Source organism: Pipistrellus hanaki (genome assembly GCF_964339955.1).
Source record: "Pipistrellus hanaki genome assembly, chromosome: 3".
Taxonomy (NCBI): Eukaryota; Metazoa; Chordata; class Mammalia; order Chiroptera; family Vespertilionidae; genus Pipistrellus; species Pipistrellus hanaki.
This window is the reverse complement of record NC_140505.1, coordinates 134116912-134169845: the sequence shown is the minus strand read 5'-3', so window position 1 is coordinate 134169845 and position 52934 is coordinate 134116912. Positions and strand designations below refer to the sequence as shown.

At 41.4% G+C, this 52934-nt stretch overlaps 1 protein-coding gene across 2 annotated transcripts; it reads right to left on the bottom strand.

Annotated features, from left to right (window-relative positions):
• Positions 1 to 1891: 1891 nt before the first annotated feature.
• Positions 1892 to 46080, bottom strand: GNS (glucosamine (N-acetyl)-6-sulfatase). Of its 2 annotated transcripts, none has more exons than XM_084877591.1 (14): positions 45708 to 46080; positions 39706 to 39765; positions 36294 to 36500; positions 33451 to 33516; positions 30400 to 30498; positions 27645 to 27812; positions 25988 to 26070; positions 22125 to 22243; positions 20345 to 20448; positions 10562 to 10663; positions 8688 to 8795; positions 7619 to 7729; positions 6141 to 6301; positions 1892 to 4391 (listed from the first exon to the last, which is right to left on the bottom strand). In XM_084877591.1, exons 1-14 carry the CDS (start codon positions 45912 to 45914, stop codon positions 4313 to 4315), a joined length of 1674 nt encoding a protein of 557 aa, XP_084733717.1. In that variant the 5' UTR covers positions 45915 to 46080; the 3' UTR covers positions 1892 to 4312. The 2 variants fall into 2 exon arrangements, with proteins under 2 accessions (XP_084733717.1, XP_084733718.1); XM_084877592.1 differs by having other exon boundaries at positions 1892 to 4385.
• Between the last annotated feature and the right edge of the window lie 6854 nt (positions 46081 to 52934).

The following is a 52934-nucleotide window of genomic DNA, read 5'->3' as shown; positions in this document are numbered from 1 at the left end:
GAAGTAATTATTGATAGGTACATACTTATTGCTATTTTATTGTTTTCTGACTGTCTTCTAGTACTTCTCTGTTCCTTTCTTCTCTTGTGCTCTTCCTCTGTGGTTTGACGACTTTTTGTAGCGAGGTATGTTTAGAGTCCTTTATCTTTTGTGGATATCTTGTAGGTTTTTGCTTTACGATTACCTTGAGGCTTACATATAACAACTTATAATTTAACAGTTTAAGTTGGTGACAACTTAAGTTTGAACATGTGCTAGACCTCTACATTTTCACTCCCTTTCAGGTACTTGGTACGCCCTAAGTAATTATTATAGTTATTACTTTTATCTTTTACCCTTAAGCTCGCTTTATAAATGATCAGCCCATTACTTTTTATTGTATACTTACCTTTACCAGTGAGATTCCTACTTTCATATGTCTTCTTGTTACTTAATGGCACCCATTCTTTTCAGCTTAAAGAAGTCCCTTGAGGCTGGTTTAGCGGTGATTAATTTTCTTGCCTGGAGTTTTTTTTCAGTTCTCTTTTTAATTTACATAATGTCCTCAAGGTCAGGAATGGGATACTTCCCTTCCATAACTAACTCATTAGTGGGCAGAGTAGGCACTCAGGTATATGATGGAGGGAACGTCCTCGTAGATCACAGAGACAGCAGAGTTTGACAGATAGATGGCTTTGAAGCTGGATCTTCTTTGGAACCATGACTGTCACTAGCTTTGTGAGCTTGGGTGAATCAAGCTGAGGGAAAAACCTATCCTGCAGAGCCATTTTTATCATAAGTACTAATTACAAGCATCCTTTGTGTCCATCTGCCCTTCTAGGGCCTCTGATCATACGTCAGCTACAAGTTGAGGATGATTACGGGTCTCCTGGTCATGCAAGCTTCCTCTCAAAGACCAGTGTTTAGAACTGTTACCTCCTCTCCGGTACTGGGAGCTAGCTTGTATCCCGCATTTAAATCTTGCCTTATATATAATCCCTGGGCCATCAGTAGCTGTCTCAGCACAGCACTTTCTGCCTGGGGTGTTTGTGTTCTCTGCTCTCAATGGATGCATATGACCAGCCCTTTAAACCCATTGCTAGTAGAGAAAGAAGAAACAAAGACTAATTCTGCAGGGAGTTTGGTTCTGTAGGCAGTCTCAATGGGAACAGGTGGGATAAATCAGAAAAAGGAGTTTGGAGAGTTTTTACTTGGCCTCACTTTTTGAGTCTATGCAGGTCAACTTTCTCCTTTTACTTGATGGCTTCATATTGTGACATACCCAAATTACCCATTTTGGGGGTAGTAATCTGGCCACTTTATGGGTGTGTTATAACCTTGTTTTTCTACTTGACCTTCATAGTTTACAGGGTACGAGGCAACTCACTAGGTCTGGGGTTGGCAAATCAGGTCCTACCTGTGTTTGTAGTTTTGTTGGAACATAGCCATTCATTGATTTTATTGACTGGTATAGTAGCACAAAAGTAGCCTTAGTTCAAGTTTAGTTGCAACAGAGCCCACATAATTTAACAGCCTATGAGCCCTTTCAGAAAAGTTTTCCATCTTCCACATGAAGTTGTTTGGGGCACTGGGTCTGAACATGACTGAACATCACGGTAAAGCACCTTGGAAGGCGAGCTGAGTTTATCTAATGGGAAGCCAGCCAAGGTAAGATGATTGTTCTCCAAAGCTGTAAATGCATCAAGATGGACCAGGAAGGATTTTCTACATGGTGCTCACTCGGGGCTTGGCCAGCAGGGACCACGTGCAGGAGAGCTTTCCAGGAACAGACTGTACCCCGGTGTGAAAACAGCCAGTCCTGTCCTAGGGGAGTGACTGGAACATGAAACAGCATCAGGAAAAGAGAGCATCTTGTCAGAATTACTACGTGGGGACTAAGACAAAGGACACATTTCCACTAGAACAGAAATCAAGTTTAATTCGTTGAAAAGTGCAGCAGTGAACAGGGTCCTTTGAAGGGCACTTTCTAAGTCAAATGACTGAAATGACAGAACCAGGGCAGAGTAACTCCCAGAACAGATGATGCAAACACAGGAATTCACAAAATTCAGGGGGGACATAGTGGTGGTAAAACTAAAGAACCCAAATATTCCCATCTAATTCCACTGGTGGATCAGGTGACATACTCTTTGCTTTCTCATAAGGATCCTGGGACAATTCTTTTTTTAAAGCACGAGTCCTTCATTTAGACACTTAAAAGTTTAAGAACATTTTTCACAGATTAATGTATAACTTCCATGGCTATCATTACTATTTTGTACAAAACCCCTAGTGTTGTCAATTATATTGACCAAAAAAATGTTATTTTGCAACAGCACCATTGATTCAAAGATGTTCAAAAGGTGTTTCTACTTGGTGATTGCATGTGAGGAAAAGCTTTGTAATAGGAACTTTTATAAGGCAAAATCTGTTCATTCCTATGTCCTCTGTTCATTACTAATGGGTAGTTCTCTACTCTGAAGGGCACGAATAGATATGGGCGTGGCCTTCTTAAAAGGGAAAGTAATAAAACTTAAATCAATACAATTAAGAGACAAGGCAAGCCTCCTGCAGTGGGTCCCTCAGACAGAGACATTTTGAAAAGTTCTGTGCATTTTGTAGCCTGGTAGCCTACACAAGCTGAAGCCTCAAAATGAAAGGTGACTTTAGCCCAGATCCAGAATGAAGCTTGACCAGGAGAGTCAAATCAGAGGGCACTCAACACTCAGCTTGGAAATGCAACTACAGAGAGGCCTCACTGCGTCCCCAGCACAAACGAGCTGCTGGTGGGGATGGGTATGTCGGCAGCTGACGTGTGTGTCACTCTATGCATCATAAAGAGAATTAATTGAATAATATGACATCACAGTACAAGACCTGGTAAGAGTTGGTTTCTTTTTATTCGGGAATAGTTATGGCCAACTTTCATTCATGTGGAAGTTGACTGAGAAATGTTAGGAATCAAAAGTGTAGAATAAAGCCGAAACCCATATTCAACATTGTAGTTTGCTTTTAGTTACAAATTTTTATAATTTCACAGCAACGGTGTCCATTTCATTTGCCTGTTTCACCTCTAAATATCACCAGTTAATGGACTACATGAGGTAAAGGAAAAAAACCAATGGCTATCTGGAATTCTGATAGAAAAGCTGCTTACGACCACGTCTTACAAAGTGCTTAAAGCTCAGCCTAAGACCCTAAATAAAGCTAATTCACTATTGCCTGAGTTGATCAGGTTACAAACCACAGCGTTTCCTCCTTCCTTACTGCCCCACCACTGACTACCTTCTTGTGAAGAAAATGGTGGAAATGGGCTTCAGTCAAACAGAAATATATAGTTTTAAAGTGAGGAAACCGCAACAAGATCTGGTTTTAATGAGAATAGTGAATGGGGCCTAAATTACACAAGACACCACAAACTCAGAAGAACAAAACGGTGCATCAGCTACAAAAAATTTCTTAACAAATGAACAGCTAGACAGAGTGTCAGCAAAATGCAGAGAGAGTCAAAACAACTTCAGCCTGGGACTGACACCCAGGCTCCTTGCTGGTCAGGCACTTACTGCGTGTCAACCGAGCGCCCCCCCTCTACAGAAGGCCCTCAAAACACACACCTTCCCTACCCCTGGTGTCACCTGAGACTCCATCTGGTGAGCAGCCCCTGGAAAATAGATGGCTCTCACCTTCAACAACTACCTGCAATTAGCCTTTACCAAAAGCCTCTGTTCCATCTCAGTGTGTGCCAGTCCAGGCCCAAAAAATGAACAGAGTTTGGCTGACGTTTTGAATTTGCGTCTTATCACATTGTGATGGACAGGTACTATAAATAACATATTTCTGCTACTCTGAAAGCAATGGTACTTGTTCATAGATGATTTAGTTCTGATACTTACTCTTCAAGCCATGTGATGTTAGTACTTTTTGAGAGTCAAGTGCTCAATCTGAAATGCGATGCAGGTCCTTTGATTTTCAGGTCATGCTGCGTACCAAACGCATTTTTCTGAACGGGTTTACCAATTCAGACCTGGACCACCAGGGAGCGAGCCCAGGACAGAAAGGGTATGGCGAGAACATGGACTGCAGGAGCAGTCATGTCAGCTGAATGGAAGGACTGGGGACGGCCACTCTGACAGACGGGCGGCGTTCACAGTTTAACACACTGCACAGGAAGGTCGGCTGATTGGGGTGCTTTTCACAACAGGACTTACAACAAGCCAGTCCCGAAACTCTTCCAGGCGTGGTCTTGAAGACTAGCTACAGATACCTACTATGCTCACTTCATCAGACAGGCGTGCAGAGGCCCAGCTGCAGAGGTCGCTACACGCAGAGGTCGCTACAGAAGGTGTTTTGAAAACCTTCGAGTCCTGCCGCCATTGTAATTGTTGAACATGAGACGAGGGTCAAACCTGTATCTGGGGAGAAGGGGTAAAAGGATGTCACATCACTTGCAGTTGCCAGAACCTCCCTCCAAATGCTACGTGGAAAGGAGGGCAGGAAGGGATAGCAAAGAACAATTAAGTCACCAGACAGGAATCTAGTGGCACAAGATGGGGGAGTTTTATTAAGGGCATTTCCATCGCAAGTCAGCCACACAAAACAGGAGAGGAGAAACTGGAAGGTTCATCTGAGAAGGCATTAGGAAGAAGGTGAGATTTGGGTTTTTTTTGGTTTGTTTTTTTGGGAGGAAGGGGAGATCTCTAAGGTATAAAGCGATCTGATGGATGAGTCTAGTCCTTGACGAAGGCCCCGCCAGCAGTTGCAAAGTCCTGAGCCTTTCTTTTACAATTAAGTGAAAGAGCACAGGTGTGTACTTCAGACATGAGTTTGAATCTGGTTCATTATGAACTGAGGCAAGTCATTAACCCCTCTGGCGGCCAATAAAATAGTAAGGCAATTTGTATACAATGTCTGGCACATAAAAGAACTCATTTTACCTCCCATGGGGAAGTCAGAGTGAATGCCGAATGGTAACTTGAGCTGAGACTTGGCAAACATAAAGAATATAGGTGAAGGCTAGAAATAACAGTCTTTTACTTTTATCTGCTGTCTTTTAGGATAAACTAATTCTCACTATTATTTTAGAGTAAGGGCTGGCCAATCCCCCCCCAACCCCCTCATAAAGAGGCAGATAATAAATATTTTAGCATTTGTGGGCCATACAATCTCTGTCCCAACTATTCAATGTTTACTGAAGTATAAAAGCAGCCACACACAATATATAAATAAATATGTGTGCCTGTATTCTAACAGGGTGGCTAGATTAGGCCTATGGGATTCTATAGGCCTAAATATTTGTTTGGAGAGACTAGCCTATGGCTAAAGAATTTTAAAGAAAATGGGTTCAAAAACTGTAATCCTGTTTCCCTCCTCATTCACATACATTCCTCTCTAATGTGGACTGAAGATCTCTTCGTGTGGCGATGATTTTCATTTGCTTAAGACAGCATTCTTCCCTCTCTCCTATAATTAGGCTACCAGAACTGAAATAATTCTTTCCCAATGAAAGTTTAATTCTGTAAATTTCGAGCAAAAGATGATAGGTTTTGCCATAGGCGCTCAGAGATACGGTGTGCTGAGCCCAGTGTTCGTGGTGAAAAGTTACTGCTCAAGAGGAATGAGAGGGAGGAATGGAGCCGACTGAGTAGGTGGTAAACATCTTTCCTACCTCTGTGTACTGCAGGGGGCTTACACATTTCAACATGAGAGTTTATGCCTTCTGTTTCATTATCTGTATTTAATACATTACATACACTGGAGAGTATTCATGTTCCTGTAATCGGGATTTCTGAGAAATGAAATGAAGGCATATGCTCTCGGAATTGCTAGGGAACAGGGTAGGACTTGGTCAGTTACTCTCAGACGCCCGGGGTCACCAGTGGTGCCGTGACAAGAATCCCCGCCAGGAGGGGAGGCAGAGGAGCCCCAGCGGCGAGGAGCGCGGCTACGCCTCTCAAGCACCGACTGGCACACAGAGGGCGTTTCAAACAGCGTGCTCTCCCGGCACACGGGCTGGTGCACGGAGGCACGGAGTTCCCACTCTTCAGCAAGAGCATGGGAACCACAGCCCACAGCGAAGGGACCCCTCGGGCCCCCGCCGCCTTCAACAACAGCAGACAGCTAGAGCCAACTTGGCAAAGTCACTGAGGAAAACGGAAACTTACCCGGGGTCAAAAACCCCTGGAGTGCGGCAGGCTGGTCCAGAACAGGACTGCAGCATCATCAGCCGGTAGTTCATCTTCCCAAGCAGCTCTGGGTCGATGCTTTTAGCAATGTTAGTGATTTGGTGGGGGTCTGCAGTCAGGTTATAGACTTCCACAAACACCTGCAGGCAGTGAGAGGAGGGAGGAAAGAAATACTCGTGTGAATTGTTCCCAAATGGGGAGGGCAGAGACACACAACACCCACGGCCCAGAAAAACATCATCTGGTCTCAAGATCCTCACAGAAAACAGAGACCCTCGAGAGCCCAAGGGTATCCATGCATCTGCTCGGGGTTAAACTGCCTCGGTCTATGGCCCACGCGCTGGAAAGGGGCCCTTTTCGGGCAGAGTCAGGAGGGGTGGTCGTTACTTTCTGTAACTAAGGCAGACAGCAGAAGGCATGACCTTCACACGCAGGGTCTCAGAAACTAGACTTAGGAATGAAGTTACTCAGAGGGAGCTGACATTTGAAGGTTTATTTTTGCCTTGAAATTGTGAAGATTCAAATGAGGATAGAAAAGTACTCTAACCTGTGTTACACAAATGTTAGAAAAGCAGTGCTGCTGAAAGATACAATACTATTATTTCTAATATCAGACATGTCTAATATCACTATTTCCCTCCAGTCTGTACCTTGCTCTCCAAATTGGGAGTCAAGTGATAGACTAGGAAGATGACAGGCAGAATTTGCCTATAATGGTTTCAAGTGGCTGTCCTTAGATTATAATAATAAAAGTGTAATATGCTAATTAGACTTTCTGGACAAAGCCTGGCTGTGAGGGAAGCCTGGGCGCCAGAAGGAACTGGTGCCGGGAAGGAAGGCCTACTCTTGCACAAATTCTGTGCATCAGGCCTCTAGTCACTTATAAAGTAGTTACGTGGGTAGATTATGGCGGGAGAGGAACAGGAATTGAGTTGGAGGGGAACTCTCTTGCCTGTTTAAAATGCTTAAAAGCTACATGGAAATGGCGAGTGAGTCAGCTTCTGAGAAACATGATGAATGTTGGCTCCACAGGGCCCAATGAGGGAGCCAGCTGGTGTAGGTTAGCGCCTTCTGATAAGTGGTGTGAAACCACAGGGACGTGTCACGTGGTCCTTCAGACCGTCCGTGCTGATCTGTTTGAGCAGCACAGGACTGTGCTGAGGTTGGGACAGAGTTTCTGACCACGCTGAGGTGTCTGACTCTCAGCCCACCCAGGTAGGGAAGCCGCATCTGGCAAAGTGACCTGCACATTTAAAGTGTTTGGGTGGTGGCGGGAGCAGAGAGCCTCATCAGAAAGGGCACCGCAGTGAAGCATGGCCTGGGAATTCCGATTCCTTCGCTGAAGGAAACCTAGATGGAAGTACAGAGAACACATCTTCCCTTGGAACTGCTCTTCTTCCACCAAGTCCAACCAACAAAGCGCCAGCAAGACACAGGGAGGCAGCAGGGCACCTTACCTCCTGGTCGTCAAACTCGCAGTACTGTAAGTTCCACCGTGCTGACATGGTCCGCACACAGGCATATGTGTTGTTATAAGCATCTTCACACACACAGTCTGGGAAACATTGCTGTCGGGATATTTTAAAAGTTAAATGAAGATAGTCATTCTACAGTAACTACCTGCCTACTGGGGCAACCAAGTTGGCTCAAACCAGACATATAAGTGGACAGGAATTGGGAAAATTTCCACGGAGAAATGAACTAAAAATACATGTGCAGCTTTGTTCCTTACTGATGTGATGGCCCCCTTGACTAAGGGTCGTGGTCATGGTGGTTCTGTCTGTAGACTGTTGCCATCTCTGCTGGCACATCTATTTAGCTGTAATGGGCCCCTGTAAAATGTGTGGTTGGTAAAGAAGAGACCAAAACTCAAATGAATCACTTCTAAGGTATATTAGGAACTGCCATGCTAGAAGTTGAGGGGAAAAGCTAAACTGAGCTTTGTGGAATCATCAGCAGGTTAGTTATTTATGACTGTTCTTATCACCAAGTGGGACTTGAATTCAAGTCTCCCATACCAACTTTTGGTTGGTTCTTAACACCTTGGTGTTAGAAGAGTCAACTCAAATGGAAGCCTATTTCCTATTCTCCAGTGTGAGGCCAACACCACCATGACCAGCCTGGCTGCTACCAGTGCATGGCACGGTTAGAGGTGGGAGCCCATATCTTCGTTGGGTGCCACGGGTTATATCCCTAACATAAAACAGTACCATTACTGGGAAGGGTAGGAAATCCGGAAGGGGTATTGATTGATAAGGTTAAGAATATTGGCAGGTACGTGTACTTGTTACAATAATTGGAAGAATTTGAAATGCACATTCTGACAACAGCTCAGCAGTATAATTTTCATGATTTTTTTTCAGGAATACTCATTTATCTTTGTGCATCTACTGATCTTGCAGGCAAGTAACTAAGTGATAGAGAAGCAGGACTCAAAACGGGTTTCAGCACCTGCTACCTCTACACCAGTGTCCTGCCAAGTTGTCAGTGAGGAAGCTGTCCAAGCCAACTCAAACCCTTACTCACAGAGACTCCAGGACTCAGGGAAGGACATGTTGGGTCGGTGACATTACGACCTTCGCCTTGATATTCCACCAGGACGTCCGATCGCCAGGTCACATTGCTGACACCTGTCTAGAAAGAAGAGCGAAAGTGGTTCCTGTGAGGCTTACAGACTGAGCAGGACCACAGAGTTATTGATTCTGCTGCTAACAGGGCCTCGGCAGTCAAAACTAACTGGACTGTTCATCCAGTAACTAAAGGGAGTGACTAAAACTGATGCATGTGAAGGCTACTGAGGATCTAGAGCAGCGGTTGCCTCGGACCACCGGTTGCCGACCACTGCTCTAAAGGTTTCCTTAAACCAGCGGTAGCCAAGCTTTTGGACCTCACGGACCACCAGTGGTCCAAGGACCATCGGTTGCCGACCGCTCTTCTAGAGCCCAAGTGATGGGCAAGTGCTTTGAGCACTCTATAGTTCCCATGACTACTGTGAGGCAGGTCAGGAACGGAAACCAGCAAAGTCGCTAAGCAAGAATCAGTCACAGCTCAAGGTGCTGAATAGAATAAACAGTCCTGTCCATAAACTCTGTGTGAGTATTATTCTAAGCTCATACTAAGAAATGCATAGCTTCATACACACAAGGACAAGAAGTCACAAATATGCAACAGGGCTGTGCTAAGGACAGTAATAGGTCCAATATACTTGCTGGTCAGAATAAAGATAGCATACATACATGAACTTGTGGGGAGAGGGGGGGAGAATCCTCCACTTTAGTTCTTACAACTGGACTAGTAAAACAAGAGGGCAAAACAAGACCAAAACTAGGCATGTTGTTTAGGAATATATACATAATAACCCTAAAAAATAAAAGCCTAAAAAATAATAACCCTAAAAAATAAAAATTATAACCATGAAAATCAGAAAGTGATCACTCTCATGGGGCAGGTGAGGGATAGAATGAAGGGGGTGGGGGGGACATATAGGTAGAGGTACCAGTATTAGAAATATCCGAATTCTTAAATGGAATGATGGGTTCATGGTATTTCTTGTGTTTCATAACTAACATGAGTTACATGTAATCTCTTCTATGAATCATATTCTATCTAATACACTGTAATAGATTCAGAAAAATCAATAAGTAAGATTTATGAGTCACTTAAATGCCTAAAACATTTTAAGACCAATCTTTCCAAACTTGTCTATATTTAAACATATTAAGACACATTTTCAATGAATAAGAGATGCTGTTGTGAAACCTCCTCGCTATAGCATGGAATGGGCATCTTTCCAAGTCAATGTATACAGATCTACACTATGCAGTGTTAGTTTAATATTCTATTGTTTAGTGGTGCAACAATTTAACCATGGATATTTAGGTTTTCTGTTTTCTTCTATTAACACTACACATACATTTTTTATAGTTAGCTCTGTAAGTCTGAGTAATTTCATTTTCTCAGACTTCTGCAAATAGTGGGTATCTGGCTACTTCTGCAGACAATAAAGGTCTCATTCAGTTAAGCATTTCTTTGATCAGCATTGAAACAATCTTTTTGCACTTTGACCATTTCTAATACCTCTGTGAGTTAACCAGTTACTTCTTTTGCCCATTTTTCTACTGGGATATTAATATTTGCCTTCTAAAAACTCTTCTATTAGGACTTACTGCCATTTTTCACACTTGTAAATATTTTCCCAATTGATCACCTGTCTTAATTTTGTTTATAATGGTTTTTTGGGGGGGAGGAGATGGAAAGTAGGAAGAATATAGAAAACTCTGTTTATCTGTGTTCCGATCATTCTTTTTAAAAGAAAACTTTTCCCCAAATTTAATAGTTTTTAAGTTTAAATTTATACATCCTGGAATTTATTTGAGTCTTGGCTCAGGCTTTATACTCACCAAAATGGGCAATAAAGACATCCCGTCCATCTGAGTCTTATTCAGGTTGTAGCCAGCAATGTCCAAAATAGTAGGACCCAAGTCAATGTTGGCAACGAGCAACTATGGGAATGAGAAAAAGAAACAAGTTTTCCTTTTCTATCTATACTGTCTTCCCCTACTTCTCTTTGACACAAACAGCATTTACTATTATCTTTTGTATAGCCCATACTTACTTAGGTCTTACTGACTTATATATTCAAATATATAGTTATAGTAATTTAAAAAACAAAGGCTTATAAGGCTTGTAATATATGCCCCTGGGAAGTTATTTATTTATTCCACACATAGTGTTGTTGAGAAAAACATTTTTAAAAACTCATTTGGGATTAGGCCCTAGAGTCTGTTATGAATCATGAGAAAAATGTGGGTCTATTTTATACAAAGTGTTTTCCAACTTAATTATTCTTATTAGTTCACTAAATTTAACTTCAAATTGACTCCTGACAATTTTGAAAGTGTCACAGGTTGAATGTTTACCACCAAGGAAGATATTAGCTCTTTTTACAGTTTTTCAAAGTGACAACACTGTTAAAAAAAGGTTTGCAATAGGCTTTGAAGACAGCAGAAAACTTATTCCAACAATACATCACAAAGTTTCCTTGAAGAGTACAAAACTTAGATATTTTAAATAAACATTCTTGGTATTAAAGATACTGTCCTGCATTTATACCTCTCATTTTCTTTGTTTATTAGACTATATTCCTTCTGTATACAATGCCTCTTCAGGACCTAACCCAGCACCAGTTCAAATAGAAACATAAGAGGACCATATATGTAATTTAAAAATATCTAGTGAGCACATTTAAGTAAAAAGGTGAAATTCAGTTTATATATTTCATTTAACCTGATATATAAAAACATTGCTATTTCAACATGTAAGCAATACAAAAAAATTAATGATTTTACTTTTTTTTTTTTTTTAAACCAAGTCTGTGAAATCTGGTATTTAAAATATTATAATATCTCAAGTAGTCTTATCTTTGGCTCAAAAGCCAATGTGGCTGGTGGCTATTGCACGGGGACAGTGCAGGCCTGGATACTAAGCACACACCTAGAAGTCGCTTTGCTCACATGTTAGAAAAGGTTCGGAGTGGTGGTGACAACCCAGCAGGGAAACCAGGGGAACTGATGCCCACCGAGCACCTGTGCTGTGCCAGTACTTAGCATTTACCCTCACTTAATCCTCACCACAATCCTGTGATGCAGTACATCTCCCCCCTCCCCCCATTTTACAGATGAGAAAATCAAAGAGAAGAAACTAAAACAAAGTCAACAGCTTGTAACTAGAAAAGCTATTATTTACTCAGAGGAAATTTCAGTGTTCAAAATTCTTGAGAAAACTTAGATCATCTTAGGGAAGGCCAAATGGGGATTAAAAAGAACCCTATTAACCCTGGTACTTTTAATTAAAAAACAAAACCGAAAGTACAAACACAAAAGGCAAGAAAACACCTGATTGCTGTTCATCCTGGCTCTGAAGCATCAGAAATGACCTAGCAGCTCAAGGGAAAGGCAATCCATGTGCTACTACGAAAAGCCCACAGCAATGTCTAGGGATTATATCAAACCTGGGTTAGTGAGACTGTACCTAGGACCAAGTCCCCCAGGCAGACTGGGAAGCCTGGAATATGGTCAATAAGAATGTACATGAACAATAGCAGCACAATTTACAAGAGCTAAGATTTGGAAACAGCTTACGTGCCCATCAGCAGATGAGTGGATTAAAAAGCTGTGGTACATCTACACAGTGGAACACTACACTGCTATAAAAAAGAAGGGTCTTTTACCATTTACAACAGCAGGGATGGAACTGGGCAGAATTAATGTGAGAACAAGAACAGATCCAGAGACAAATGGTAGGAGGGGGAGGTTAGAGAGCAACCAAAGGACTTGTATGCATGCATATTAGCATAACCAATGGATAGACACTGGATTGGTGGGGGCTTGCCCAGGATGGGAATGGTTGGGGGCAGAGGGGTGTCAACTGGGAGAAAAGGAGACATATGTAAACCTTTAGGTATTAAATAAATACATAACTGGGGGGGGGGGGGGAGAGAAAGCATAAAAAAAAAAAAAAAAGAATGGACATGAACAGAAAACAACATGTCCGGAAAGAAGAGACCAGCAGACACATGACCTCCAGAATCAGATCAAGGTAAAAGGACCCTGCTTTGTGACTAACAGGTCTTCAGTGATGTCCAGAATATGAATAAAGCGAAGCAAAGTCCACAAGTATTACTAACAAGTCCAAGGCAGTTTTATAAAAAAAGAAAAAAGGTAATACCAAAATAGCAAAACCCACAGAATATAAAATGTTGACTGTCAGTCTCACCAGGAATGAGGGGCCATCAGCTGTATGACGGGAGGCTCTCAGAGTGGTTTGCTCCATGGAGAGAAAGGTCTGTAAGTTCCAATACTAGTCAAATGGCACAAAAACCATATATACTGCCCCAGAACTCTTCCAGATAGCTACAATGAGCTCTTCCCTTGTAGGGTTTTGTTTGACTTAGAAAGTAAATAGGGTCTCAAAATTAGCATACTATGTTAGGAGATAGGAGACTTCTAGTGGATACTTAGTATGAGTGAAGAATTCACCTGAGAATTATCTATCTCTGTTTTTATATAACCTGGAATTAGAATAGATACTATGGGTCCATCACTGTAATGACTTCTACAAACATTAGTATTTTAAGTTCCTAAAATGGTACTGATTTTTGTTCCTCAACTTACGACAGGGTGATGTCCTGAAAAACACATCATAAATTGAAAATATCGTAAGTTGACAATGCATTTAATATGCCTAACCTACCAAACATCATAGCTTAGCCTAGATGGTTTCCACTGGATGCGTATTTTGTATCACCATCATAATATCAAAAAATTGTAAATCAGAACACTGAAATTAGGGAACTGCCAGTACTGCTTTTATCTCTATATATAAAACTCAAAACATTCACTATGGACTGAAACGGAAAAAGCTTGGACAAGATCAAAAGTAGATTATTTCATAAATCATAGCCTCGCAGTTGGGAATGTTCTTGGAATTTAAATATACAGACATTCTGATCAAATAAAAGCCCCTGGAAAGCTCTGGGGCATGACCTCAAGGACATCAGGCCTTGAAAGGGCATCTTTCTTTGTTCTGGAAGATCGACAGTGCTGCAGAATCGATGAGAAGAGTAATAGGGCTCTCAGGAGGAGACTCAGGGTTTCCAAACGGACATTTCAGCCCCAATGTTAAAGAATTCATGTACGGCCATCAAAGAGACAGACAAATCACAGAGCATCCAAATCCACTCAGTGCAAAGCACTGGAATGGCATAGGCAGAGAACTCCACATCTTGGGTTGCTGGATGTGCCCCTCAGCTTCTCCAACAAGGAAGAAGCCAGGCATCCCCTAGTTGCACTGAACATCCTCCCAACTTCACACAGGGAAACCAAAGCTTATTTGTCCAAAGTCTTAAAGCCCAAATGTGGTTTTCCTGACTCCCGGTTCAGTTCTATTTCCCTTGGATCATGCTGGCCATGTTAGTTTTCCTACAAACCTTTTCCTGTCTTAAAACCTTTTTAAAGAAATTCTACCACCCAATAAAAGCTAGATTAATTTCTAGCAAGAGAGGAAAACCTCAACAGCCAGTCTTGGAAAACCACACATACCACCTGCCCCTGCTCTCCTGAACAGCCATTACACAGCTAAACCCACTGGTCACACATGCCCTTTTTCACCATCAGGCTGCTGACAGCTCAGTTCATTATGCAGAACAACTGGCACCGAGACAACCGTGCTGCCAACACATGATGAATCACCCACTGTCTCTGACATTCTCTGCGCAGGATGAAAGCCGGGCGTTTCATGCTTCTCAAACTACAACTGTCAGCACAGAGGGTGAAAATGATTTTGAGAATAGGCATAGTTCATTTCCAGTCCTGGTCTGCCACTTACTAAATGACCTTGGTAATAGCCATCCAACTAACTCAGGTGTCCCCCAATGTTAAGAGTTGGGTATTCTAAGTTTAGATAATGCCTCTCTTCTAGGAAATCTGAGAGTAAAAAAGACAGACTCAGTAAGGTGTGGTAGGTGTGAGGCCAGGAACAAGGGAAGGTCACCTACCTTAACTGGGGACAGGGGTACTGACCTCCCAGAGGGAACCCCTAAAGGACAATTAATATAGCCTGGTCAAAGGGCATGAGATGGGCATTCCAGATGGAAGGAACAGCCAAAGGCAGGCAAGGAGGTGAGAGAAGAGGTTCACTTAGGGAGTGAAAGCAGTTCAGTCCCTGCACAAGCCCAGCTCATTCTCACGTCTGTGCCTTCACATTTACTGTTCTGCCAGGACACCCTCCCGCAGATCTCTGTATGACTAAATCCTCTCAGCACCCAGGTCTCTGCTCTGACAGCTGCTTTCACTGACAATTATAGCTCAGTATCTGGCTCTTCCTGACACAGGAAGTTAAGGAGGATCTTCCCGGACTGCTCACTGCTGTGTACCCAACGCTCCAGGCACAGTGTGCTGCACAATATACTTCATAAACACTTGTTTCTGAGCTACAGTGTAACTGTTAAGCGTGGTCTCTGGAATCAGACTAACCAAATTCAAATAACAGGGCTCTGATATATTTTAGTTACATGATCTTGGGCAAACCACTTAATTTCTGTACCTCAGTTTCCTCATTTGTAAAATGGGACTATTAGTACCTATATCTCATAAGACTGTGAAGGTTAAATGAGTTGATGCAGGTAATACATTTAGTATAGCACCTGTCACATACTAAGCATTCAGTAAATGCTACCTAGTTGTTATTGTTAAAATGGCTTCCTAGGAAGCAGGCCTCATTTACACTGCTTAGAGAGGGTGAAGTTTCTCAGTTTGACATTTAGGTGGCACTGCTGACTTGAAGAAAAAAGGACCAGCTCGTCCTATGGGCAGCTGGCTGACACATTGCACTCTGCTCTCACTCAGCCTCCTTCCCGCACGGTCAGAAAGGGCCCTGCAGCCCTGCTCCTGGGAAAGGCACACAGCTGCTAGCATTTTCCTCAGTCAGCACCCAGCACCAAGATCAATAAAATGCTCTTTAAGATTTAATGAGGTCTTCCAAATTTGCCTATCTCCTTTGTAAGAAGAGGCCTCTGTAGAGGGTATTGAATTTGTACTGGGAAGTGACTGGCTCTAGGAATATGGATCTTAAAAGAAAAAGAAAACTCAAAGGCAATTATGAAGGCCATTTTACCTTTCAGACAGAATTTGAACAGAATTCCATCAAGAGCATTGTGAGAGGAAATAAGTGAATGTCAGACATTTAAACAAAGTAAACATTAAACCGCCAAATTAAACTAAAGTATACCCAGAAAGTCTGGCCCGTTTCCCAACTTTAGCTTACATCATGTATTTGCTCATTTTCTTTTGTTTCACAGAAGACTAAAATAATGAGTCAGAAAAGAGAGAAGACGTCTACCAATTTTTATCTCCTGGCACTAGACCAGAGAGTTCTAAATCAAGGTGCCCATGACCTTGAGAAACAAAGTGCCTTAGTATTAAGTAGCAAGTGTGGAAAGACACGGAAACCAAATGGAAATAACAACAAAAGAGCCTGGTGCATTATGCAGGTCCAGGAGGGAACACCTAGAGAGCAGAAAAGCATTAGTGAGGAAGAATCCCATGGAGAGAAACAAAATTCGCAGAAAACATGCTTTCCATAGCCTTATACCCAAAATGGGGTCGGGCCAGCGTCACCTGGGAGCAGGTCAGAAAGGCAGCCTCAGAACCACATCTGAGCAAGGCCCCGGGGATCTGCCCACAATAAGGCCTGGGGAGATCTGTACAGGGCTGTGGGCCCCAATCCAGCTTCCTGAAGTTCAGGGGGGAAAAAAGCAGAGGACGGATCCATATTCCAGCCCAAGTGAGTTAACCAGAATCTTTCTACATGTTGAACCTTTCACAACTTCAGAGGTTAAGTTTGATGAGCTCCTGAGTAGAGAGTCGCTGCTCCAAAACAAAGTAAAGATCTAGTCTCAAGAGAGAAACAAAAAGAGGCAGGGTCAAGATGGAGAAGATAAATCCTGAACTTACCTCCAACTAACACATCCAAATTACAACTAAATTATAGAACAAGCATCATGGAGAACCAGCTGAAGAAGAGCTGAACAGAGTCCTATAATTATGGACATAGATAAGAAGCCATATTGGGGACAGGTAGGAGTGACAGAGAAACAGACCAGGCCGGTCCATGCCCATGGTATAGTGATTAATAAATGGGAGGATCATATTGGCTACAAAGTTCTCCCCAGAGCAGTGAGGGGTCCAAGCCCCTTACTGGGCTCCCCAGCCTAAGGCACCTGTGCCAGGAAGAAGAGTCCATAATATCTGGCTTTGAAAACCAAAGGGGATCATGTACGAGATAAAGGGCTATGAGAAAAAGATGCTCATCATAAAGGGCTCACACAAAACTCACTTGCTCCAAGCTCCAGTGCAGAGGCAGAAGCTCAAGAAGCACCCGAGTCACATGAGGAGGAATGAATTAGACTAACTTTAGGGAGAGGGCTGGCGGGGCAGAGGTTGGAACCACTCTCTCAGGGAACAGAAGCATTGGTGGGTGCCCTTGTTCGCCTTGCTCTAGCATATCCCTGAGATCCTGTCCCACCCAACCCACTCGCCCAGCAGATCCAGCTCCATCCCCTCCACGCAAGCAGCTGGTCTTGGCACTTACTGAGGACTCTCCCAAAGCCCCACAAGCCCCACACAAGCAATGGCCAGCCTCATCTCAAACTGTAGCTCCCACTAAGTGGCCCTGAGCCTGACTAAAGTGACAACCAGCCTTAGTTTGTGACACAGCTCCAAACAAGTGGCCCTAAACCTGGCACAAATGGCCTCCTGCAGTATAGCTCCAACCAAACAGTCCCAAGCCTGGAACAAGTGGCAGCCAGCTTTGGCTAGCATACCAGCCTCTCCCAAGTGCATGCAAGTGACTGCAAGTAGCACCTGGCCTCAGTCCACACTTGTGCCCCTCCAAAGAGGCACCAGACCCAAAGAACCATTGGCTGGCTTCAGAATGCTCTAGAGCCCCACCCAAGTGGCTCTACAAGTGACATATCGGACAGGCAGTCTTGGACTCTGCTAGAGTGACTCCCACTCCATGGTGGTAGCCTCTGCACAGCAGCTTGTCCATTGATACAGCCAATAAGCCTGAAGGTCAATCTCACCCAATGACCTCCCAGCAGCTATTGAGGCCCTTCCCTGCAGGCTTAGGTCCCTCAACTGCCCTCCCCTGCCAGCCTGATAGCCCATAACTGCCCTCCCCTGCTGGCCCACATGGGGGCAGCCATCTTTGACCATAGGGGGTGGCCATGTTGTATGTTGGAGTGGTTGTCAATTTGCATATTAACTATTTATTATATAGGATTAGTGTATGATAAAGGAGGCAAGAATATACAAGGAAGTAAAGCAGTCTCTTTTCAATAAATGTTAGGAAAACAGAATAGATAGTTGCAAAAAATGAAATTAGACCATTTTTTTTTTACACCATATACAAAAATAAACACAAGATGTATTAGTCTTGTATGTAAGACCTAGAATTATACAACTCTTAGAAGACAAAATGGGCAATGGACTTTTTTACATTAATTTTAGTATATGTCATCTAGGGCAAAGATAAACACAGAATATAAGTAAATGAACTACATCAAACTAAAAAGCTTTTGCACAGTAAGGGAAACCATCAACAAAATAAGGCAACCTACTGAATGGAAAAATATTTTTGCAAATGGTATATATGATAAAGGGTTAACATGCAAAATATATAAAGAACTCATACAACTCAACATAAAAAAACCAAACAATCCAATTTAAAAATGGGCAGAGGATCTGAACAGACATTTCTCTGAAGAGGACATACAGAGAGCAAACAGACACATGTAAAGATGCTCAACATCACTAATCATCAGGGAAATGCAAACCAAAAACACAATGAGAGATTACCTCACACCTCTCAGAATGGCTAATATCAGTAAATCAACAAACAAGTGTGGGTGAGGGAGGATGTGGAGAAAAGGGAACCTTCCTGCATTGTTGGTGAGATTGTAAACTGGTGTAGTCACTATGGAAAACATATGGAGAGTTTTCAAAAAATGAATCATAGAACTACCATATGACCCAGCAATCACATTTCTGGGTATTTATCCAAATAAAGTGAAAACAGTAATTTGAAAAGATATATGCACCGTTATGTTCACTTAGCATTATTTACAATCGCCAACATATGAAAATAGACGAGGTGTTTAATGAATAAAGAAGAGGTGGTGAGCCCTAACTGGTTTGGCTCAGTGGATAGAGCATCAGCCTACAGACTCAAAGGTCCCAGGTTCAATTCCGGTCAAGGGCATGTACCTTGGTTACAGACACATACCCAACTGGGAGTGTGCAGGAGGCAGCTGATCGATGTTTCTAACTCTCTATCCCTCTCCTTTCTTCTCTGTAAAAAACAAACAAACAAAACTCAATAAATAAAAAAAGAAAAGAGGTGGTGAAACAACATGGATGGAACCAGAGGGTATTATGTCAAGTGAAATAAGTCAGATAGAGAAAGACAAGTAATGTCTGACTTTACTTACATGTGGAATCTAAAATACAAAATATACAAACCAAAAAAAGAGAAAAGAAACAAACTCATAGATACTGAGAACAAACTGATGGTTGCCATATGGGAAGGTAGTGAGGGGAAGAGCAAAAAATTATGAAATACAAACTGCCAATTATAAAATTAGCCACAGGTAGGTACAGAATAGGCAATATAGTCAATAATCCTATCTAATAAGAGAGTAATATGCAAATTGACCATCACTCCAACACACAGGATGGCCATCCTCATGTGGTCAAAGATGGCTGACCCCATGTGGACCAAGATGGACACCATAAGATGGCCTGCAGGGGAGAATAGTTGTGGGAGACCAGGCCTTCAGGGAAGGACAGTTGGGGGGACCCAGGCCTGCAGGGGAGGGCAGTAGGGGGGGACCCAGGCCTGCAGGGGAGGGCAGTTGAGGGGGACCAAGCCTGCAGGGGAGGGCAGTTGGGGGTGACCAGGTTAGCAGGGGAGGACAGTTAGGCACAAACAGGCTGGCAGGGGAGCAGTTAGGCATCAATCAGGGTTGCAAGGGGAGTGGTTAGATGATGATCAGGCTGGCAAGCAGAAGCAGTTAGGGGCAATCAGGAAGGCAGGCGAGCAGTTGGGAGCAGCAGTCCTGGATTGTGATAGGGATGTTCCAGAATGGAGAGGGTGCAGGCTGGGCTGAGGGACACGAACCTCTCCTCCTCATATACACACACCCATACACAAATTTCATGCACCATGCCCCTAGTACTGTTATAACTATGGATGGTACCGGGTGGGTACTAATCTTATCTCATGGTGATTACTTCAAGGTATACAAATGTCTAATCACGATCTTGTATGCCTGAAGTTAATATATACTGTATGTTAACTATAATTTTTAAAATTCAATAAAAGACATCATGCTGATGTTATATTTAATGTACACGCGCGTGTATATATACAAACGTATATATTTGGAGGAGGGAAATACAATTAATAGGGAGTGATCAGGTATTTTTAAAAAGTCACTGTTTTTCAGGGATACTTACACAATCTTAAATCAATCAGCTTTCATCTCATAGGAGGAGAAATCTAATCAGTCTTATTTTCTCATGCAAGTGCTACCTATAAACAGCATCACCTTGTCAGACACCTACCTTGCTTGTCTGATTTGGTTTGATCCCAGGCCCTCGAACCAACAGGGGAACTTTGATATCAAACTCATACAGCTGCCTTTTGTCTATTGGCAAAGAAAACTGTCCTGAAAACAAAAGGCATAGGGTAAAGATGGATACCAGATGGAAGTGTCACGCATATACATTCATTTAGTCAACAAAAACAAAACAACTTTGTTCATCTAATTATGGTGCTTTAATAGGAGGCTTAAATTTGCCTGGGTCTCATTACTACAAGGCAGGAAACAATGAGTTCATCTTACTTAAATAAATGCCTAGGGGGACTCCCTGATCTAAATTAGGACAAATTCGGAAAAAGAGTGACTGGGAAGTACTGAAACACAAATGCTAATTTATTTATGATACTCAACTGAATGAGATTATTCTAAAACTGCTAAATAAAGGGCAAAAACATTTATCTGGCCTTTCCAGAATAAACTGCATTTCAAAAGAACTGAACAGTTGAGGGAAAATTCTTCTCTGAGGAATTCCAGCTAATAAATTCAAAAGGAAGAAGAGAGTTATAAAGTCAACATTTTGCAATTTCTGAGGGAAAAATGAATTTAAGCATCAGTGGAAGTTTTAACCACAAAAGGTTCACAGGACAGGCTGACACCACATGGGCCATTAATCAATGCTACCATCCCTAAAGTGGGGCAACCAGACCCTGAGGCACCATGAAGGGATGCAACAGGAAGTACACAACAGCATCAACAAGAAAGCATGCTTGCTGAAAATGTGAATTTCTATTAAGACCCTAGATCTGACTACCAATCTATAGGAAACGCTAAGTATAAATAAACAAGATAAAAGCCAGAATGTCAGATATTCTAATGGGCAAAAGACCAGTTTTTCCAACCAATCAGTGGCAATGACAGCTTTTAGGACACACAAAAGCTAAAGGTAGAATGCAGACTTTGTCTAGATCCTGATACAGAATAATCTAGTCAGATGCACAATCAAGGGTTGATGTGTGGAATCACAATTTCCGGAGTTTCTACAAAAACTTCTAGCTAAAAAAAACAACACACCAGGGTAAGGTAGAAAGAATTCCAAAGACTGGCCACATGCAACTGAAACTGAAGCTGGATAATGGGGGTTATTTTATTAGTCTCTACTTCAAGAATTAAAAATGTTCACAATAGATTAAATGCCCAATCTGCTCTATACAAGCAAGCCTCAGGTTAATTCCACTCAAGTTTATGAAATTTATAGGTGGGGAAAGAAGAAAACATTGGTTTTTAACCTGCAAAAGGTTCAAGTAGAAAGGATGAAAGTTCATCCTGCAGTTTTAAAGACAAAACACACACACAAAAAAAATGGAACCTTCACATATGCACGTGCGCGTGCACTCACGCACACAAAATTTCACAATTTCGAATAAAAGAGCCCCCCCACCCCAGACAATTTTCTCTTGTTCTTTTGTGTAAAATGTCTTACCCTTATTTTCTAAAGTCTGCTTGTTCTTAAAATCCTGTTCAACTTCTTACCTCCTTCATAAATCCTGCCTCCAACCCATCAAGCTCACTCTCCCGACTCCTGGAACATCACGTGATATAACATATGACACAGCAAATAATGAAACTGGTTTCTCCATGTGGCAATGAGTTGGCCCTCTGACCAGAGGGACCCGAGGGCAAGACCTTCCCTCTGGCCTCTAAACTGCTCTACAGACACCAGAGCTCCCGCCAGTGATCCTGGGTGGGTGAAACAGGAAAGGCACCTCCCAAAGGCCTCAGGAACACCCACCCACGCCCCTTACCTGTGTGGTAGCCGTTGTCAGAGGTATAGAAGATGTAAGTGTTGTCGAGCTCCCCGATGAACTCCAATCTCTTGACCAATTTCTCCACAAGGTCATCAACTGAGAGTAGAGTTTGCCACCTGGATGTGAACAGAGGATGTCAATGGAACCTCAAAGAAAATGGCTCAGGGACACCTGCAAAACCTCAAAACCATTGTCTCAGAAATGGAAGAAATTTCCAAATTTCCTTTCCTCAAATGCCTCATTGGAAAATAAATAAATAAATAAATAAATAAATAAATAGAACACTTTAAAATAGTTACCTCAATCCAAATTGAACTGTTTCCAAAGAAATGAATGAGGCTTTTTATAACTAGTTTTATTACTTATCATCACTGTTGATGAGAGCAGAGATGAGGGCAAGTTGTCAACTCAGCACTGATTAATACAGATTAATTCAGATGGACCCCAACAGTGTTTGTGATCTAAACTAAGGGCTGGCAAAAGCTAAATATGGAGAAACCAAGATAGTGGCATAGGTAAACACCTAACTGCAGCTTCACACAACAATTTCAATAAAATACAACTAAAATACAAAATGGACATTACCCAGAACTACAGGAAAGTTGACTGACTGGAATTCTATAATGATAAGGAAAGAGAAAACCAGAAGGAAAATCAGAGGAGCTGTAAAAGCATAAGGTACGGAGACACGTTGCGCGCAGAGAGGATGGAGCCGGAGAGGAGGGGGAGGCTGAGTGCCTGGCTGGCGTTCCCTAGCGGGAAGGAGATAAAAGCTCTGGACTGTGCTGAACCCCAGTTCCGACAGCACTGAACCCCAGTTCTGGGCGAGACCCTGGGGACCCAGAAACATAAGGAGGGAGTCTGGGCTGTAAGGCGGAACCTCAGGGGAGTGGCGAAAGGCAGTCCTGGAGGAGCGCACATTTCAAGCAGAGGACAGACTGTTGACTCTGCTGCTAGACTGCCCTAGTGGGAAGGAGACAAAAGCTCCGGATTGTGCTGAGCCCCAGCTCCGACTGCACTGAACCCCAGTTCTAGGCCAGACCCTGGAGACACAGGCTCATACAGAGGGAGCCTGGGCTGTAAGGCAGAAACTCAGGGGAGCAGCGAAAGGAAGTCCTGGAGGCGCGCACATTGCGCGCAGAGAACGGACAGTTGACCGTGCCGTTGGATTGCCCTAGAGGGAAGGAGACAAAAGCTCCAGACTGCTCTTAACCCCACTTCCAACTGAACTGAACCCCAGTTCCAGGCTCATTGGGGGAGAGCCTAGACTGTCTGGTAGCGGGCAAACTCAAGGGCACCTTTCTCTCAGAGGTGCTTGCAGTGAGTACTGAAGGACACTGAGGAACACTGAGACTCAGGAACCTCATAGGGCAAGGCTGACGGAAGTCAAGGCTGTAGGCTTCACTCTGAAACTCCGCCCCATACAAGCTGAACACAGAGACTTTTAAGGCTACCAACTCAAGGAAGCTGCCAAAATGCCGAGACAAGAAAACAGATCACAAACGAAAGAAATGGAGGACAAAAAGCAACTAGATATAGAGTTCAAAACCACGCTTATAAGGTTTTTCAAGAATTTCCTAGAAAAGGCCAATAAAATAAACAAGACCTATGAGGATATGGAAAGGGATCAACTAGAAATAATAAGGGATCAACTAGAAACAAAGAATACATTGTCTGAAATAAAAAATATTATACAGAGTCCTAAAAACAGAATGGAAGATTGCAAGAATCAAGTCAAAGATTTGGAACATAAAGAGCCAGAAGACACTCCTCCGCAGAAGCAAGAAGACAAGAGAATCCAGAAACTTGAAGATAATATAAGAAACCTCTGGGACAACTTCAAGCGAACCAACATCAGAATTATGGGGGTCCCAGAAGAAGTGAGAGAGCAAGATATTGAAAACATACTGAAAGAAATAGTGACAGAAAACTTCCCCCACCTGGTGAAAGAATTAGACTTACAAGTCCAGGAAGCGCACAGAACTCCAAACAAAAGGAATCCAAAGAGGACCACACCAAGACACATCATAATTAAAATTCCAAGAGCAAAAGACAAAGAGAGAATATTAAAAGCAGCAAGAGCAAAGCAGGTAGTTACCTATAAAGGAGCACCCATACAATTGTCAGCTGATTTCTCAACAGAAACAATGCAGGCCAGACGGGAATGGCAAGAAATATTCAAGGTGATGAATAGCAAGAACCTCCAGCCAAAAATACTCTACCCAGCAAAGCTATCACTCAGAATCAAAGGCCAGATAAAGAGCTTCATTAATAAAAAAAAAAGCTAAAGGAGTTCATCACTGCCAAATCAGAATTATATGAATTGCTGAAGGGGGTTCTTTAGGAAGAGGAAGAAAATAAAGGTAAAAACTATGAACAACAAATACTTAACCATCAACAAGTGAAACTAAAAGCCAAGGGAATTAAAAAACCCGATGAACAATATTAACTGGTGAATTTAATAAAATCAGAGGTATGGAAGGGGAGTGAACTGATGATTCTCGGGGAAAAGGGGAGTGGGGGGTGTGGGAAGAGACTGAACATAAACTGTGCACCTATGGATAAGGACAATAAGGTGTGGGGAAAGGGCAGAGGGTGGGGTGGAAACTTGGTGGAGGGGAGCAATGGAGGGGGAAAAAAAATGAGGAACATTTGTAATAATATGAACAATAAAGATTTATTAAAATAAAAAATATAAACAAAAAAATAAACTAGGGGCTGGCAAACTGCAGCCATGCGCCGAAGTTTGCCCATTGTCTGTTGTTTGCTTTTAAATTGTGGTAAAAAAAAAACATAATATAAAATTTACCATCTTAATATATAATTGTACAGGTCAGTAGTATTAAATATATTCACATAGTGGGAGAGATTTCCAGAACTTTTTCAGTTTACAAATCTGAAATGACCCATTAAGCAACTTACTGTCTGTTTTTATATACACATAAGGTTTTATTAGAACACAACCATGCTCATTCATTCATGTACTATCTTGACCTGCTTTTGTACTCCAACAACAGAGCTGAGCAGCTACAACAGAGATCATATGGCCTGCAAGCCTATAATATTTACCATCTGGCCCTTTACAGAAAGTGTTTGCCAACCCCTGGTAATAAGTAATAGATTACAACTTAAGTAATTTTTTGAAAACCTGACTTAGAAAATTTCTTGAAAATCACAAACAACAAAGGTAAATAATTAGCTCTAGTCTAAGCCTTTGGGTTTTATGCAAATATTGGGAGACTGGTCCTAACAAACTGACCTTTTCCTTAGATACAGGAAACTTAAAATAAATAAATAAATAAATAAATAAATAAATAAATAAGTAAATAAATGTAAATATATATATATAAATATAGATAGATAGATAGATAGTTTTAGAGAGGAAGGGAGAGGGAGAGATAGAAACATCAATGATGAGAGAGAATCACTGATCAGCTGCCTCCTGCATACCCCCTCCTGGGGATTGAGCCCCAAACCAGGGCATATGCCCTGATTGGGAATGGAACCCTGACCTCTTGGTTCATAGGTCAACGCTCAACCACTGAGCCACATTGGCTGGGTGGAAACTTAAAAAAAAAAAAAAAAGACAAATGGCTTCAGTTTGCAATGTTTTAACAAGTCATAAAAAGAGAGTGTTTAATTAGCCTAAGGGTCCAAAGGCCACCTCACACACCCAAATGTAAAGGAATCTTTGCTTCTGAGGCAACACATGCCCTCCCCATCAAGCAAAGAGTCTCTCCCATCAACTTGTTACCCTCTGATTTTGTCTCAAAGATAACCACATGGTACAGTTCCCTGTTCATAGGCTGATTTGAAGTGTCCTCTAAGACAATACAGGTTGAGAAAGTAGCAGCTCTTACCTTTTCCTAAATGCATTATCTAAAAACTGTATTGAAGAATTAGTCATTGGGGTCTTGGCTTGCCTAATTAACCAGTGCTTGTTCTAAAATTTAAAAGAAAAAAATGTTAACACCAAGTCACTCAGTCAAATAAACTACTTGTAGAAAATGAAATTTATAACTCTGAGTATATGCTTTGTGTCTCTTACCCAAACTACAAAAGGGTAAATATTAACTTTATCTTCCTCTTAAGATTTGCTTATAAGTCAACATTTTATTGTCCTCTATTTTCTTACCCAAGATATTGATCATCCTAAACTATTGGGAAAAATCTCATCATAGCAATCTCTTAAACTTCAAGTCCAAATCTGGAGGGTTCTTATTTAAATAAAAAAGTCAGTTAAAAAAACAAACAACATTCACACAGGCCGTTAATTTTCTCCTTCCTCCCTAGTCTTGAAACCCTAAGCTATCTCCCAAACTATGATCCTCAAAGTGTTTTTTAGTTAATATGTTTCATATGTTTGAGAGATGGTATATAGCATGTCCTCTAACTGGAAATTCATGTTAGAACATGAATAACTCTGAGGAATCCTATAGCAGAGTGACTTATTTAACCTAAAGTTTCTGCACTTACTTGGTCATAGGAACTGCTATCAATTTTTTTAGAACACAGTTTGAGAATGGCTCTCTAATTTAAAACTTAGCTCACTCAGCTTTCAAATCATACTTAACAAGCACATGATTGCAATATTCCAGGTGATACCCCAGATGTTTTTATGTACTTTAGTCCAGCAGTCGCCAGACGATGGTCTGTGGACCACTGGTGGTCCGTGAGGTGTGAAAGGCTGGCAACCACTGGTTTAAGGAAACCTTAGGAGTAGCGGTTGCCAACAAGTGGTCCAAGAACCACTGGTTGTCCATGAGATCCAAAAGGTTTGTCGACCACTGCTTTAGTCCGTATAGCAGTTGCATGAACAACGGAAGTTAGCATCTTGCTCACTGTTAGCATCTTGGGTCACTAAGCTAGAAGGTGGTAGTGCTGAGTCTAACTTTAAGATTCATTTTTCCATCACTTCACAAGCAATGTAGATATCTGGGAAACAGGCATGGGGCAGTAGAGGCATCCTACACTTGGACTAGTCAATCCCTGTGCCAAGGGAAGGATAAGTAACTGACACATGAAGCAAAATTTAAATTGTGGCCCTTCATTATATTCCCTGTTCTGGCTCATTTCTCCATTTTATTTCCCTACCCATCATGTCACATTGTGTCTCCCCTCTTCTTCCTATGCGTGAGGGCCACCAAAGAAGGCTGCTGCAAGCCCAACTCGGCCCCAAGGGACACGTGTCAACCATGTCAGGCAGAAGAGAACCAGCATAGATGTTATCAGGAGAGCCTGTAGTCAAGGAAGATGCATGTCTTTAATATTCCCTGTGGACTCTCTAGCTGCTCACAGGATATATGGCAGGAACCTTATCTGTATTTCTGAAGCCTTATCTGTATTTCAGGAACCTTATCTGTATTTCTGATTATACCACCTATCTTATAAGGGACAGGTGTAATCACCTTTGAGCATCTGGAAAGAAAATCAACTACATGGCTGAAAGGCTCCCTGACAAATACATTAACTAGCTAACTATATCGAGTATGGCTTAACTAGGATTAGGGACACTACCGTTCCATGGATGTTGAAGTTCTTGTTCCTTGGTGCAAAGACGTTCTGGAAGGTCTTCTGGTACTGGGGTGCAGCTATCCAAGGCGAGTGAGGCGCTGGAGTGGAGATCATCATGAAGAACGGTTCAAAGTTGGACTTGTAGTCAAGGAAGTCCAAGGAGATATTAGCCTGACATACACAAAGATTTGTCATCTCCTACCCTACCCATCAGTTGCAGACTTGATACATGTTCTTTGGTAAACAGAAGGGACAAGGTCATGTTAGCTTTTAACAAATTTCAGCACAGAACCTGTGCCACAAATGACAGTGTGCTGTTGGAACAAATATTGGGCTTGAAATATGGTAGCAATCATACTGGGTAAAAACCAAAAGGGTTGCTACCATATTTTGGCTTCTGCACCTGCTTAAACATAGGGTAGTTACTATTTTGGCTTCTGCACCTGCTTAAACATAGGGTAGTTACCTCAGCTTCCAGGTGGAGACCTGGAGCTAAGGCAATTTTCCTGTGCCTGGGACCAGAAATATAGATTGATTCCCACTGACTCAGTAGCTTCAAGGGTAGAAACTGTAGATAACCTTTAGAGATTAACCACTGAGCTCTGCTTCTGTATAATCGGCTATCACAAGATAGGGCCACATTCCAATGTTCCCAGCCTTTAGAATTTAGAACAAAGGAAAATTCCTGTGGTTTGGACCTTTAAAAAGACTTGCCTACACCTGGAACAGTGTGGTCGTGTGGACTCCACCTGCGTGTGGTGCTCTCGCCAGCCATCCTGGCCAGTTTTTCAATAAATCCTTGCCTGCTTTTTAAATCAATCATCAGCCTCCAGTGGTCTTATTTTGAACCCAGGTTTTGACCCCACAACAAGCTTTTAGGCAATACTTATAATAAAAAATCAAAGAGCACACTATCCTAAGGGACAATTAAGCCTTTGATGATTTTACATGATCAAAAAAGTATTATGGCCCAGCCGGCATGGCTCAGTGGTTGAATGTCGACCTATGAACCAGGAGATCACAGTTAGGATTCCTGGTCAGGGCACATTCCCAGATTGTGGGCTTGATCCCCAGTGTGGGGAATGAAGGAGGCAGCTGACGAATGATTCTCTCTCATCATTGATGTTTCTATCTCTCCCTCTTCCTTCCTCTCTAAAATTAATAAAAATCTACCTAATAAAAGAGTAACATGCTAATTGGCCATACCTTCATGATGCCCACCAGCCATCAGGAGTATGCAAATTAACCTAACAAAGATGGCAGGTAATTTGCATATATGGGAGCTGAGGGGCCAGGGGCGGGGCAGGACACTTGTGTCATTGCCATGGCAACGACACAGGCATTCTGCACCACTCTGGCCCCTCTGGGCCTCTGAGAAGCCTAGGAAGGAGGAAAGGTGGCTCCAGTCAGAGCGAAGGCAGTGACAGCCAGGGAAAGAAAGGCCATTCAGGCACGAATCTTCATGCATTGGGCTTCTAGTATGTATATATTAAAAATGTTATGCCTCTCATTGGAAAGAAATAATTTGGCCCTTTTAGTATTAACTTACATTAAGTGCAGCTTACAGTATTGACATTTGATGCTTTAAGGAATATAAAAATAAGAGTCAATCCAATTCACAGGAGTGGGAAAGGTGGATTAAATTACCTTAATCTTACAAAAATATGTAGATATTACAAGTTTTGCCAGCTAAACTAGCTAAGCCAGATGAGTAATATTAAATCCAAATAAATCACACCAGTGCTTAAATGTATATGGACTTACATTTTTCATTTGCTTATTTGGAGATACTTTATGAAAATGAAAGCATCCCATATCCATGTCATGTTTTTAATTGTTCTAGTTGATTTATATCCTCATTTAGTCCCAACATTAATCTCAAAAGGCACTGACTGCATCAATTTCCCATCACCACCCTGTCCACCAATTTGCCCTTGCCTTGTAAGAAAGCTGTGGCTTCTCCAACATGCCAGGCACACTCCCGCTTGAGTGCCCAGACACTACTCATTCCTTTTGTCTGTGGCGTTCTTTCCCATGATCTTTATAGCTCACGCTCACCTACATTAGTATTATGCTTAAATGTTATCTAAGTAATCCTATAATCTGCCACCTCTTTCTAACTAATCATCATCTAACAAGATAATAAATGAATGTGGTGCACATGCACACATATGCATAAATAAAATTTGCTTCTAAAAAGTTACCTTCACAGAATCAAGGACTCTGCTTCATTTACTGCTGAAAACCCACTACAAGTGACGCTGCAATATTTGGTGACTGAATACTCTAAAAAGGGTTATCATTAGAAATACATTAGACAGGAAAGAGAAGTCCCAAATTCACCCAATTTCGGTATCTTTTATATATTATTACACAATGCCTGAAGAACCCCCATATCCTTATCACTACGCCCTCATGATGAAGCTGTCATCTGGTAGTTTGTGAGTAAAACTGGGGTCAAGAGTAGAAACCATTACAAAGTAAAACCTCAAGTTAAAAAATAAAAATGAGGTGGGGATAGGGGGAGGGGGAGTGGGGATTTGTTGCAGGAATTTCAAAACACATTAGACCTGAGCCTGACTATATAGAGAAGTATACTCTCAGAAATTTTTAATCAGTTGGAACTATTCTTTGGCAGCTAGATCAAGTTATTATTCATTCACATTACCCAAATGAACAAATATAACTAAAGGTTTTCTAGGCAAAGTCTTTAACTAATGTTAGCCAAATCTGCCAGGACAGAGTTTCGGTGACTCACCAAAACATCTGTCAGGTAGTCCACACTGTAGTTCTCACCATGCTTCCGTGCCTTGCCATTGATAGAGAGGGTGTAATTATAGTACTTAGAATTCTTCTCCTATTAAAGAGAGGAAAGTAAAATTTATAATGACATCAGCACATACAATGAAAGCTGAAAACCATGCTAGGTTAACTTATACTATTTAAATAGTGATAAGATGTTTTAAAAAGATAATTTTACAAGTCATGTTAAATTAGAATTTTTGGAGGATCCAAGATGGCTGCACAGGTAAACACCTAACCACAGCCGCACACAACAATTTCAATAAAATACAACTAAAATATAAAATGGACATTGCCCAGAGCTAGAGGAAAGTTGACTGACTGGAAATTCTACAACAAGAAGGAAAGAGAAAACTAGAAGGAAAATCAGAGGAGCTGTAAAAGCCTAAGGTACGGAGACACGAGGTGCACGTGGAGAGGACGGAGCCGGAGAGGAGGGGCGGCTGAGTGCCTGGCTGGCGTTTCCTAGCAGGAAGGAGATAAAAGCTCCAGATTGTGCTAAACCCCAGACCTGACAGCACTGAACCCCAGTTCTAGGCCAGACCCTGGGGACCCAGGCACATATAGAGGAAGCCTGGCCTGTGAGGCAGAATCTCGGGGGAGCGGCGAAAGGCAGAGCCCCCGGAGTCGCGCACATTGTGTGCAGAGGACAGACTGTTGACTCTGCTGCCAGATTGCCCTGGTAGGAAGGAAACAAAAGCTCCGGACTGTGCTGAGCCCCAGTTCCAACTGTTCTGAGCCCCAGTTCTAGGCCAGACCCCGGGGACCCAGGCTCATACAGAGGGAGACTGGGCTGTAAGGTGGAAACCTGGGGTAGCGGTGAAAGGCAGAGCGCCCGGAGGCGTGCACATTGCGCGCAGAGAAGGGACGGTTGGCTGTGCCGCGGGACTGCTCTGGCGGGAAGGAGACAAAAGCTCCAGACTGCTCTGAACCACACTTCCAACCCCACTTCCAACTGAACTGAACCCCAGTTCCGGGCTCATTGGGAGAGAGACTAGACTGGTAGCAGGCGAAACTCGAGGGCACCTCACTCTCAGAGGTGCTTGCGGCGAGTACCGAAGGACCCTGAGAAACACTGAGACTCAGGAGCCGCATAGGGCATGGCTGGCGTGGCTGAAAGAAGCCAAGGCTGTAGGCTCCACCCTGAAACCCCGCCCCATCCAAGCAGAACACAGAGACTTTTAAGGCTACCAACGCAGGGAAGCTGCGAAAATGCCGAGACAAGGAAATAGATCACTAACGAAAGAAATGGAGGACAAAAAGCGACTGGATATAGAGTTCAAAACCACGCTTATAAGGTTTTTCAAGAATTTCCTAGAAAAGATTGATAAGTCCTATGAGAATATGAAAAGGGATCAACTAGAAATAATAAGGAATCAATAAGAAATAATAAGGGATCAACAAGAAATAAAGAATACATTGTCTGAAATAAAACATATTATACAAAGTCCTAAAAACAGAATGGAAGATCGCAAGAATCAAGTCAAAGATTTGGAACATAAAGAGCCAGAAGACACTCCTCCGCAGAAGCAAGAAGACAAGAGAATCCAGAAAGTTGAAGATAATGTAAGAAACCTCTGGGACAACTTCAAGCGAACCAACATCAGAATTATGGGGGTCCCAGAAGAAGAGAGAGAGCAAGATATCGAAAACATACTGAAAGAAATAGTGACAGAAAACTTCCCCCACCTGGTGAAAGAATTAGACTTACAAGTCCTGGAAGCACACAGAACTCCAAACAAAAGGAATCTAAAGAAGACCACACCAAGACAAATCATAATTAAAATTCCAAGAGCAAAAGACAAAGAGAGAATATTAAAAGCAGCAAGAGAAAAGCAGGTAGTTACCTATAAAGGAGCACCCATACGATTGTCAGCTAATTTCTCAACAGAAACCATGAAGGCCAGACAGGAATGGCAAGAAATATTCAAGGTGATGAATAGCAAGAACCTCCAGCCAAAAATACTCTACCCAGCAAAGCTATCACTCAGAATCGAAGGCCAGATAAAGAGCTTCACCAATAAAAAAAAGCTAAAGGAGTTCATCACCACCAAACCAGAATTATATGAATTGCTAAAGGGGGTTCTTTCAGAAGAGAAAGTAAATAAAGATAAAAACTATGAACAACAAATACGTAACTATCAACAAGTGAATCTATTAAAAACCAAGGGAATTAAAAAAAAAATCTGATGAACAATATTAACTGTTGAATATAATAGAATCAGAGGTATGGAAGGGGAGTGAACTGACGATTCTTGGGGAAAAGGGGAGAGGGGGATGTGGGAAGAGACTGAACATAAACTGTGCACCTATGGATGAGGACAGTGAGAGGTGGGGAAAGGGCAGAGGGTGGGGTGGGAACCTGGTGGAGGGGAGCAATGGATGGGGGGGAAAAAAGAGGAACATTTGTAATAATATGAACAATAAAGATTTATTTTTTAAAAATTAGAATTTTTGAATAGGGTTTTAATTAACTACTAGCATAGTTTCAATAATATGTCCTACTTTTTATTTATTTTTATTTTTTGTTAAACCTCACCCAAGGATATTTTTTTCCATTGGATTATTTTAGAGAGTGGAAGGGAGGGAAAGAAGGGGTTGGTGGGAGAGATAAAAAAGAAACATCAGAGTGAGAGAGACACAATGATTGGTTGCCTCCCACACACATTCCAACTGGAGCCAGGGATGGAACCTGCAACCCAGGTACATGCCCTTGACTGGGAACTGAACCTGCATGGGCTGATGCTCTAATCACTGAGCAACACTGGCCAAGCCTGTCCTACTTTAAAAAAAACAAACGAACAGGAGTGGATCAGGTAGAACAGCAAAATATGTTGCTAAACGCCCACAAAGGAATTACTTGCAAATCAAAAGACTTTACTTCAGGGAGATGAAACAGCCCATCATAAAAGCAAACCAAGTTATGTCAATATCAGAGCTAAATCATGGAGTTCACACATTTGACATCTGTGGGCTGTAATCGTCACTGACTTCAGTAATCACTCACCAAGGCATACCAGTAGCTCCATCCCGGAGGAACGTATTCTAGCCCACCAGCAGCTGGGGCTCCATACTGAAAAGCAGACGAGAAGCAGGGCTTTAGAAGTCCTCAGACATAAAGAGACACAAACACACAGGACACGTGTAGAATCTTTTTAGATCAGTCCCTGAAACACGGCAGGCACTCACTTTTCCCAAACACACAAACCAGCAAAAAATAAAGGACACCATATTCCCAGAAACTTCTGAAGTATGAGCTGGCAAAATACAGGCCAAATCTAGCTGCTGTTTTGTATGGCCAGCAAGCTAAGATTTTTCCCACCCCCAGCCATTAAAAACATATACAGTCCAATCCTAAAAAGAATATAACATGTGACAGCTACATGAAATTGAAATGTCAGTGGTGATAAAGTTTATTGAAACACAGCCACACTCATCAGTTTTGTAACGTCTATGGCTGCTTTCATGCTACGATGACAGAGTTGAATACTTACAACAGAGCCATACAGCTTGCAAAGCCCAAATTATTTACTTCTGGCCCTTTATAGAAGATGGCCATATGGCTTAGGCCACAGGGCTCATTTGCTGAATAGTCCAACTGACCTAGTGACTAGCAACAGTGAAAATAACCCAACTATGAGCTACCAGCCAATAGTTTCTGTTGTCTTGATGATGAAATCTACTTTTATAACTGAGCAAGTGAAGAGACCATAGAATCATCCCACTCTACCTCAGCAAGGTTTAATACTGCCCACTTAAGGCAGAATTTAGCTTCTGAGAACGAAATCTTCGTATTTTATATATAAATATATTATATTTTTATTGATTTCAGAGAGGAGGGGAGAGGGAGAGGGAGATAGAAACATCAATGATGAGAGAGAATCATTGAGAGGCTGACTCCTGCATGCCCCCTTCTGGTGATTAAGCCAGCAACCTGGGCATGTGCCCTTGACTAGAATCAAACATGGATCCGTTCAGTCTGTAGGCCGATGCTATATCCACTGAGCAAAACCAGCTAGGGCTAAATCTTTGTATTTTAAAGAATTTCTCTTAATTTTGTATATATTAGATGCTCTTTAACATGCAAAGTAGTATAAGTTTTCTTTATGACCCATAGTCTTGACACAATGACCTAGTATCTGTACTTATATATTTCTCATTATTCTTTTCAAACTGAGTCATCTTCTTTCCAACCCACAAGAATGCAAATTCCCCTAATTATTGTGGGGAGTGGGAAAAGTGAAAAAAAATTCAGATCAGGTATTAAGATATTTAGCAACCAGATAAAAATATATAAGAAAATGTACATCTTCTCTCTGTCCTGCACTCCCAGTTTTCCTATTGAGTTAACCCCAAATACCCTCAAACACACTATTTCCTTTAAACCTAAATTCTGACTAAAAGTGAAGGCCAGTGAGGCCATGAAATCTGGCCTTGGCAGGTCACAATGCGGTCTCTCTCCATCTAGGCTCAAATAGCTGCACATGGACACTCAGTCACCTGCTCTAATGGCCTGACTGTCCCTGGCTCTGGGTGCTTTCTCTTTATCACTCATCTGTCCACATTCTGTTCCCACTTTTCAGGTTACAAAATGGGTTAAGCCTAAGTTGTAATTCAGGAAAGATACTAAAGAAATATTCTTCATTCTGATCCTAATACAGAGGAAATGGAAACAAAGATAACATGACAGCCACATGACAAGCAGAGTTCTTGAGTAAAAGGGGAAGATGTACACAGCAGCAGTCCTAGGATAATTATTATTATTATTTTAATCCTCACCTCAGGATTTTAATTTGTTTTTTAATCTCCACCTGAGGACATGCTTAGAGTGAAGGAGAGGGAGAGGAAAAAAGAGGGAGAAAAACATCAATTGGTTACCTTCCCTATGTGACAGGACCAGAGACTGAACATGCAATCCAGGTATATGTTCTGATGGGGAATTGAACCAGCAACCTTTCACTGAATAGGAAAAGGCTCAACCAACTGAGCCACTCCAGTTGGGGTAGGACAGTGGTCGGCAAACTGCAGCTCACAAGCCACATGCGGCTCTTTGGCCCCTTGAGTGTTCTAACGGCACTCGCCCAGGCTGAAAACCAACTTCTGCGCATGGGCCACGAAGTTTCAATTGCACTGTACGTGCGCACCCGCATGTGGTATTATGTGGAAGAACCACATTCAAGGGGCCAAAGAACCGAATGTGGCTCAGGAGCCGCGGTTTGCCAACCACTGAGCTAGGATATGCTTTTATTGATTTTTTTTTTTTTAATGGAACGCTTCATAAATTTGTGTGTCATCATTGTGCAGGGACCATGCTAACTTTTTCTTTATTGTTCCAAGTTTAGTATATGTGTTGCTGAAGTGAGCATTGATTTTTTTTTTTTTTTTTTTTTAGAGAGAAAAGGGGGGAATGGGAGGAGAGAAGAGAAAGGAGGGAGGGGGAAAAAACCAAACAAACATCAATCAACTGCCTCCTGTATAGATCTGACCAGGATCAAACCTGCAATCTAGGTATGTGCCCTGACCAAGAATCAAACCCATAACCTTTTTGGTGTAGAGGATGATGCTCCAACCAACCGACCCACGCGGTCGGGGCAGTCCTAGGATCATTTCTCAACAAATGCTCCTGAGACTATTTAAAAGAATAAATACAGTACCCAAATGATATAAATATGTTTATGTAAGTTCTTATTTATGGGCAGATTAGAAAACATTTGTCAAAAATCCTTTAAACATGACTTGAACAGATACTTATTTTTAAAAAAAAGTAGCATGAATTCTATTAGTAATTCACATTTAAAAAGCAGTTATTAAAAAAAGGGGGGAGAGGAATAATTAGACCATTCAACATACCTCATTTAAGTATTTTCCTGCAAAAAAGGTCTGGTAACCACACAATGATCTGAGAATTGCTGGGAAAGTATTTGGTTCTTGGATCTTCTGCCAAGACTTACTACTGCAGTTTCCCTCTAAAGTGTTGTTAACAACGTGATGATTATGTGGGTACTTCCCTGTCAGGATACTGGCACGGCTCGGGCAGCAAAGAGCACTTGGCACATACTACAAAGGAAACAGAAGCAAAAAGAATAAAGTTACACAAGAAAGACGAATTTCTCATAATTTCTAAAAAGAATTAAAGAAAGCTACCGTACTCAATATTTTAACTTCAAATATCTAGTTTCCCCTTATAGATATATTCTTTGCATATGACACATTTCCAAGCTGCCATATGTAATATAATAACAGTAAAGCAGATAAAACAAACCAAGAAACAGACTTCTTTTTTTAGCTGGTTTCTTTCTGCAGGATAACATGCTAGTCTAACCTCACCTCAAATAAATATTTACATACAAGGAGCACAGCATAGTGGGATCTAGGTCTTAACTAAAGATAAAGACTACTAGTACTTGAGTCCTAACTGGTTTGGCTTAGTAGATAGAGCGTGAAAATTACAAAATTTCAGCCTGCGGACTGAAGGGTCCCAGGTTCTATTCTGGTCAAGGGCATGTACCTTGGTTGCAGGCACATACCCAGTAGGGAGTGTGCAGGAGGCAGTTGATTGATGTAGTATCTAACCCTCTATCTCTCTCCCTTCTTCTCTATAAAAAAAAATCAATAAAATATATTTTATAAAAAAGACTACTACTTGAATTTAATGTAGCTGAGAAGTAGAAGGTCATGTTCAGGCTAATCTGTAGCTTTATGTATTTCCTGTATCATTTTATACATGAAAGAGATTTTTTTTTTCTACTTTAATTATGTTTCTATTTGCTACTATGATCAATAGACTTAACCTCATTTTACCCAATAATATCTGTGTAACTCTTAATGCACATTTAACAGAAGGGTAATACTAGCTTATACTTCCACCAGCAGAGAAGGCAGGCTCATTTGAGCATACCTTTGTCAAAATGACATAGTATCCTTTTTAAATACTTAGTATTTATTTGGCCTTTTATTGGATTTGACATTTTTAAATACTGGTGAACATTCTCCACATGCACAATGTCCAACTGTGCTTATGGGAATGGTCTGTTCAAGTGCTTTGCACATTTTTTCCTCTTGAGCTATTGACTTCTTGTTACATAAAACTGGAATTAAGAAAGGATTCAGTCATGCTACAAATACTTCCCGTTTTTTACTTTTGCCTTTTAATTTTGTTAGATGTTTGACTTTTGTAATTTTCACATTGGCAACTTTTAATTCTTTCCCTTTTTTGTTTCCTAATCTAATTTTTGGGAATTCCACACTGTTTATTGTATCTTCATATTACATTTTAGTATCCAGTAGAGCAATTTCTTCCTTTAAAAAAATTATCCTCATTGTTCTAACCTACTTATTATTCCAGATAACTTTGGATTCACTGAATTCAGCATAAAAAAATCTTATTAGGATTCTGATTAGAGTAAATACTTCATAATCTTGTTTCTTCCCATGGAAAGTAAGTGCATGTCTTCATATTAAGTAGCTTTTATTATATCACTTACTAAGTTCTGTAACTTTATATAGGTCTTAAAGAACCATTACTAGCTACCACTAGCTTATTTCCAGAGTCTGAATTTTCCTGCTATGTGAATAAGATTTTTTCTCCCTCCCATATTTCTCTAACTGGTTATATGGAAGTGTGTGTTTTTTTTTGTTTGTTTGTTTTTTGGTTGTTTGTTTGTTTGATTTCTACCTTACTAAGTTCTATTAAAAGTTTTCCATCAATTCTCATTTTCTAGGTAGACAACCCAAACAAGTGGAAATAATGATTTTGTCTTTTCCCAATAGTTTTACCTCTTAATTTTGCAAGACTATGCTAACGACTAGAGTTCAGAACAATATTAAGCAAGAGGTATTAGCCCTTTGCCTCCCTAACAACAGTGACCAGAGTATTTCACCTTAACTACAGATGTGCTATTTGTCTGAAATATTCATCTAAGGATGCATTCTTCCAACAGCTTAATAAATTACCAGGAAAAGATGCTAAAATTTCAGAGAATTTTCAATCATCTATTGGAATGAACATATAATTATCCTTCTTTCACTACCAATTCCATGTTGGTGGACAATATAATAAGCACCATTGTATAGTACAGTCAGCCCTCTGTATGTGTAGGTTCCGAATCCACAGATTGAATCAACCTCAGATTGAAAATATTCAGGGGAAAAACATTGCATTGTTGCAGACGTGAACAGTATAATTAGGTCTATGATGTGGTTGCATTTTGTACTGACCTTGTACAGTCTTTTTATTGTTACTATTCCCTAAACAACACAGTATAACAACTGTTTACATAGTATTTCCATTGCATTAGGTATTATCAGTAACCTAGAGATAACGTAAAGTCCACAGGAGTATGTGCCTAAGTTACATGCAAATACTATGCTATTACATGTAAGGGACTTGAGCACCCACAGATTTGGTATCTGTGGGGGTGGGGGTGGTCCTGGAACCAATCCCTCACAGATATCAAGGGATGACTGAAATCAATTATAAGTCAGGCAGGGATACAAGTGGTTGCTTTATATGTATCAATTCACTTAACCTCACATAAACCCTGAGATAAGTTTTAGTACTCCCATTTATAAATGTGGAAAACAAGGGCCAGAAAGCTTAATAACTTGCCCAAGATCACACAGCTGGAAAAGAGGCAGAGAGCATTTGAAAGTAGGCAGTTGGCTCCAGAGTCCGCACTCTAAAGCACAACACTAGGCTGCTACTCAATAGGCTACCAATTACTTGTGTATGTGCATGGTTCTCAAGTTTGCTAGCATTTGAGTTTCTGTACCTATGTTTATATATACATATATTTGTTTTATATATTCACACATACATACAATTGTTGTTGGCTTTGTTGCTATTGACTTTGTCAGGTTTGGCTTTCACAGTTAACTGGGTTTTGTAAAGGGGTCTGCAAGCTTTTACCATGGGACAGTTAACAGTTGACTTTTGTAATTTAGTCATTACAAAATAAATAGCATTAATGTTATTTGATGCTTACAATCCACATTCAAACCTCAAACAGTCAGGTTTGAAATAAAATTCTCAAGTTCTAAGTTGTAGAAAAGACTGGCTTAGAAATTGCCTGCAGAATATCTCCAATTGGTAAGAAGTAGTATTTCAATTAACAGAATTTATCACATTAAATAAGGTCCCTCCTTCAAATCAGGCTTTTAATTAGGGAAGAAAAAACAAAACAGACTACCCCAAAGAGAGTGCTTCTTCTTAGAACATACACACAATTAAAGTTAACAAAATTAAATTGGCTTTAAAACTTACAGCACTGGAGAAAGTCATCCCCATCTCTCCGATGAGAGCCTTGGTTTTCTTCAGTGGTGTCTGTAAAGCAAATAATTATCTGTTAAACTATTTATTTCAATCAACTACAATACACAGACCAAAATTTGTGGGTTTTGCATCTTATCTCAATCTCTATTCCCAATTGATCAGCTCCATCTGACCCTAAGAAACAGCCAAGAGAGTGATTCCGGAGATAAAGCAAACAGGTTTGGTTAGTCCGTTCTTTCCTAGCAAAGTTCAGGGCTTCATAATGCTTGCAGGAGGGGAAAGTTCACAGCTGATGGTATTTTTCTAGCAGTGCTGATTTCAATGTAATGAAATTTTGTGCCCTTATCTCATTTGTCACCAGACTCCTTAAGAGACAGGGCAGAACTATCTCCATTAATTCATCTTCTGAAAGAGGATGTGGGAAATGATATAAAAGGAGCTTTCCACCTTTTAAAAGTTATAACACTTAGGTTCTGAAAGCCAGCAAGAATGAGGCTCAGAGATTAAGTCAAATATCAGTCATTCAGTGGTGGAGCCCAGATGCACACTTTTGACTGCGAACGCACAGCCCTCTGCACTAGACAGATCACCACCTCAGGTAAGAACTTGAACCAGGTGGCAAACAGGTATACACAGAACCCTGTCAAACAAAAGACTAGTCAGAAATTATTTTGTTTATATCCTTGCTTTTTATCATTTATTCAAAATCTAAGATCCTGACAGATATAGAGAATAATTAGTATCAAATCCTACAGTGAGGATAAAAGTCTAAAGATGGTCATTTAAATACAAATAAAAAGGACCATATATCTGACTAAACTTTATTCAGATGCCACATAGCAAGAAAGGACCATTGAAGAGGCTCATTTTAGTTGTATTATGAGAGTCAATTCATGATGATTCTCAAGTACCTTTGAAATCTAGGACCATATTAAATGCATCTCTAAGTGTATTTTGTTGTATAATAGTTCCTTAAAGACAATCCAAATATATAACTGTGTCAACAAGAGCCTCATTTTCAATACTGTATAAATTACTTTCCTCCATTGTTTTGCATAGATAGAAGAAAAATGAAAGAACCCAAAAGCTCAAAAGGATGAGAATTTTAACATATTCAAGAAGAACTTTGAGCCAGCCAGTGTGGCTCAGAATTGAGCATTGACCCAGGAACCAAGAGGTCACTGGTTTGATTCCCAGTCAGGGCACATCTCCAGGTTGTGGGCTCAATCCCCATTGTGGGGCATGTAGGAGTTAGCGGATCGATGATGTTCCTGTCTCATCAATGTTTCTAGCACTCTATCCTTCCTTTTCCCTTCCTTTCTCTTTGAAAAAAAAAAAACAAAAAAACCCAAAAACTACTTTGATCATTTCATGAGTAGATGCATAATGGGTCCCCAAGAAATGCATGGGTAACCTTCAGAAACAATGTCACCAGTCATAATCTCCCATAAAGCATCCCTCGATGCTACACTCAGGTACAGAACATTGGGCTGCATAAAACATTAGATGGATGAAGAATCTGAGGTACAGTGAGGATATATGTGCAGGGAAATGAGTGCAGGGAAGGTGAGGAAAAGGTCCCTGTGAGTTGATTATATCTGTCTTAGCTATCAGACTGTCTGATAAATATGCAAAGTTACTGAGGAATATCTGATATACATTAAGACTCTATTGTGAGATTATACTAGTATAACATTTATTAAACACTTAATTTGCACCAGGCACTGACTGGTCTTGGCAATAGAAGTGGATAAAGATAGAAGGTCCCTGCCCTGAAGATCCTTGCACTCTTGGGGGCTTAAACAACTAACAGCATTCTGGGTGGTTAAAAATGCTATGAACAGAATAAACCAGGATGATATGCTTACAGCTGGTGGGAGGAAAAGTGGAAAACACTTTAGGTGATAGGTCAGGGATGGCCTCTTTCAGGAGGTAACCGGTACTGAGTCACATGATGATGAGTCAGCCCCACAAACGTGCAGGATAAGACGTTTCTAGGCTGAGTGAACAGCAAGTACAAAGGCTGCCAGAGAAGGACAGAGGCACGTGTGAGTGACAAAAAGCAGGGCACGTGTGGCAGAAGCAGTGCAATCAGTAATGCGGGGGGTGTGTGTGTGTGTGTGTGTGTGTGTGTGTGTGTGTGTGTGTTTGTGGGATAAGACAAGTTCAGAGAGTTAGACAGAAGCCAAAGAATTGATGGAGGGCTGCACAAGAATCTAGAGTTTAATGTAACAGATTTATATTAATAACCACAATCTTTAGATTATTCATAGTACAAATGATAAGCATAAAATCTGTGCTTCATCAAGTAAGTCCCAGGCAAGAAACCACACTGTACTGAAAATGTGTATGTGTGTCTGAATGCTAACAGGGATCCTTAAGATCTAAGCAAATATAATGACTGGTGAGGTTAAGGCCATACCACATTCTTCATGAAGCAGCCAATCTTATACTCGTATATAGATAAATGTGTTACTTTACTACATCCAAAGCAAAATCCCTTCCATAAAAATACCAAGGAGTCATTTACTTTCCTAGCTTCCATGTACACCTGCTCTGAAATAAAGTTTGGTAATTCTATAGCTAACTTTTCCTTTTCCTTTTTTAAAAAAAAATATATTTTATTGATTTTTTACAGAGGAAGAGAGAGGGAAAGAGAGATAGAAACATTGATGAGAGAGAAACATCGATCAGCTGCCTCTTGCACACCCCCTACTGGGGATGTGCCCGCAACCAAGGTACATGCCCTTGACCAGAATCGAACCTGGGACCTTTCAGTCTACAGGCCGATGCTCTATCCACTGAGCCAAACCGGTTTCGGCAAACTTTTCCTTTTTCAATGGAAAACCATTCTGCTTTAAGCAAACCAAAGACATCATGTAAATATTTATTCTTCCCCTACATTTCATTACAATTCCTCCCCTCACTTCCTTGAAATTTTAACCCTATGTCAATTTTTCTAGAGTGAATGATTTTTTAAAAACCATCCTGTGCTTCTGTGAAAAACAGGATGTCCACCACACCATAATTACATTTAAATAAAATCAAGAAATTGAACCCAGGCCAGTGTAGCTCAGTTCCAGGGCACATATCCAGGTTGGGTGTTCAATCCCCGGTCAAGCTGCGTATTGGAAAGCAATCAATTGATGTTCCTCTCTCCCACTGATGTTTCTCTCTCTCCTTCGTCCCCTCGCTCTAAAATTGTAAGTATGTCTTCAGGTGAGGATTAAAAACAAATAATTCAAGAAATCTACAAGAAGAGTTCCCTGAGTAAAAAACCAACAACAAACAAACAAACAAAAAACAACCTAAAAAGGAAATCCCAGATACCTGCAACAAATACAATGAAATATTAAAGAGGACACTACCACATAAAAGACTATTTCAAAGATGACAGGTTTCACATTAAGCCACAATACAAGTGTTACAATCCTTTCATCTGAATTAGTCTGCGGGGATTGACCAGTTAATTTTGCCAACTGTGGTGGCAATTCATAATCCTTTTTTTTTTTTTTTTTTTGGGGGGGGGGGACCAAGAAATGAAGATAATATATATAAAGTATTTGTTACATGTAAATTAAGGAGTTCCCTGACCCCACTGGTGCTCCTGAATGTCGCCTGAAGAATCTCTGACCTGTGGTGTAAGTAACGCTAATGTGGGCATGCGGAATAACATCTGTAAGACAGTATTATCACAGTATTTTCGAACAGGAGAGAAAGCATGGGGCTCTGAGGTCATTACACACCAGGCTTTGCCCCTCACTAGCTGGCCAAGCTATAGCCCCCTCTAAATTTCAGTTTCCTCTTCGTTAAGATAAGGACAATACCTACAGCAGAGGACTCCTGCGATGACTGAAGCACAAATATAAAACACCTCATACTCTGGCTCCAAGTAGAATCTCAAATGTTATATTGTCTTAGCTCTTCCCCTTCAAGTCCTGTTTGACAACTAGTCATAAAGTATTCTGTAAAAGCCTACAAGAGAAGCAAGAATTCTCCAGAGTTGCAGCACTAAATTCAACTTGTTCCCTCCACACAATTTTGGCTCTTCTCTCCAGTACAAACACCTATAAAAAAGAAACTTCTGTGGTTTAAAGAAGCAAATATGACTCACATGCTAAGGGGAAGAGACCACATCTGTGGCCTACAAAAAATGAAAGAAAATGAATTCTGAACACCACATCTTGTATTTAAGTGATGAACTTTGTTTTCAACAGAAATGTGAAAGCTTTACCTTTTTTAAAAAAACAAAACAAAACACACACACACTTTTCTTTCTTTTTAAAAATATACTTCCTTATTGATTTCTGGGAGGGAGGGAGAGGGAGGGAGAGAGAGAGAGAAACATCAATGATGAGAGAGAATTATTGATCAGCTGCCTTATGCAAACACACACCCCTCCCCCACTAGGCATGTGCCCTTGGCCCGAATCACACCCGGGACCCTTTCGTCCGCAGGCCAACGCTCTATCCACTGAGCAAAACCAGCTAGAGCGAAAGCTTTACCTTTCAATTATGCTTCAGTCACTAAACTATGATTAATTTTTGATAGAGGTGGCTTGTTTTTCCTGGATAAAATACTTTTCAAGGATACAAGAGGTATTTTCTTTAAAAAAAAAAAAACAAAAAGAAAAAAACAAGGAGTTTTGTGAGGAGGAGAAGTGTAGCTGTTAGAACGGTGGGAAAAAAGAACAAAATAAAATCCAGGAGGGCAAGACTTTTCAATGTCAATGTGACTGAATAGAAATTAAAAGGCAATGAGGCGTATGTGTCAGGAATGTGGAGTCAAAGTGCAAGCGTCTTAAAACATCAGCTAGAAAAGAATCTCATACTCTTGAATACAACCCCGAGTTAATATTTTCATTAACAACCCAGAAATGCATATACATATGGATATGGATATGCTTAACCTTTACCACATGTACCGCACAGACATTTTCTTATTTTCGGAGTCTGTTCCACAGGAAAGTGAAAATGCTAGTAGTTACTAAACTGATTTCACAACTCACTTATGGACAGGATGAAAGACACTGAACTAGGGTGTTATTACACAAAGTTAGGAACCTCTTGCCTGAAGTGTTTTCATAATCTCAGCATTTTGCTAAAAGCAAAAAGAGAAGTGAAAGCAAGCAAGCAAAAAAAAGCACTTGTTCTTAAAAAAGAGGAATACCAGACCCAGAATCAGAGAACTAGTCAGGATTCTGACTTGACTGCCTCCACTATTTATGTGCCTCGGGCAAACCACTTTCTGTGCTCTCCTGAGAAGGGGCTTGGGTGGATAGGGTCATAAACATCAAGACTCTTAACGATACAGAGGCAAAATCAACTCTGGAAAAGAATGAAGACTCATGACAACACCCAGATGCTACAAAATGGAACACGGACGGTATCGAATGCCATCAGCCAGGTGTTCAATTAGGCTAATTGGATTTTCTTGATTCTTGGGAGGCAAAGCACACCCTGAATAAATAGTTCGAAACCTACCCACCAGATTAGTTCATTTCAGCACTTGTTTTTATAAATATCAGGCACAGACAATGCACCCAGGGACAAAGGCGGGGGTGGCCTAGGTCCTCCCACTAGAAGGGGCTGTACTAGTCTTCTAATCCAAAAAATACTCAAGGCTTGCATTTCCTCGGCCAACACCTGCTCCTCACTGGTTCTGCCCACCCCTAACTGGTGTCCACCTATGCATCCCGAGATCACGAGGGAACGCAGGCTCCGCAGCCGTCAGGTCCAGACTAGAAGCTCCTCGTAGCGCGTGTGTATGTGTGTGTGTGTCACCTTCCAAGAGACGCTGGAGCAAGAGGAGGAAATAGAGTCCTGCGGCCCCTCAGTCCTGCATCCAGGGCCTGGCGAGGCCAAAGCAAACCTACCCAGGGTCCGGTCAGCCTGTCCAGGGGGCCGGGGCGGGGATGGGGAAAGGGGGCAAGACACCAGGGAGTCCGCCCGGGAGAGGGAGAGGGAGAGGGGCGGGGCGGGAACAGGAGTTACCATGCCGCCGAGCACTTCGTCCTGGTCGTCGGTGAGGAGCAGCACCACGTTGGGCCTCCGAGAGCCGGCCGCCGCCGCCCGGGAGCCCCCCAGGCAGCAGCCCGGCAGCAGCGGCAGCAGCAGGACCAGCAGCGCCGGGCGGCAGGAGCGCAGGTGGCGGGGGCTGTGCCGCCCGGGCCCGCCTGCGCCCAGAGGCAGGAGCCGCATGGCGGACAGGGCTCCGGGGGACACCCCGGGACGGTGTGTGGGGGGACGCGCTGGCGGCTGAAGGGCGAGAGGCCGAGGAGCCCCGGAGAGAGTCGGCGAACCGGGAAAGCCGGGGGCCGGGGTCAGGCGTTTTCTCCCCAGGCGCGGTCACGTGAGCGGGGACGGGGGTGGAGCGAGTCGTGAGGTCACGTGGGGCGGCGGGGCGGGGCGGGCCGCGGACGGAAGGGAGGGAGGGGCGGGGCCAAGGCAGGGAACCCGGAAGTGGGCCGAGCCTGGGGAGAAGTGCTGAGAGCTTAGGTTCTGGTGTGGTTTTAGTAGGACCAGTTTCTGAGCACTTGGTGCAAAAACTGTAAGACGGAGCAAGGATAAGATGAAAAGGGGGAGGGAGAGAAAGGAGGAATGTACCTAGTGAGATCAGGAGGTAGGCAGAGTCTGGGTTTTTACCATGTTTAATCCCCAAGACAAAAAACACTAATCGAGGACCTTTATATTTAACGGTTTTGATTTTCTTTGCAACTCAGCTATTCAATTTTGAGCTTGATTCCTAGTCAGCTATCTCTCTCTCTCTCTCTCTCTCTCTCTCTCTCTCTCTCCCTAACTCCCTCTCTCCCTTTCTCTTTCTCTCTCTCTCTCTCTTAAAAATATATTTTATTGATTTATTACAGGAAGGGAGGGAGATAGAGAGTTAGAAACACCGATGAGAGAGAATCATCAATCAGCCGCCTCCTGCCCACCCACTACTGGGGATGTGCTCGCAACCAAGGTACATACCCTTGACCAGAATCAAACCTGGGACCCTGAGCCAAACCGGTTAGAGCACTCTCTCTTTTTTAAAATTCTCTCCTGAGGATATTTTTCCAGTGATTTTAGAGAGTGTGGAAGAGAGAGGGAAAGACAGAAAAATCAAGTGAGAGAAACACATAGATTGGTTGCCACCGGAAGGAGTGGGAAAAGACTGCAACTGAGGTACAAGCCCTTGACCAGAATGGGCTCTGAGATGCTCCCTCCCTAGGCCAAGACTCTATCCACTGAGCCAAACCGGCTAGAGATCCACATCAGCCCTCTTAATTCCAAGCCTGGTTATATGTTACTCCAAGGCTGTTAATAGTGGTTTCAAACAAATCAACAATTTAGTGTATCCTGGCAGTCTAATGTTCCTTAATGAGTTTTCAAATATTTACCCTAATATTTCTCGGTGAATTTTCTGTTTGATTTTCACCAGCGGATATGTTGATTGATTGTAGAGAGAGGGTGGGGGAGAGAAACATCCATGTGAGAGAGAAATATAAATCCATTGCCTCTTGTTAGTGCCCCAGACATGACCCAGATCCTACAACCTAGGCAAGTGTCCTGACCAGGAATCAAGCCAGGACCTCTGCCCGGCCTTATGTGGGATGATGCTCCAACCAATGGAGACACACTGGCCAAGGCATCTTGGTGAATGTTTGAAAGCCACCTTAGAAGATGTTGGAGGATGTGGTCATTGAATAAAAACTAAACCATATTAAGCAATCTTTAGAAAGTCCCATGAAACCGGAGTGTCTGTGGTGGCTCTAGACCTGCTCTACCATGCCCCTCTGCTGAAATATAGGAAAACAGAAACTTTCCCGGCAAGGTGAGTGGCCAAGCCTTATTCCCAACTCAGAACAATAGGCTGTACCTCCTGGCTTCTAACAAAGTGTGTATTTTCTAAGCTGGATCATCCAACACAAAAAGTCTTTTAAACCCTGTGAAAGCACTGTACCAGAAGGTAAAAATAATTGTGGAAGTACTTCAAAGTGTCATATATATACAGCTATAAGTGTTAGACAATAGAAGTATTGTGCCAGTTTTCTACTAGTGGCAACTAGTAGAAATCGGCACCAAAAAGAGGATCCCATGTAGAACCAGGTTGCGTTGAGGGCATGGAGATTAAGTGTAGGGTGGCCGAGGCAGCTGGAAGTCGCGTGGCAAAGTTAGAAAGAGGAGGAAGCTTTGTAGATGAAAGGCTCCATAAATCTGCATAGATTATCCTTTTGAGTCTTCATTGAACACTAAGGTGTATTTTATTGGATAAAGACACCGGATGGTAAGACAAAGAATAACTAAGGAGATGTAATAATTCTTAAAGGAGGGGGAGATGTTTGAGAACCAGCCAGAAGGGAAAGTCTTCCTTAATCACAAAGGACATTGAGTTGAGAACCCAGGAAGGTTATTCCTTACTAGTCAAGCTAAATTATCATAAATGAAAGGTACTGTACACCTATGATAACAAAATTTAAATACAAGTCTCAAAATATCAAGCTGACCTGCAAAAACCATAATTTGCCTGTCAAAACAAGGCCTCCACTCTTTAAGGAAAGATAAGAAAATCTAAATATTCAACAACATAAAATTCACAATAGAAGTTCCTACTTCCAATATAAAAATACACAGGCCACCAAACAGGAAAATATGAGCAGTAACCAGGAGAAAAATCAGTAATAACTGACAGAGATGAGGGAATTAAAGCAAGGTGATAAAACACCTAGTATAACTATGTGTTACCATATAGTTTAAACCAGCAGTCACCAACTGGTGGTCCGTGGACCATTGGTGTTCTGTGAGGTCCGAAAGTTTGGCGACCATTGGCTTTAAACAAATCTAGACTGCCTGGGTATCCTGCAGGACCTCCTACCCATCCATCACATTGATGGCATCATGTTGATTGGGCAGGATGAACAAGAGGCATGCTGGAATCTTTGTTATGACACGTGCTCTGGAGCATGGGAGATAGACCTTATGAAAATTCAGGAAGTTGGCACTTCAGTAAGAATTTTAGGGGCCCAAGGATATGCCAGGACATTGTCTCTAGAGTAAAAACAAACTGTTGTATTGATATTTTGCATCTCTTACTACAAAGCAGCAGCAGTGTTTGGTAGACTACTTTTGTCTTCTGTGTGCAACCCATCCTATCTAGGAATACTGCCCCAGCCTACATAGACTAGTTCCCCCTTTTCTGCAGTTTTATTTTCTGCCGTTTCAGTTACCCACTGTCAACCATGGTCAGGAAATATTAAATGGAGAATTTCATAAATAGACAATTTGCAAGTTTTAAATTGCACCCCATTCTGAGTAGCTTGACGACATCTTGCACTATTTCCTCTCTGCCCCACACGGGTGGGCATCCCTTTGCTCAGCATACCCATCAGTCACTTAGTAGCCATCTAGGTGATCAGATCTACTGTTTAGGTTTCGCAGTGCTTGTGTTCAAGTAGCTGTATTTTACTTAATAATGACTCTAAAGCACAAGAGTAGTGATGCTGGCAATTTGGACATGCCAAAGATAAGCCGTAAAGTGCTTCCTTTAAGTGAAAATATATGTATCTATAAGAAAAAAAACAAACAAACCCATAGTATATATGGGGCTCAATATTATCCTCCGTTTCAGACATCCACTGGGGGTCTTGGAACATGTCTCTCAACCCCTTATAAGGGGGGACTGTTGTACAGAGTGTCATGAAAGGCTGTCATCTTTGAGTGGCCCCTGGGGGTGGAAAGCGCTCAGTAGCAGGCAGGGCTGGCTACATAATCTGCAGGGCCCTTTGTGAAGATCTCCATATGACATATTTATACTCAGCAGAAATCACTCACCATGGAAGTGGCACTAAACAACAAATTAGACAAAACAGCTTAGTCAGTTGTTAGCCAGCCTTTGCCAAGTGGCTACCTAAGTGCTGGTATAGACACCTCATTTACTCTCAGAAAAATGTCACTTGAGTACAGGTGAGAGATCAGAATTTTGGTTCTCAGCTCTGACTCAGGCTTAATTAATATTTAAATATTACACTAGATTTCAAAATAACGGAACATAACAGAAAATAACAGAACAGAACATACATTGAGCAATCACAATTTAAATTATTTTTCATTTATTGATTTTATATAGAGAGAGGAGAGGGGGAAAAAAAACATTGATTTGTTTTTCCACTTTTATTTTTCAATATATTTTATTGATTTTTTTACAGAGAGGAAGAGAGAGGGATAGAGAGTTAGAAACATCGATCACAGCTGCCTCTTGCACACCCACTACTGGGGATGTGTCCGCAACCAAGGTACATGCCCTTGGCCGGAATCAAACCCAGGACCCTTCAGTTTGCAGGCCGATGCTCTATCCACTGAGCTGAACCGGTTTCAGCTGTTTTTCCACTTTTTATGCACTCATTGGTTGCTTGTATGCGCCCTGACCAGAGTTGAAACCTGCAAGCTTGGTATATCAGGACGAGGTTTTAACCCAGTGTCTCAGCAAACTGTGTCTCGCGAGCCACATGCGGCTCTTTGGCCCCTTGAGTTTTTAGCAAAGGCCATCTTAGGAGTACCCTAATTAAGTTATTTATAATGCACCTACCTATATAGTTTAAGTTAAAAAAATTGGCTCTCAAAAGAAATTTTGATCATTGTACTGTTGATATTTGGCTCTGTTGACTAATGACTTTGCTGACCACTGCTGTAACCAAGTTCAGCCACCAAGCTAGGGTCAAGCAATTGCAATGTTTTATTCTCACAAAGGAAAGGTTATGTTCTGTTATTTTGAAATCTAGTGTAATATTTAAATATTAATTAAGCCTCAGTCAGATTAGGTCTCCAAAGCACTCAAATGTTAAGACTTACATATCATTTAACATTAATAGTGCTTACTTATTGATCATATATTATGTATTACTATGCATTTTCTAAAGTCTGTCTAAAGCTTGATAGCTTTTACAAATACTAAAATCCTGTTTTTACTTCTTATTCCAACTTTTTGAATTGTAAACACAAGAGCCTTGTTCATGTATAGTTATTAAACTGAAAATAGATTTCACTGTATTTCAAGCATGTAAAAATCATAATCAGCAGACCCAAAGAGCAAAAGTGAGCTACCATGTGGAGAAGCTGAAACACAGCACTGACCTTTTGCATTTCTCATGTGATTCTGGAATGAGTAATCCCCGAAGGATCAAAGTAAAAGGTTAACTGCCAGATTTTACAAATCAGCCAAGAATAATCAAAGCTTTCATCATAGCAATTTAGTCTTTATGTGTATGTCTGCACATGCTGAAAAAAAATTACCAAATTATCAAAAATGTTGAATCTTGTTAAGGTGGTTTCAAATAATAGGTGTCAGAAGGTTATTGACAAGACCCTGATACATGCTTGGAAATAATTTAAATGTTCACCGTCTATAGTTTGTACACTAGATTTACATAGATTGCACTTGATAGACTATATTAAATTGTACTTGACTTTGAGATAGATGCTTCTTAGCTCCTTGTAAATATGATGCAATATTGGACCTTATATTTGGTATAAAATAAGTGGTATAATTATTTAAATATTAAAACTAAAGTGTCAAACAAATTGAAACACTAATTATTGTTAGTAGCATAGCTAACCATAGTAAATTCAATTTTAACTATTTTCTTTAGTCACGATCAGTTCAAAATCATATTGTTAGATCAATGGTTTTCTCTCTTTGTTTAAAATATAATTTTATTGATTTCAGAGAGGAAGGGAGAGGGAGAGAGAGATGGAAACATCAGTGATGAGAGAGAATCATTGACTGGCTCCTTTTTGCACGCCCTCTACTGGGGATTGAGTCCACAACCCACGCGTGTGCCCTGATCAGGAATCAAACCATGACTTCCTGGTTCATAGTTGATGCTCAACCATTGAGCAACACTGCTGGGCCAAAGGTTATCTCTTACATCCTTCCAGGCACCAATTAGCAGTAATGTAGTATACAAAAATGGGCTTCCCTTTGCTACCTCTAAGATTCTATTTAATGGAACTCACTTTTCTTAAAAGGTTGGTAATTGGTTGGTCTTATCTCTAGTTTTTATTTAATTAATTCAGTTAATTAATTCAACAAATATTTATTGAGTACCTCTAATGCAATAGGGACTGTTCTAGGTGGTGGGCAAACATCAGTGAACAAAACAGACAAAAATTCCTGCCTTCAGGAGTATACTTTACAGTGTGAAAGTCCATCTAGTTGTGGTAAGTCCTCCTAGACCTGAACTACCTGCTTGGTTGAGGTTCACTTTCGTTTGGGTGACCTCTGTTGCAGGGTTTTTTTTTTGTGTGTTTTTTTAAAATCTATGGTACTTAAAACACCTGTCTGGTAAATAATTAATCCTGAAAAAAGGGAAATTCACTTTCTAAGGGAATAGCTGTTGAAGAGCCACCAGCTACCGTGTTTCCCCGAAAATAAGACATCCTCCGAAAATAAGACCTACTTACAAGTTTCCTTCTGAGTGAAATATAAGGCATCCCCCCGTAAATAAGCCCCCCCCCCTTCCCCCGGCTCTATCTCAGAAAGCTATGGCTAAACATGAGAGATTTGGTCCACTGATTCTGAAAGAAATGGAGTCACAAGAAATTCACCAGGAAATTCAGGAATTTGATTGTTTTTATATTTTATTGATTTTTTTTTTTTTTTTTTTTTTTTTTTTTTTTTTTTTTTACAGAGAGGAAGGGAGAGAGAGAGAGAGAGATAGAAACGTCAATGAGAGAGAAACATCGACCAGCTGCCTCTTGCACACCCCCTACCGGGGATGTGCCCGCAACCAAGGTACATGCCCTTGACCGGAATCGAACCTGGGACCTTTCAGTCCGCAGACCGATGCTCTATCCACTGAGCCAAACCGGTTTCGGCAGGAATTTGATTGTTATGATGATGTTCCAGAAGATGATGACATGATTGTCATTGAATAAATGAGTAAATTATTGATACTGTAGGATTCACAGTTTGGTTTGTGTTGACAACTACCATACTACCGTACCATATACAGGTAATAAATTTCTTTAATTTTCATTTAACAATAAATGTGTACCGTATTCTTCTTCATGGAAAAATAAGATATCCCCTGAAAATAAGACCTAGCGCATCTTTGGGAGCAAAAATTAATATAAGACACTGACTTATTTTCGGGGAAACAGGGTCGAACTCCAGCTGAATGTATATACCAAAATTACAAGCCCCTATCTTTCAAATTTCTTTCTTGCTGGACCATAATTATC

Excerpts from the sequence above, each read along its gene's own strand:
- GNS (XM_084877591.1), bottom strand. The coding sequence starts at position 45,914 with ATGCGGCTCCTGCCTCTGGGCGCAGGCGGGCCCGGGCGGCACAGCCCC. Across the intron at positions 36,501-39,705 it reads GGATGACTTTCTCCAGTGCT|TATGTGCCAAGTGCTCTTTG; the intron begins GTAAGTTTTAAA and ends TTTCCTTTGTAG. Across the intron at positions 4,392-6,140 it reads CCAGGGGTTTTTGACCCCGG|ATACAGGTTTGACCCTCGTC; the intron begins GTAAGTTTCCGT and ends CCTTCTCCCCAG.